General features: G+C 42.3%; 4 protein-coding genes across 4 annotated transcripts in view; 2 read left to right on the top strand and 2 right to left on the bottom strand.

Moving 5' to 3' along the window:
- The first annotated feature begins 19,210 nt into the window (after positions 1-19,210).
- Positions 19,211-29,356, top strand: LOC146615906 (organic cation/carnitine transporter 2-like). Its single transcript, XM_085374235.1, has 12 exons — positions 19,211-19,420; positions 21,271-21,486; positions 23,391-23,494; positions 24,059-24,213; positions 24,481-24,652; positions 25,364-25,490; positions 25,643-25,821; positions 26,068-26,132; positions 27,445-27,594; positions 27,851-28,033; positions 28,752-28,887; positions 29,248-29,356. The coding sequence occupies exons 1-12, from the start codon at positions 19,211-19,213 to the stop codon at positions 29,354-29,356; spliced, it is 1,806 nt and encodes a 601-aa protein (XP_085230361.1).
- A 1,388-nt stretch (positions 29,357-30,744) lies between these two features.
- sestd1 (SEC14 and spectrin domains 1) lies at positions 30,745-53,530 on the top strand. Its single transcript, XM_085374234.1, has 19 exons — positions 30,745-30,985; positions 32,563-32,632; positions 32,763-32,871; positions 33,517-33,607; positions 33,728-33,841; positions 38,767-38,880; positions 39,000-39,094; positions 39,259-39,314; positions 41,237-41,308; positions 42,829-42,986; positions 45,176-45,298; positions 45,462-45,656; positions 45,826-45,940; positions 46,039-46,204; positions 46,930-47,011; positions 47,106-47,228; positions 50,302-50,493; positions 50,625-50,728; positions 51,598-53,530. Exons 2-19 carry the CDS (start codon positions 32,563-32,565, stop codon positions 51,869-51,871), a joined length of 2,253 nt encoding a protein of 750 aa, XP_085230360.1. The 5' UTR covers positions 30,745-30,985; the 3' UTR covers positions 51,872-53,530.
- Positions 53,531-54,378: 848 nt separating this feature from the next.
- On the bottom strand, positions 54,379-59,542 carry dnajc15 (DnaJ (Hsp40) homolog, subfamily C, member 15). Its single transcript, XM_085374237.1, has 6 exons — positions 59,429-59,542; positions 57,347-57,398; positions 57,148-57,221; positions 55,136-55,212; positions 54,966-55,036; positions 54,379-54,818 (listed from the first exon to the last, which is right to left on the bottom strand). The coding sequence occupies exons 1-6, from the start codon at positions 59,531-59,533 to the stop codon at positions 54,748-54,750; spliced, it is 450 nt and encodes a 149-aa protein (XP_085230363.1). The 5' UTR covers positions 59,534-59,542; the 3' UTR covers positions 54,379-54,747.
- Positions 59,543-69,360: 9,818 nt separating this feature from the next.
- The window catches only part of LOC146615903 (CD209 antigen-like protein C), a 9,956-nt gene continuing 8,804 nt past the window's right edge, over positions 69,361-70,512 (bottom strand). The window contains exon 6 of the mRNA XM_085374133.1: positions 69,361-69,511. Within this exon, the coding sequence (XP_085230259.1) occupies positions 69,361-69,511 (151 nt within the window). The remainder of the gene's footprint in view (positions 69,512-70,512) is intronic.

Here is a 70,512-nt window from a genome sequence, read left to right as displayed (position 1 = left end):
TCTGAATGCGGTGCCCTTCAAATCCTCCAAACATACTTCAAAGATTCTCAGTTGCAGGAAACCTCAAAATGCATTTTAAAGCCATCAATCGGTAAAAACAAGCGCTTTCTCACTGTAAGATAAATATAAAAATAAATTCAATAAATTTCTTTAATTTGGAAAGAAATTAAAGAAACTTAATTTAACTGAACGTCAGATCTATACGAAATTTAATAACCACTGAAATTTTAGTGCTACTGTATTATTATGCATATTGTTTAACTCCACTATAAAATTCCAGTATTTGCATACCTCCAATTTGCTTTCAACTCTGTTAAGCCCTACCATTTACCCCCCCAGCCAAATAATGTCACAAGATTTTTGACATGAGCACAGAGGAAGTGACAACACCCTGCAAAAAAGTCAGCATTTTGTCCAATATATCCACTCTTCCCCCATGTCCAAACCACGGCAACCTTGCCTCTCTTCAAAACCGTTCAACTTCAACTATCCTTCTCTTATACTCTTCCTGATTATCCTCGTATTTGATCAGGGAAAGAATTAGATTTTTTTTTTTTAATACAACCCTCCCAGTTGGGCGTGGGACTGGCACTCGGAGTATGCTGGCTCATGACTCATGACTCATGTTGGCAGGTTACCTATCAGAACCAGGATGCCAGAAAACTTAGTGGGCATGACTGGCCATGACCTAACATTATTTCAGCTGCCAGCATGCCTTCACTCAGAAGTGGCAAGCCCTTGTATGCTTAAAGATGCAGGATTTCTGCAGAAAGGGAAATTAAAGGATGGAACAGACAGCATTTTGCACTTATTGTCAACAAATTGCATCAAAACACTGAAACTAACAACATTTTTCCATCTCTAAAGAAGCTAGTCTTTCTGTCTTGCAGCTCTAAATCCTTTGTTTCCCACTGAAGACAGACAACTACACTTAGACTGTTTGCTGTTTTATTCATTTATGATTAGTATTTTTTATTTTGATACCAAATAGCAAAGATGGGTTTCACCAGGTCCATTAATTCATAACAGGACAGAACCCTCACCAATTACATTGTAACATGTTGTTTCATGTTTGCTGAATGAATTCAGAGGGCTGTGTATATATTTAATATATGCTGTTTATATGCTGTATCATTTAATAAATCAGTATTAAGCCATTCCAAGTGCTCATTTTCAAAATGTAACAGACTGTCCACTAATTTAATCGTATATAAGTTATTTTTCATTGTTATTAGTCAATTTTAACATGTTGATTCATTCCAGAGTTGTCTTTCTTGTGTTGTTCCTCTGTGCTCTTCTTGTTTCCTTCTTTCCACAGAGGAAGCTGGCTAAAGTCTTGCCTCTCACCCTAATCTTGCTCCACCTCCTTGGCTCCACTTTCCTCTCCTCCAGCCCTTCAGTCTCTCTCCATCCCTCCTCTCCATCCTTCTCCACCCACCTTACACACACCTCACTCCTTCCTCCATTGTTTGGGGAACAATTATCAGATCCACAACAAAAGAGGGACCACCTCCAGGAAAGTTGAGTGAATGATTCTGATTTACTCGAGGAGACAAGAAACTGAATCTAAACACAACCGATCCTATTCCCAAACTCAAAACAAAAAACTTTTCTTTGGAGTCTTTGAACTGCATTTTGTGTAGAGGCCAGACCCAGCTCAGGTCAGGCTGAAGGGGATTTGTTTGTCCACGTTGTTTGTCCAGGAATTGAGCAGCACAAACAAAATGAATTTTAAAAGATATTTGGCAGAATACAGCTTAAAATGTTTGAAGATAAAATCCACAAGCAACACTTAGTTAGCTAGCATTTATTCCAAACAAGGCTCATATATAAATATATTCATTGTTCACTGGAGAGTGAATGTTAGACAGAAAGCATTCAGGCTTTGGAAAAGAGTGCCATATAATAAACCTGTCCATTTACCAAATTCCCCACTCTCTCCATGTTGTTGATGGATTTTGGGAGTTGTTTTAATAATAAAATTTAATTTAAAAAATAAACATTTAGAGACTGGATTATCTATTTTCAAGCATCCAGACTTAAACTGCGACAACGGCATTGCCCAAGGGATGAATGTATGAAAATTCAAATGAGCAGGTGCATTCAGATGGAACAGTCTTTAACGCGCCAAAGTCCATCCATTTGCATTTGAGCTAGTCTGCCTCCTACGTGCTGTACCCAGCAGCACCCTCACCTAAACCAAACAGAGTGGACTCTTGATTAAAACAGTTGAATAATATTGAATTAAAAAACAAACATTACATAAAAACAGCAAACACACTTGTTGTAAGCATGATATTATTTGATGTCACCCAAACATGACAACAACATAATACTGCAATGGGAAATGGACTTAAACCAGTGCAGGATGCAAATGTTGTTACAAATGTTGTTAAAACTGAATAAGTAATAAAACACATACAGCAAGTTAAAGGACAACAAATACTTTTCATATATTAAGAGAGGCAGGGCAACGTTCCTCTGCATAAAAATGAGGTATTTGAACCCTTGTTCATGTTAAGAGGAATACATCTGCATTAAAGAATGAAGTTTATTAAAACGTGTCAAAGAGATGAGATGTGCTGTAGTATTTTAGTGTATGTCATCGGTTACAGATATGTTGCTCAAATTGGCCTCAGCATGACATGAAGCCCATGCTTTACTAATCACATTAAAGTGCTGTTCTTGTGCAGATTTCATTAATTGGAGTGAGGGCATGGCAACACTGAATTATAACCATAACTTTTTGTTATATATAACTATGTTACTCCAGAGGCTTTAAAGCAGCACTGTGTAAAACAGTCCCCCTGAAAGCTAACTGGTTTAGCTTAGCAGAGTGGTTTAACTCTCTCTGCCATTTTTTCCAACAGTAGAATCCGTCTGTTTTCTTTTGATTTGTGCAACATGAAATCAGACACTTGAATGAAGCTATTAAAAAATATTTTGACACAGGCATGATCAAATGAACAGCAATATGTGTTTGTAGGCGTTTTAATTTCCTGCTCTCTGTTGTTATTTTTACACATGAACTCAGGTTCAGGTGAATGAAGTCAGGACATCATCCTGAAGTTGCCCTTTCTCACACAGCAGAGATACCACTCTGTTTGGTTTAGGTGAGGGTGCTGCTGGGTACAGCACGTAGGAGGCAGACTAGCTCAAATGCAAATGGATGGACTCTGGTGGGTTAAAGACTGCTCCATCTGAATGCACCTGCTCATTTGAATTTTCATACACTCATCCACTGGGCAGTGCCGTTGTCAAAGTTCAAGTCAAAACAGATAACTCAGCCTCTAAAGGTTTATTTTTTTACATTTATTATTAAAATGCTTCCCAAAATCCATCAAGAATATGGGAAATAGACTAGTTCATTATATGGCACACTTTTCTAAAGCCTGAGTGCTTCCTGTCTAACATTCACTCTCCGATGAACACATTGGGAACAACTCTTCTCACCCAAGAATCATCATGGCAAGCAGACTGGAGCAGCCAGGGATCAAACCACCAACCTTCGTGATTAGTAGATGACCTGCTCTACTTCCTGAGCTACAGCCACCCTGAACTTTATATTCACAAAAACCTTAGATATACTGTCACACACGTTCACTATGTTTAACCCCTTAATGCCTCATGTATCATATTTCATACATTTAATTTTTGTGAATTTTTGAGACACTATCTGAACAATGAATATATTCATATGTGAGCATGTGTGCTTGTTTGGAATAAATGTTAGCTAATTAAGTGTTACTTGTGGATTTTATCTTTAAACATTTTAAGCTGTATTTTGCCAAATATCTTTTAAAATGCATTCAGGTTTTGAAGCTGGAAGATAAAGTGTCCAGAGTTAGTAAATTCCACTAACTAATCATTAAAGAGGGAAGATTGTGTATGTTAATCAAAAATCATGCAACATTTTTCTTATTTTATTTCTGTTATTTTCTTTTAAACTCATGTCATACATCTACCATTTTATTTTCTATTTGATAAAGAAATTCCTTGATACAGAACAAAAACAAAACTAGCCAGCCAAAATTAAGTTATGAACTTAATATTGTAATATATTTCTATAAAACTACTTGTTTAACTAGAAAACAAATAAAAATTATCATAAAAACAAAATCATTTGAGCTAGCTAATGCTAGCTCTTAGCATTAGCTAAATATAATTTAGCCACTTCTTGAAGTTGAAAAAAAATCTATTTTGTTGCTCAAACATCTTATGAAATGATTTAATTGATAAATGTGAAAACATTTCAGTCATAGTTCATGGGTTTTAATGCACAACTGCATAAAATAGAGCTGCTGAGAGCTAACTTGCTCAACAGACTTCTCTGCAGTGTTTGCCTCCACTTTGCTAATCCATGTGTTTTTTGGTAACCCATCCATCCATCCATTTTCATCCGCTTTGTCCGGGGCCGGGTCGCGGGGGCAGCAGCCTAAGCAAAGAGGCCCAGACCTCCCTCTCCCCAGCCACCTCCTCCAGCTTATCCGGGGGAATACCAAGGCGTTCCCAGGCCAGCCGAGAGATATAATCTCTCCAGCGTGTCCTGGGTCTGCCCCGGGGCCTCCTCCCGGTGGGACATGCCTGGAACACCTCACCCAGGAGGCGCCCAGGGGGCATCCTTGTCAGATGCCCGAACCACCTCAGCTGGCTCCTTTCGATGTGGAGCAACAGCTGCTCTACTCTGAGCCCCTCCCGGATGGCCGAACTTCTCACCCTATCTCTAAGGGAGAGGCCAGCCACCCTTCGGAGGAAGCTCATTTCTGCCGCTTGTATCCGCGATCTCGTTCTTTCGGTCACTACCCACAGCTCGTGGCCATAGGTGAGGGTAGGGACGTAGATCGACCGGTAAATTGAGAGCTTCGCTTTTACACTCAGCTCCCTCTTCACCACGACGGACCGGTGCAGCGTCCGCATTACTGCAGCTGCAGCCCCAATCCGTCTGTCGATCTCCGGCTCCCTTCTCCCATCACTCGCGAACAAGACCCCGAGATACTTGAACTCCTCCACTTGGGGCAGGAACTCATCCCCGACCCGGAGTGGGCACTCCACCCTTTTCCGGCTGAGAACCATGGCCTCAGATTTGGAGGTGCTGATCCTCATTCCCGCTGCTTCACACTCGGCTGCGAACCGCTCCAGTGCGAGCTGGAGGCCCTCACCCGATGAAGCCAACAGAATCACATCATCTGCAAAAATCAGAGATGAGATTCTGAGGCCACCAAAGCGAAAGCCCTCCGCCACTTGGCTGCGCCTAGAAATCCTGTCCATAAAAATTATGAACAGAACCGGAGACAAAGGGCAGCCCTGGCGGAGCCCATCACCCACCGGGAACGAGTCTGACTTATTGCCGGCAATGCGAACCAAGCTCTTGCAACGGTTGTATAGGGATCGAATGGCCCGTAGCAATGGGCCAGACACCCCATATTCCCGCAACACCTCCCACAGGACACCCCGAGGGACACGGTCGAATGCCTTCTCCAAGTCCACAAAACACATGTAGACTGGTTGGGCAAACTCCCATGCACCCTCAAGTATCCTGGAGAGGATAAAGAGCTGGTCCAGTGTTCCGCGACCAGGACGAAAACCGCATGAAGTTTTTGGTAACTTCAAGTCAAATTCTTGAGTGTAGCTATTATTATTATTTAAAAGAAATGCTTGTTAAGACTTCAAAACACTGACTGCTGCTGTAGACAAATGCCATCACTGAACAGATATCAGCCCTCCCCTATTAAATATCAGGGATGTGTGTTTATGCAGTTTTTAGGTACTTATATACAGGGAGTGGAGAATCATTAGGCAAGTTGTATTTTTGAGGAATAATTTTATTATTGAACAACAACCATGTTCTCAATGAACCCAAAAAACTGATTAATATCAAAGCTGAATGTTTTTGGAAGTAGTTTTTAGTTTGTTTTTAGTTTTAGCTATTTTAGGGGGATATCTGTGTGTGCAGGTGACTATTACTGTGCATAATTATTAGGCAACTTAACAAAAAACAAATATATACCCATTTCAATTATTTATTTTTACCAGTGAAAATAAATTAACATCTCCACATTCACAAATATACATTTCTGACATTCAAAAACAAAACAAGAACAAATCAGCGACCAATATAGCCACCTTTCTTTGCAAGGACACTCAAAAGCCTGCCATCCATGGATCCTGTCAGTGTTTTGATCTGTTCACCATCAACATTGCGTGCAGCAGCAACCACAGCCTCCCAGACACTGTTCAGAGAGGTGTACTGTTTTCCCTCCTTGTAAATCTCACATTTGATGATGGACCACAGGTTCTCAATGGGGTTCAGATCAGGTGAACAAGGAGGCCATGTCATTAGTTTTTCTTCTTTTATACCCTTTCTTGCCAGCCACGCTGTGGAGTACTTGGACGCGTGTGATCGAGCATTGTCCTGCATGGAAATCATGTTTTTCTTGAAGGATGCAGACTTCTTCCTGTACCACTGCTTGAAGAAGGTGTCTTCCAGAAACTGGCAGTAGGACTGGGAGTTGAGCTTGACTCCATCCTCAACCCGAAAAGGCCCCACAAGCTCATCTTTGATGATACCAGCCCAAACCAGTACTCCACCTCCACCTTGCTGGCGTCTGAGTGGGACTGGAGCTCTCTGCCCTTTACCAGTCCAGCCACGGGCCCATCCATCTGGCCCATCAAGACTCACTCTCATTTCATCAGTCCATAAAACCTTAGAAAAACCAGTCTTGAGATATTTCTTGGCCCAGTCTTGACGTTTCAGCTTGTGTGTCTTGTTCAGTGGTGGTCGTCTTTCAGCCTTTCTTACCTTGGCCATGTCTCTGAGTATTGCACACCTTGTGCTTTTGGGCACTCCAGTGATGTTGCAGCTCTGAAATTGTCATGATCCTGGGTCCTTTTGACCCAGCGTTTTGTGTTTTCTCTTCGCGATTTTGGTTCTGTTCTTCCTCTGGTTAGTGTTTACTCTGTTCTGCCCGTGTGTTCCTGTATCTAGTCCGCGTTTCTTAGTTTGTGTCCTTTCATGTGTAAGTTCCTGTTTTATTGTGAAGGTCTGTGTCTTATGTGAGTGTTTTCAGTTTGCCTCCCTAGTCTCGTCATGTTAATTACTCCCAGCTGTGTTCCCACCTGTATGTAATCTCCCTGTGTTCTCTGAGTGTATTTAAGTTGTGTCTTCTGTCATAGTAGTTGCTGGTTCGTCTGTGTTGTTTCCCCTCGGTCTCCCTGTATGTATTTCCCCGGACCTCCCTGCACCGTCATTCTTGGTTTGTGTTGTTAGTTTACCCAGTTTAGGTTTCAGTTTCATGTTCCTAGCGCCTTTGTTGTTTGCATTTTTGTTGTTAATAAACACTCACCTGCACCAGAGCTGCCGCCTTTTGGTCCTATATATATTCCACACGGCTTGCCCCTGCAAACCGTGACAGAACGAACCAGCCACCATGGACCCAGCGGCAGTCAATCCGTCCGAGGAGCTCCAGGATGACATCGGCTACAATGTGGAGATCCTCCTCGGGCTGTGGCTGGAGAATCCTCCGCACGAGCTTCGCCGCGCCGTGGAAGGTCGGCTACAACGGCTCTTTTCCGGCCTGCCATGGCTACTAAATTCACTTCCTCCGACCATACAGGCTTTTCTCCGGCACACACCCCACCTTCTCTCAGCCACTCCTGCCTCGCTGCCCGACTCGCCGGATGCGATCTTGCCCGGCCCGTCGGAGCCGTCTGCGGGGAGGAGACGCCGATCGCGCCGCAAGCGCGCCACCCCACAGCTGGACGTTCGGACTTCTAATTCGCCGGCTGTGGTGAGTGAGGACTGTTTTTCATTTTCGGACTGCATGACTGTTCATTCAGGGGCTGCGTTTTGTGTGGCGGATATCAACGCGAGCTGCTTATCGCCTGTGCAGCTACCGGCAGCTAAGTTAGCTCCCCCGCAGCCACTCCCAGCTCAGTCTCCTGTGCCACCCTCAGTTCAGTCTCCTGTGCCACCCTCAGTTCAGTCTCCTGTGCCACCCGTAGCGCAGGCCCCAGTAGCTCCAGTGCCGCCCGTAGCGCAGGCCCCAGTAGCTCCAGTGCCGCCCGTAGCGCAGGCCCCAGTAGCTCCAGTGCCGCCCGTAGCGCAGGCCCCAGTAGCTCCAGTGCCGCCCGTAGCGCAGGCCCCAGTAGCTCTGGCTCCAGTATCATCGGCTTCACTCATTCACTCCGTGCAGGGAGAAAGTTTAATTTCACCTCAAGGTGCTTTTCCTGGTTCAGCCGCCATTGGCACTGTTTGCCGCTCCAGGGCTTCCCCAGAGGCTAGGTCCCAGTCCTCAGCTGATTCTGGACCCCTGGAGTTTAAGCAGCCACCTGGGAAGTGCCCCGTGTCAGTGCTGTCTGAGCAGGGCCAGTGCTCAGCACAGCACCCATTTCCTTCATGTCTGCCAGTGGACTCCATGCCTGCGGGCTTTGTGATGGCTTCTGCTGGAGGGTCCAAGGGGCCCGTCCAGCCTTCGTCTCGTGTCTCTGCTGGAGGGTCCGACGGACCGCTCCGGTCTTTGTTTCCTGTTTCCGCTGGAGGGTCCAAGGGACCGCTCCGGCCTTTGTCTCCTGTTTCTGCTGGGGGGCCCGAGGAGCCCGTCCAGCAGCCTTCCTCGTCAGCTGGTGGTTCCGAAGAACCACACCAGCCTCATGCCTCGTCGGCTGGAGGGTCCGAGGGGCCCGTTCAACCTCCTGTCTCCGCTGGAGGGCCCGAGGAGCCTGTCCAGCCGCCACCTGCGGCCGCTTCGGCGTCGTCTGGTCCGGCCTCATCAGAGTCTTCATCCTCGTCTGGTCCGGCCTCATCAGAGTCTTCATCCTCGTCTGGTCCGGCCTCATCAGAGTCTTCATCCTCGCCTGGTCCTGCGGCCTCTGCTACGCCTGGTCCTGCGGCCTCTGCTACGCCTGGTCCTGCGGCCTCTGCTTCTGCTACGCCTGGTCCTGCGGCATCCGCCTGTGCTTCCGCTACGCCTGGTCCAGCTGCATCCGCCTGTGCTTCCGCTACGCCTGGTCCAGCTGCCTCTGCCTGTGCTTCCGTTACGCCTGGTCCAGCTGCCTCTGCCTGTGCTTCCGTTACGCCTGGTCCAGCCGCCTCTGCCTGTGCTTCCGTTACGCCTGGTCCAGCCTGTGCTTCCGTTACGCCTGGTCCAGCCTGTGCTTCCGTTACGCCTGGTCCAGCCTGTGCTTCTGCTACGCCTGGTCCTGCCTCTGCTTCAGCGTCGCCTGGTCCTGTGCCCTCCAAGCCTCGGCCGGTGCGCCTGACACTTGGGCGCCGCCGCTGCCTTCCGCGCGGCCAGCCCCCTGATCGCCGTCGCCTGAGTGGCCGCCGCTGCCTCCCGCACGGCCGGCCCCCGGACCGCCGTCGCCTGAGTGGCCGCCGCTGCCTCCCGCACGGCCGGCCCCCGGACCGCCGTCGCCTGAGTGGCCGCCGCTGCCTCCCGCACGGCCGGCCCCCGGACCGCCGTCGCCTGAGTGGCCGCCGCTGCCTCCCGCACGGCCGGCCCCCGGACCGCCGTCGCCTGAGTGGCCGCCGCTGCCTTTCGCACGGCCGGCCCCCGGACCGCCGTCGCCTGAGTGGCCGCCGTTGCCGTCCGCACGGCCGGCCTCCCGAACTGTATCCACGTCGCCGCCGTTGCCGTCCGCACGGTCGGCCCCCCGAACTGTTTTGGACTCCTGTGCTGTTGGCCCCCTGAACTCTTCTGTTTTGGACTCTGTTTTTTTTTTTTTCCTGTGTTTTGGTGTGCTTCGTTTCTTTTGGTTTTGGGCTCGTTTTTTGTTTTTGTCTTTTGGCCTTCTGGTGCTCCGGTTTTGTTTTGCTTCGAGCCCTCCTTCCTGGGTCCCCCGCCGCCCGCCCCGGTCGGGTTGTTTTCTGTTTTTTCTGGCTGTTTTGTTTCTTGTTGGGCTGTCTGGAGCCAGCCTTTGAGGGGGGGGGTACTGTCATGATCCTGGGTCCTTTTGACCCAGCGTTTTGTGTTTTCTCTTCGCGATTTTGGTTCTGTTCTTCCTCTGGTTAGTGTTTACTCTGTTCTGCCCGTGTGTTCCTGTATCTAGTCCGCGTTTCTTAGTTTGTGTCCTTTCATGTGTAAGTTCCTGTTTTATTGTGAAGGTCTGTGTCTTATGTGAGTGTTTTCAGTTTGCCTCCCTAGTCTCGTCATGTTAATTACTCCCAGCTGTGTTCCCACCTGTATGTAATCTCCCTGTGTTCTCTGAGTGTATTTAAGTTGTGTCTTCTGTCATAGTAGTTGCTGGTTCGTCTGTGTTGTTTCCCCTCGGTCTCCCTGTATGTATTTCCCCGGACCTCCCTGCACCGTCATTCTTGGTTTGTGTTGTTAGTTTACCCAGTTTAGGTTTCAGTTTCATGTTCCTAGCGCCTTTGTTGTTTGCATTTTTGTTGTTAATAAACACTCACCTGCACCAGAGCTGCCGCCTTTTGGTCCTATATATATTCCACACGGCTTGCCCCTGCAAACCGTGACAGAAATATGGCCAAACTGGTGGCAAGTGGCATCTTGGCAGCTGCACGCTTGACTTTTCTCAGTTCATGGGCAGTTATTTTGCGCCTTGGTTTTTCCACACGCTTCTTGCGACCCTGTTGACTATTTTGAATGAAACGCTTGATTGTTCGATGATCACGCTTCAGAAGCTTTGCAATTTTGAGACTGCTGCATCCCTCTGCAAGATATCTCACTATTTTTGACTTTTCTGAGCCTGTCAAGTCCTTCTTTTGACCCATTTTGCCAAAGGAAAGGACGTTGCCTAATAATTATGCACACCTGATATAGGGTGTTGATGTCATTAGACCACACCCCTTCTCATTACAGAGATGCACATCACCTAATATGCTTAATTGGTAGTAGGCTTTCGAGCCTATACAGCTTGGAGTAAGACAACATGCATGAAGAGGATGATGTGGACAAAATACTCATTTGCCTAATAATTCTGCACTCCCTGTATTTTGAGTTTGTCCGGCCAGCCATTCTTGCAGTAGAGTTTGATTTGTTTTAGTGTTTCGTCTTTGTCTTGCTGCTCTCTTATTTGTTGTAGTCTCTCCTCTGTTGCAGGAAGACCTGAAATCACCTGATGTGCATACAGATTCATTTCGTCTCTTAATGTCTCGTCACAAACAGTTTTTTCTGGTGCTCTGGACAGCACGTCTGCAGTTGCAATGTGTTTGCCTGGGACATGTGAGATGGTGAAAGAGTACCGCATTAATCTCATTCTCAGTCTTTGTACTCGTGGTGGCAGTTCGTCTAAGTTCTTGGAGCCCAAAAGTGGTACTAAAGGCTTGTGATCTGTCTCAACATGGAATTCAATATCTATAAGAAAATCAGAGAATCGCTCGCATGCCCAGGTTATGGCTAATCCTTCCTTCTCTATTTGAGCATACCTTTGTTCTGTGGGGGTTAATGCTCTTGAAGCGAAGGCCACTGGCTTGGTTGTGTCATCCTCTTGTTTCTGAAGTAGCACCGCTCCCAGTCCATAAGAGGATGCATCAGCTGATACTGCTGTTTGTGCTTTGGGGTTGTAGGGTGCCAAGTTCGGTGGTTTACTCAGTTCTGCCTTAATGTTGTTAAACGCTGTTTGTTGAGCCTCACTCCAACACCACATGTTTTTGGTACTGAGTAGTTCTCTCAACGGCTGTGTTTTCTCTGCTAAGTGGGGAAGGTACTTGCCTAGATGATTAACCATTCCTAGGAATCGTCTCACTCCACCCACATCGGTGGGTGCCTCCATGTTGCTGACCGCTTTCACTTTTTCTGGGTCTGCTTTGACTCCTGTAGTGTCAATGATCTGTCCGAGGAACTTGATTGAGGTCTTTGCAAACTCACATTTCTCACTTTTCAATGTCACCCCTGCTTTTGTGAGCCGTTCAAGGACTGCGACCAGTCTCTTGTCGTGCTGGGTCTGTGTGTCAGCATAAACCAGAATGTCATCCATCTGGCAGACAACTCCGTCCAGCCCCTCCAAAAGCTGAGACATTCGTTTTTGAAAATGCTCAGGGGCTGAGGATATGCCAAAACAGAGTCTATTGAAACAGTACCTTCCAAATGGTGTGATGAACGTTGTGAGAAGAGCTGACTGCTTGGACAAAGGTATTTGCCAAAACCCTGAGTTAGCGTCGAGTTTTGAGAACAACTTTGCGCCCTCTAGCTGTCCTAGGGTGTGCTCAACTGATGGCAACATGTGTCTTTCTCTTTTCACAGAATTATTTAGTTTGGTCAAGTCCACGCACACACGCACTTCATCTCTGTTTGCTTTAGGTACTGGAACTCCTGTGTCAATTTTGAGCCAGCAGTCTACATGGTTAACTTTTATTTTAGTCAACCACGCATCCTCAGTTCTCTCTGAGGCTACTGTTCCCAAAAATGCTACCTCCCTTTCTTCACTGTCACCACCTGCTGCACGTGTTTCTCCTACTGCCCCAGACCTGCACACTCTTGCATAGTGACCTTTCTTTTTACACTGATTGCAGAGTACCTCTTTGGCTGGGCACAGGTTCTTGCTGTGAAAGGGTGTCTTTCCACATCGGTTGCATTGGCTTTTCACATTCCTCTCTGTGGTTTGTGGCACAGTCTTTCTTGGTTTAAAGTGTTTTATTTTTGCTTTAATGATGTCCACGTTACAAAGATTTTCCTGCTTGAAGTTGTTTTTAAGAAGATCCTGCTGCTTCTTAACAAGCTCACTTTGGCGAATCCCTATCACTGCTTTTTCTAACGTGAGCTCCGCGTCCATTTGCAGTTGCTCCGAGAGCCTCTTGTCTCTTATTCCGACAACGAGTCTGTCTCTTATCATTTCACTGTGCAGCGCCCCGTAGCCACAATGCTCAGCCAAGGCATATAGGGATGTAATAAACCCGTCTGCAGTCTCTCCTGCTTCTTGCTGCCTTTGGTTGAACTTTGCACGTTCAAAGATAACATTTCTTCTGACTACAAAGTGTGCCTCGAGTTTGTCTTTGAGAGTGTGATACTCACTCGCCTCCTCTTCGGTCAGGTTCAACGAAGTGATCACGTCTTCAGCTTCATCGCCCATTGTATATATCAGAGTGTTAACCTGGTTTTCGTCCGATTGTAGCTCGAGTCCGGATGCTATCCTGAACCTCTCAAAGCGTCGGATCCATTTCGGCCACTCTTCTGGCTTTGAAAAGTCGAACTTCGGCGGCGGTGATACTTGGAAGGCTGCCGGCGCGGCTGCCATGCTGCTCGCGAGATGCTAGTTAGCATTTGCTAATTTGTTAGCTTAGCTCTTACTGTGGCTGTTAATGCAAACTTAATTTTATTAATCCATCGGGTGGGTTCCTCCAGGGTTTTCACACAGCTGAATAAACATCAAACAGAAAACTGATTAAACAGAAGTGTGAGACGGTCGAGAGTATAAGTCAGCGCCCGGTTATATTTTAGATAGCAAGGAGCAGACGGCAACATTTCACTCTACCGAGGGAGCTCGTGACGTACTACCCGGCTTTCTTTAGAAAGGCCGGGTCCTCAGGTGGAAGCAGCCTCTGAATTTGGACACCCCCGCTGTTTCCAGGCCGGGTACATTGGGTAGGATGTTTTTCCAGGTAGGATGGATTCCCAGAACACCGGCCAATAATAACGGTGACATTTAACGTATTTTATCCGATAAATAAACACTGTAAAATGTATTTATCACCCCCCCACCCCAACAGCCCTTTTGAATATCTCCCTAATTCTGAGGTCTCAAGGTTGGCAAGTATGGTCACAACACCTCACTTTTTGCCACATGTATAGCAAACCACGTCTCAGCTGTTTGTGGAGGTAAAATAAGTCCGCACAATTACGCTAAGCCATTGTTGTGAGTTCGCGCGCCAGCGGCTGCCAGACATTAATACAGTGTATTTCGCACATAAGTATGAAGGCGGAAGAGGAAGTAGTTCCTTTGAATGTAGACAATCCGAATGATGTAGTTTCTTTCCACTGTGTTCCTGTTAATGACAAACTACAAATTTACCCTAAAGTACTAAAATATCGATATTTTAATGTGAGAATCGATTCTAGAACATAAATGATTGGTACCGGAGGAATCGATATTTCAGGATCGATCCGCACATCTCTAGTGGAGACTTTACATGACGATAAAGCAGCTATGTCTGAAGCAGGCAGATGGACCCACATTAATTTTAACGGCTTCCTTTTGGAGAAAGCCGTCAGATTTCAAGTGAAGAGAGACCAGCGACTGACCTATGGGAGCATCAGGAAAAGAAGCCCTGCACTTGCCCCAGCCAGAGGGTTCAAGAAAAGAGCTTTCATTTCTATCTGGGATATCAGCAAGAATGAGAGAGGGATATAACTGAACGCCATCAACATCTTTATCAACGAGGGTACCTGCTTGGACTTACTCTTCAAATAAAGTAAGCCTGTGTCTGTTATTAACCTTTTATTAATATTGGCAGCTACTTTCCTGTTGTTGTTGCTTCTGTTTGGTTGTTCTTGGATTTTGTTATTGTAGTTTTAATGGAAATATTTATGGACAGGTATTGTGCCAAAAACTCATCTTATGTCAAAAAGCGATTTTCGGTACTTGCCAAAAAATGACTGCTAGAATTTAAAGTGTTATAAATGACTTGTTGGCCTTTAATCTGTCAAAAAATATCTGAAACATGTCTCTCACGAATAATATCAGGTCATTTTGAGCCAGAAAGAATATTCCTATCACAAAGTAGAATCTGCAGTCAGTTTTTGCAAAGTTACTGTTGTTTTTTTGTTCTTTTTAAAAAGTGTCAGTGACATCAAAAATGTATTTTTCAAGAGAGATCTGGCTAAGAGAGGGCAACGGAAATTGTAACAAATATAACATCACAATTCTGTAAACACACTTTTAAGTGAAAAGAACTACATACAATAGCCCAGATTCATAACTTGCAAAACGGGCCATTTCTTTATTTTATATATAACCCATTCATAAGTCCTGATCTCTACTGTCTATTTACAAATATTAGTAAAGGTATCAGACATAAAAGAAACATCAAAATATCACTACACAGGTAATCAAATATCAGATAAGGTTACCTGATGATAGCTTTGTGGGATTGCCTGTGTTATGTGTTATTTGTCTCTTTTACTCAAGCAGTGCAATCACTCCTAATGATATGTATCCTGCTAGGGGAGTGTAATTGTGACTGCAGTAAAGACATAGATTAAGTTTTGGCATTGTATTATTCATCATACATCAGAAGTACTTGACATAAGAAATTCTCACTGGTATTTGCATCCTAGCATCATGCCAAAAAAATAATAATTTTATGTGTGTTTTTATGTGCAGTAGTTTTGGCTTATATTGCTAAATAAGTTGTAGTAATAGATAACATTACAAAAAGCCCTATTTTGCAAGCGTCCTATAGTGTCACGGCGAGTGAGAGGAGCCGTGTGGAGGAAATGAAGGAGGATCCAAACGCAGGCGGTAGTGGAGAAGTGAGGGTGGTTTATTGAGCACAAAATAAGGACAAACAGCAAATGGAGCTCGAACTAAACTATACTGGGAAACAACTAAACTATAGCGCAGAAACCAGAACATGAACATGAAGCAGGGCGAGCAGAGGCAGACGATGGTAGACAGCAGGGTGAACACACGAGCGAGACACGATGGTTACACAGACGGACCAGCAACTACAAACACAGAAGGCACGCCTTAAATACACTCAGAGAATCACAGGGAGATTACACACAGGTGGGAGACACAGCTGGGAGTCATTAACGAGACGAGAGGTAAAACTGAACACTCACATGAGACGCAGACCTTCACAATAAAACAGGAACAAGAAACCATCACACTAAGACACAGACTTGACATTTGAGAGACAGACAGAAAATGTCACATGGAACTAGACATATACTAAGCAGACCCAACCGAAGAACAAATCCTAAACACAAACAGAAACATGAAACTCTAATAATAAACATCATAATCATCATCATCATTTACACAACAAGAGAACAATAAAACAATCCCTGATGCAAAATTACACCAAAACATAATAAACTCAAAATACTGGGTCCAACGGACCCAGAACCGTGACATATAGCCTCTGCATTATTACTCTGTTTGCTGCATTATAATCTGTCAGTCATCTTGGGCCACTGGAAATATCTTTATAGATCTCTTATATTTGTTGCAATTTGTGCTCCACTCTTGTCAGGTCTCTTTATAAAGATTTTTTTAAACTTGAGACTAACTACAAAAAGAAAGTAACAAGTCATTTATAGCAGTTTTAATACTTTAAATCACTGTGAAATTGGTCTGACTGCCTGCCAGACCCAAATGTTTTGAGGTCTGCATGTGGAAAAAAGGGTAATTCAGCCTTAAATATCCCTTGTTTTTGGTTTCACAGTGGGTTAAAGCATATCAGAAACTATAAGAGATCTGCAATATAAAGCCTCTCCCGAAGTCTATAAACACTTTCCACTGGCTACTCACAAACTGATTGTATTAAAAGGCTGAGGATTGCCTGCATAATCTTATGCACTGATAGACCTTTGGTCTAAGCCAGTGGTCCCCAACCCCCAGGCCATGGACCGGTACCAGTCTGTGAATGTTTGGTACTGGGCCGCGAGAGTTGAGGTTCGGGTGTGAAATTTATGGTTTTCAGGGTTTTTATTGGTTTTTATCATTATTTATTTATTTTTAATCGTTTTTATTAACCATTAACTTGGTTTCCCTGAGTTTTTTCCCATGTGTTATTAATAATTCCTTTTTTTGTGTACCGGTACTGGTTTTATTTTGTTGTATTTATCCACGACACATTAAACGCAGGTCTGTGAAAATATTGTCGACCATTAACCAGTCCATGGCGCAAAAAAGGTTGGGGACCGCTGGTCTAAGCTTCATAGTCCTTGCCTCAGTATTTTTCCTTTGAAGGGCTGAGTGTTTTCTTTTTAATTTTCACCCGAAGGCAAACATCCCAAATTCCAACAGTAACTGTTTAACATCCGTGTAGCCACACTAAATAACCGTGCATGCATGGACGCTTCAAGCAACAATATCTACCCGTTCACATGCTGTAGCGGGAACATAAGAAGAAGAAGAAGATAACTGGCTATTATAACAGATCAAATATATTAAAACAGTTTTAAAAATTCTCAACTAACAGATTTGGATGTGACAGAAATCGAGCGCAGTTATTCTGCGCTCTATATAATCAGGTTAGTACGAACTGTATATTATAATGGATTCATGATATCATTCAGCCATATGTGACATAGATTGGATGAGATTCTAGTAATTTTGACTGTGACAGTTGATTATAGCGTAAAATCAGTAGTTTACGTTGTGGAAGATAGGATTGTAAGACTCTTATTCTTTCTTTCACAGATTATCGTATGAGCTCAAATTTTGTATAATCTTAAAAATATTCATTGAAAGACCGATGAGGGCAGCCTTTAAAGCTTTGCTTGGGAGCCACGTTATGAGCGAAGCTGTTTAATGAAATGTTCATAGTGAACAGAATCATTCTTCCAGTAATCCAGTGTTATATTCAACACACGTTGAACAACTTGGCTAACTTCTTTGTCTAACATTGTATAACCTCTGATGACAAATCGCTCACTCTCGTCCTCCTCCCTCTCCTAGTAATTCAAAATCTGCAGACGACTTCCAAACACCAGTGTCAAGGTGTAGATCGTGCTGTTGGTTTGTGTTCTTGGTGCCACTACAGAAGGGCAAAGGCAGTTAAAGAAAGAGAAAAGCTTTGAATCTGAGCCGAATGAACAAAGAAAATCAGAAAAAGAGCTGAAATGGCCTCTTAAAATAACCCATATAGTAATAATAACTATTAAAGAGATTTACTTTTATTCTTATTCTATTACTTTATTAATCTTCTGACACTGGAAAAGACCCAGTGCTTTAGCCCTTCACCTAAAGCTGGAAGACTATTCAGGAAGGTATTTTAAAAAGTGTTTATCGAGTTTTCCTTCCAAATAACTGAAAAACAGTCTGTCCAGTCAGCTCTTATTAGGTCAGCCGCAGCATCTCATTTAATTCATGGCAGCAGTTCTCACTTCAGGTGGGGTGGATGGAATAAGGAGTGAAGAGAAACTGAATTTGTTTGTTTTGGATGAAATTTAACCAACAAGAGTTTTCTGGTGCTATAGTTCTTGCTTTTACTGCAGTGAAAGTGATAAGTGATCGTAATCGTGGGCTGTGGGGCATTACTTTTTCAGACTCTGATGGAAGGAATATCAGGAGATGTTTTTCAAGTTTGAGACTCTATAAAAATGCCCTTTTTTTCATTTACCAATTGTTGATTAAGTTGTGTGCTTTGATTCATTTGTCTTGTTGAATCACCCACGGACTTCTAACCTTCAGGTGATGTCCTTACACCTTCCAGTAAAATTATTACCATTATGACTACAAGGCATCCAATGTCCCGAGGTAACAAAACATCCCCCACTGGTTTCTTTTGGGTGCTTTTGCCCTTTAGTTCATTTTTTTTTTTGTCTTGTAGTGGACGTTTGAATCAAGATTTGAGCAAGCTGGAGCGATTCTTCTCACAACCTTTGCTGGTCACAAACTCTTGTGAAGAGTAGCAACATATTGTTTTACAGAAGACTGACATATAGACTGGATCTTGAGATCTTTAGACATTTCTTTACTTCATATACAGTATCAGTCCATATGGTGACTCTCGGTGAACTCCACAACTCCCCACTGTGAACACATTTTGTGCATAAACTAACCACGAATGAAACACTGTCCAAATTCCTTTTGTCTGTCTTCCATTTGTGTACTATGTGACAAGGCTGTGTTACCCATGTGGCTGTCTTAATCTTAAAAGCAACCCACTCAAAACTTGACACTTTAATGTAGTACCTTTCCCCCCCTTTTTTTCTGAATATAAATGTCCTGGAGCTCAGGGGCAGTGAGTAGTTTGTCCTTTTGTGTCCTGCCCCTTTCCCCTCTCATTCACACATGTGGTGAAACGCCTTGCCATGTGAGAAAGCACATTATGGTATGGAGTTAATATTATGGAGGAGTTAATATGCACCGAGGGTTTTAGAATTAGTAGGATGAGAGGTGGAGTCTTTCTGTCTTGTCTGGGATAAAAGATCTGAAGCTGCGGAGCACTTGTTGAGAGAGAAGCTGCGACTGGCGCGACTCGTATTCTACTTTTTGATACGATTTTGCTGTTTGAAGAGAGAGCTGACTTTGTCATTTTTTTGAGTGACAGCTGAAAAGAAGAAGAATACAATAGAATACCAAAATGAGGGACTACGAGGGATCCATTGCGTTCCTGGGGATCTGGGGCTGGTACCAGGTGAAGGTCATCTTCTTCCTCTGTACCCTCAGCTTTCCTGCTGGGTACAACATCCTGTCTGTCATCTTTCTGCTGGCCATTCCCCCACACCAGTGCTACATCCCAGCACACAGCAACCTGAGTCAGGACTGGATCCAGGCTAGTATCCCGATACAGGTGAGAACCAGTGGCAGGCCTGATCAAGCTAAATGATTTTGAATGATTGTTTGAGTGAAGGACAGCGGCTAAGAAAACTCAGATTCAGCAAGTATTATTTTATTTTATTTTTCGGTAATTTAACATTATTTTGTTAACTAACTCCTCAACCTTAAGTTTCTATCATTTCTTCTGCCTTTCTATTACACACATGAGAAAGCAGTGATACATTTTGATCACTTTAGCAGTAGATTTAATAAAAGCTTGCCTCTCTGTTCCAGCAGACGCCTGCTTCAAGTAAAACACCTCGAAAAGAAAAACACATCCAGTGCAGGACCAAACATTTGAAAGATCCACTCAGCAGCTAGCTGGCAAACATAATGAAGGACTAAGCTTGATTTTCCATGAGGAGGTGGTTCCAAACACTGTCAGCTACAGTGTCTTGTCATTAATATAAAAAATATATATTTTCCTCTTAATGTCTTTTAACTGTCTTTGCTAAATATTCTCGGGGGTGATGGTTATGTTTAAACCTTCATTAGACTTTCTACTCCTGTGAGTCTGCTAGGATACAATTGGGTTTGTCACGGGGATGTGGGGAAAAGGAGGACCCAGGCGCGGTACTCTGTGTATAAACAGTGCGTTTATTTACAGTGATGGAAACAATAACAGTAAATCCCCGTGCTCTCCCGTGACTCCCGTGTCGTGTCTTCCCAACAAGTCTGTGCTCCGTGTTCTCCACTCTCGTGTGTCCACACACATCCCGTGCCTGCTGCCCTCCGATGTTCCACGCTCCTCCTGAGGGGAAAATGACAGAGGCAGCCGTCAAGACACATAATTCCCGTAGGCATACACTCACAGACTAAACTGAACAGAAGACTAACGTGGAGTCTCATGCAATGATCCCGCGTCGGTGGGAGCTCCAAGACTCTCTTAAGTAGCTCCCCCGACGAGGCCTGATCAGCAGCAGGTGTGTGGCTTCGGGTGTGGCCAGTCCCCTTGCAGGGCCACACCCTCCAGGCCTGACGCCGCCTATAAACAAGTGCTCAGCCACCCACACACACATATACACAAGCACAGAGAAGGGGAAGCAACACCAAAATACACAACAATAACACAGGTCCATGACTGCCCAGGGGTCCTGGGTCGCCCAGTCCCAGGACCCTGACAGGGTTTGAGTGATGCAAGTTGGTGTAAGGATCCATGCAGACGTGCTTGACCTTGGTGACTCTAGGTGTGCGTGTGCGCCGCAGAGTATAATCAAGGGTTTAACGACTCGGCTGTTCCTAGGGTGTTTGCAGCTGTAGTTAAATTATATTTTTGTAAAGCCAGTGTGAGAGAACCTTACACTGAAACGCTTAGTTTACCTAAATCTGCAGCAAGTCACTTTCCCCTAAAGCATTCTTGCGCCGCAGATTCACGTCATCACGACAGTTATTTGTCATTAACGTCTTGTGAAGTTCCAGTGTGGCGGGTGCAGTAGAGTGTACAGTGGGTCGTGGGTTGGATTTGGGGGACGATTCACATAGGAATAAGTCACATAATAATTTGTATCGCCAACTCCAGTCGATTTTCTTTGTGGACAAGCTGCGGTTACCTGAAGTGTGCTTCTATGAGTTTTACTGCTCTTTGTAGATTTAAAAAGCGGATGTTAAATCAGCTGTCATGGAAATGGTCTGTACAGAATATTGACCCACATCTGGTAAAAGCTTACTGATTATACAGCTCACAAATAAGATTTTAAAGGCTTTTTTCCTCTGGCAGTTGAAGTCTACTGTTGACTTCGACGTTATAGAATTCTCGTATAAATTTCAATTCAGGACTCTTTCACTGTCTTGTCTGTCTCTTATAATATCTCTGCTGCTGTACAGGGTCAAAATCTGGAGAGAAGCAGTTGTAGCCGCTATGAGATGCACATGATGCAGAACTTGTCTGCACTCGGAATAAAACCCAACCTTGCCCAGATCCACAACGATTCTGAATTCGGAGCAAGTGCAGGGGTCATGCTGTCCAACCTGAAGCAGGAGGAGTGCAAAGATGGATGGATCTACAGCACAGAGCACTACAAGTTGACTGTAGTCACTGAGGTACTGTTACTGTCTTGATGATATTGTTCAGATCCAAGTCTCCCTGGATCACAAAGGACTTCCTGGTTCAATTACTTATACAAAAAAAACACCCAGCACGCCCCTGCGGGCGGTTTATCCTTCAAGCTCGGGTCCTCTACCAGAGGCCTGGGAGCTTGAGGGTCCTGCGCAGTATCTTAGCTGTTCCCAGGACTGCGCTCTTCTGGACAGAGATCTCCGATGTTATTCCCGGGATCTGCTGGAGCCACTCGCCTAGCTTGGGAGTCACCGCACCTAGTGCTCCGATTACCACGGGGACCACCGTTACCTTCACCCTCCACATCCTCTCGAGCTCTTCTCTGAGCCCTTGGTATTTCTCCAGCTTCTCGTGTTCCTTCTTCCTGATATTGCTGTCATTCGGAACCGCTACATCGATCACTACGGCCGTCTGCTTCTGTTTGTCTACCACCACTATGTCCGGTTGGTTAGCCACCACCATTTTGTCCGTCTGTATCTGGAAGTCCCACAGGATCTTAGCTCGGTCATTCTCCACCACCCTTGGGGGCATCTCCCATTTTGACCTCGGGACTTCCAGGTTATACTCGGCACAGATGTTCCTGTACACTATGCCGGCCACTTGGTTATGGCGTTCCATGTATGCCTTGCCTGCTAGCATCTTGCACCCTGCTGTTATGTGCTGGATTGTCTCTGGGGCATCTTTACACAGCCTGCACCTGGGGTCTTGCCTGGTGTGATAGACCCCAGCCTCTATGGATCTTGTACTCAGAGCTTGTTCTTGTGCTGCCATGATTAGTGCCTCTGTGCTGTCTTTCAGTCCAGCTTTGTCCAGCCACTGGTAGGATTTCTGGATATCAGCCACCTCCTCTATCTGCCGGTGGTACATACCGTGCAGGGGCCTGTCCTTCCATGATGGTTCCTCGTCTCCCTCCTCTTTCTTGGGTTTCTGCTGCCTGAGGTATTCACTGAGCACTCGGTCAGTTGGGGCCATCTCTTGGATGTTCGTTGTCTCATCCTGGACTGTGGTGCTGACACTCACCAGTCCCCGGCCGCCTTCCTTCCGCTTAGCGTACAGCCTCAGGGTGCTGGACTTGGGGTGAAACCCTCCATGCATGGTAAGGAGCTTTCTTGTCTTTATGTCAGTGGCTTCTATCTCCTCCTTTGGCCAGCCTATTACCCCAGCAGGGTACCTGATCACGGGCAGGGCGTACGTGTTGATGGCCCGGATCTTGTTCTTACCATTCAGCTGACTCCTCAGGACTTGCCTGACCCTCTGCAGGTACTTGGTGGTTGCAGCCTTTCTAGCGGCCTCTTCATGGTTCCCATTTGCCTGCGGGATCCCCAGGTACTTGTAACTAATAGGATGAGGGACCTATGGATATATATATATATATATATATATATATATATATATATATATATATATATATATATATATATATATATATATATATATATATATATATATATATGTGTGTGTGTGTGTGTGTGTGTGTGTGTGTGTGTGTGTGTGTGTGTGTGTGTGTGTGTGTGTGTGTGTGTGTATAATATATATATATATACCTCATTACAGATGATGTGTCAGTAAAGGCAACATTGAATCCCTCCATCACACAGTAATTTATGAGAAGCTATTGCTTAAGGATGTCCTCTAAAGTTTACCTTAGCCTTATGCCACTTGTGGTCATACAAACAGTGACAGGAATAAGAAGTCAAACAGCCTGAGGAGTAAAATATGGACAGAGACAAACTCATGTTACACACCCATCAAAACAAAGCAACATGGAGGCTAATGAAGCAAACAGTCTGCACAGGGACTGCTGGAAGACAGAGATTAGTGCCCAAGTATTTCCTTCTATGTTCTTATGCCTGCTTTAGATCACCCTTATGTGTACCCTGTCTTCTAGTTTAACCTGGTGTGCGACAACAAGTGGAAACAGCCAATGTCCTCTCTCATCTACTTCCTGGGATCACTTTGTGGCTGTTTCCTCTCTGGACAGATCTCTGACCGGTAAATTCACAGTTTCAGCTCAAGCAGTCTCTAAAGTTAGCAAACCTGCAATGTTTTTCACTAAAATATGTCTGCTAGTTAGCTGTGAGCTAACTCATCCAGGACTAAATAAAATAAAGGATCTATCTTCCCAAATCTCGGTTACCTTTAAGTTTGAGCTAAATGAACTCCATTTTGTTGTTGATAAATCCTAATGTAGGTGCACTGAGCACATGACTCCTTTGCTCTTGGTTAATAATAATAATAATAATAATAATAATGTATACTTTATTGATCCCCATGGGGAAATTACTTGTTTTTTCTCTGCATTTGACCCATTCACTCAGTGAAGCAGTGGGCAGCCACTAAGCAGGCGCCCGGGGAGCAGTGTGTAGGGACAGTACCTTGCTCAGGGGTACCTCAGGGTAGCTGTCATGCTAGCTGCTAAAGCCCTGTTGAGGCTAATGGGCCTATTTTGAGGCTGTTGAGGCTAATGGGCCTATTTTTTAAGCATTAACATCTAAATAGAAAACTGTATGTGCCCATGTTGTGGCTGATTGCTGTCTTGCTGTATTTTTACTGTAGGTTTGGCAGGAAACCTGTTCTGTTCAGTTCCATTTTCATACTAAGTGTCTTCAACATCGCTTTGAGTTTTGCTCAGTCCTGGGCCGTCTTCAATGTGCTTTTCTTCATGGTGGGCATGGGTCAGGTCAGCATTTGCATAGTTCTTCTTGTACTTGGTAAGTGTGTTTCTTTATTTCTAGGATAGTCTGCTCAACTGCTGCTGTTTTTAATGTAATAAGCCTTCGGCCAACACCTAAAATGAAACAAAAAGGAAACCACTTGTCTTGTATTGTCAACTAGTCACAACCTTTGACTGACTTTTCTGATTTACACATGTGCAGTAAACAGATAACAGAAAACAAAATATTTTATTGGACATTAGTTGTAATATAACATTAAGTACAACTTCCTGATTTCCTTTAAACTTTGCCTTTTCGTCACAGGTTCTGAGCTCCTAGTTGATGTTCCAAGAGTTCTCTTCAGCAGCCTTGCTTTGAGCTTTTTCTATTCAGCTGGTATGGTGGCATTCCCTGGCACTGCCTACATAGTCAGGAACTGGAGATATCTATCAGTGTTAATGGCTTTGCCTGGTCTGGCCTGTTTCCCCCTTTGGTGGTAAATTGACCTCAGTACACTACTAGGATTTTTGTTTCTTGAGTATTTGCTGATTTTTTCAGCAGATTTTTTTTGTTCAGTATATAAAAGGTTGTTGAGGAATTTGTTGAACTGTGGAATGTGTTAAGCTAATGTAAACTAAATGTGCGCCTCCATCCATCCATCCAGTCTTCCATCCATGCATCCATCCATCCATCACTTTGTTCCACTTCCTCAGATGCCCTTTTCCTTCCATTTGGGGGATCTTGAGACAAAAGAAAGGGATTTATAATTTTTTATTCCAGTTCCCGTTCTCCCCATAGATCTCCTCCCAACTGAACGTTGTTAAAGGCTCATTTCTGTTTAAACCTGTTTTGATTTGATGATCAAAGTTCCAAGGTTGTATCTGCAATCTCATTCATTCAGTCACAGTCAAGCATAAAGTGTTAAATAAAAAATCTTTGGCTTCTGGCAAAGTACATTTTTCACAGATTTTTACAGTTATCATTATGGCACTCAGATGATCCACTGTGGCCACCCGTGTAGGGACAGCCAAAAGAAGACGTTCGTGGCATCCAGATAATTTCTAACTTTTCCAGCATCTGCTTGATGAATAAATAATACTCTCTCAAACACAGATAGATGGAGCAGGAGGCTCTTGTATTTTTCTTCAGTTTCCACCTGTGCTGACTTGACTAATGAACTACACATTTGTGTCTGTCTGTCCACCAGGCTGGTTCCAGAATCTCCTCGCCGGCTAGTGTCCAAAGGCCGTTTTAAAGAAGCAGAACTCTTGCTAAGGTTTGCTGCTCTGGAGAACGGAGTGGAATTTCCATCTGACCTCTTTCGCTCAGCAAAAGTAAGAGCCTCTGACCTTATCCTTGTCCAACGTGTACCACACTAAACTACATTGGCTAATGTAATGAATTTTCTATGTGGCACATTGATCAGTCTCAACAGTCTGAACAGTCGCAGCAACCCGAACAACCTCAACAGCCTGAACAACCTCAGCAACCCGAACAACCTGAACAACCTGAACAACCTCAGCAACCTGAACAACCTCAACAGCCTGAACAACCTCAGCAACCTGAACAACCTCAGCAACCTCAGCAACCTGAGGTTTCTGGTTACCTGGGTCTGCTGAGGAACACAACCACTCGAAGTATCACACTCGTAGTGTGGTTTCTCTGGTGAGTTAAAGCCTTCCCCATGAATCTATGAACTCAACGAACTGAATATAAACCAGACTAAAACCACACACAGAAGTACACGTGAAACTAAAACTAGAGAATAGAAATATAAAGAAAACTCAGAATGCTGGTTTTGGGCATCAGTGACTCTGACATGTTTTACAACTGCTTATTGATATAATTGACTGAGCGATCCTAACAGGATTCATTTTATTTATTTATTTTTTGTTCTCTTGTTGTTTGCAGGTTTTCTTTGAATGTGAGCTACTTTGGATTGTCATTCAATATGACTACTCTCTATGGCAACCCCTTTCTGCGACCCATAGTAAGACCACATCTGGATCCCCTTCAGTTCGCTTATCAGCCTCGTCTCGGAACTGAGGACGCCATCATCTACCTGCTCAATCGTATCTACACCCATCTGGACCAGCCGGCGAGCACTGTGAGGGTCATGTTTTTTGACTTTTCCAGTGCTTTCAACACCATCAGGCCGACCCTCCTGGGTGATAAGTTAGCAGCGATGCAGGTGGATGCTTCTCTGGTGTCCTGGATTGTTGATTACCTGACAGGAAGACCACAATATGTACGTCTCCCACAGTGTGTGTCTGACAAGGTGATTAGCAACACAGGGGCACCACAGGGGACTGTCCTCTCCCCCTTCCTCTTCACCCTCTACACCACAGACTTCAGCCACTGCACAGAGACCTGCCATCTTCAGAAGTTTTCTGATGACTCTGCGGTGGTTGGATGCATCAGCAGGGATGATGAGACAGAGTACCGGGCTGTGGTCGACTCCTTTGTCACGTGGTGTGAGCAGAATCATCTGCAGCTCAACGTGGCAAAGACCAAGGAACTGATCGTGGACTTCAGGAAGACCAGGAAACACTTGACCCCTGTTTCAATCCAGGGGGTCAGTGTTGACATTGTGGAGGACTATAAATACCTTGGAGTACACATTGACAATAAACTGGACTGGGCTAAAAACACCACAGCACTTTACAGGAAGGGCCAGAGTCGTCTCTATTTTTTGAGGCGACTGAGGTCCTTCAACATCTGCCAGAAAATGCTGAGGATTTTCTATGAGTCTGTTGTGGCCAGTGCGATCCTCTATGCTGTTGCATGCTGGGGGAGCAGGCTGAGGGTCGCAGATGCCAACAGACTTAATAAACTGATCCGTAAGGCCAGCAATGTTGTGGGGATGGAGCTGGACTCCCTCAAGGTGGTGTCGGAGAGGCGGATGCTGTCCAAGATAAAGACAATGTTGGATAACACCTCCCACCCACTCCATGACATGTTGGTCAGTCACAGGAGCACGTTCAGTGAGAGACTGAGATTACCGAAAAGCACCACTGAACGACACAGGAAATCATTCCTGCCTGTGGCCATCTCCCTGTACAACGCATCCACTTAACACACTGTTTGCTGCTACAACTACACATGTTTCTTTTCCAAATATTTATTTATAAGTGACTTATGTATGTATGTATGTATGTATATATTGTACTATTCTTAGTTAGCGTATTGTCTGTCTTGTCTTAATGTTGGTTTAAAATGGAGCACTGTAACAAAAAATAATTTCCCCCAGGGATCAATAAAGTATTCTGATTCTGATTCTGATTCTGATTCTGAACTACGCCTTGCTATCACTAATGGATATCCCGGCACACTTGGTCAGCTGGTTTAGCGCAAAATATTTTCCTCGCCGCGTGTCCTTTATTGTTTTCTCCCTGCTGGGGGCGCTGGCACTCTTCGTCATCCAGATCACTTTGCACAGTAAGTGAGACCACTGTCCTTTTCTTGCTCTCTTTGTGAATATAACTGTCATTGTGTTGAAAAATATCAACACAATAAGCCTTTTCAACAAGGCCTCACACACACAGCCTCTATGTTAGAGGTGCTGCCCTAAATGAGATTTATAGACAAAATAGACAAAACAAGATTATTTGAGGGAAGGTAAACCTGCTCACCAAATGTTTGAAAATAACTTGTTTCACTCCTTGTAAGCTTAAAGTCCTTCTCCTCCCTTCAGAGTATCACAACATCACCCTCACCCTGGTGCTGATAGGTAAATTTGGAGTCCTGGCTTCTGAAGGAATCCTGCACCTGCTCACTGGAGAGCTGTCTCCCACAGTCATCAGGAATACGATGTTGTCGTCTGCTGCCTTATTCTCCAGAGTGGGGTCCTCTATCACCCCATACATATTGCAGCTGGGTGAGATATTTGGCATCACAATCACCCCATTTCCCCCCAACAAAAGAAAAAAAAGAAGAAGAAAAACGTTAAATTTGGGACAACTGTTACAACTGACAATACTCGTATTAAAAATGTCCCTAGCTTACTCTCCAACACTTTCTACTGGTCTTGGGTCTGAGAAAAGAAGCTATGGAGTGGGCTATGATGAAAAAAAATCTCTTTAATCAAATAATCCAAGACAGTAAATGTTGAAATTAAGTCAATTTTAAAAACTTCGCTAAACTTCGTTTTGAGGCAAGAGCGAGAAATGATTGAGAAAGTTGTGCAGCGCATCAAAAAACAGCAGATGGAAAACTGAACAACTAATTCTGTTTCAATATGTTTTTGTTACGATGTCTTTGTGCTCTATTCAGTGCCCTGTAAGCTTCTAATGATCTTAATAGCCGTCTGTTTTTCATTTACATGTTTTCAAAGCATCCCTACTTTTGTGTAAACATCATACTAGGATAATTATTCTGCAATAGAGCACTTTGTAGTGTACACAGAACCTTTGTGCCTTTTTTATGAGACAGGTGTCATTGTGTAGAGATGAAGTTTTAGTTCACTTTAATGACAAAAGCATCCTTAATGCTCAGCTTCTCAACTCTAAATCTAACAAACTGACCTGCAGCTCAGTGATGACAGAAGTCTGTAGCAGAGAAATAATCTGAATAATGGGCTCTGGTTTTGTCTGCAGCTGTGTTCTACGAATTCCTGCCGTGGTTGACTGTGGGTCTCCTGTCAGTCATCGGTGTCTTTGTCTCCCTTTTCCTTCCGGAGTCATTTGGAAAAACGCTTCCTGATACCATCGATCAGATGCAAGTCATTAAGAAGTAAGCTTGTCTATTGATTATGCTAGTAATGCTGCTTTTGCAGAGTGTATATTCAGGTGCGTTCATGTCTGCACTCTATATAATAGATATCCTATGAATGGATTGTAATAAAAAATATATAAATAGGGAAATCTGGTTTGATTGTTTACTGCACTGTGGTCTTAAAGTGTTATGTGGGTAGGTCTGTGTCATGAGACCAGAATAAGAAATATACAGTTCATTTTGAAATATCAAAAATAAAGGTGGGTACAATGTGAAAAAAACTGAAATGAAAAAACAAAACAAATAATGCAAATATATATGAAATATCTATTGTTTAATATTGCCTAACTGATGCAGCTCTCCTCATTTGGCTTCCAGGTTCAAATTTAAAGGGCTCTGTCGCCAAAAGGATGATGGGAATTCAGCTGAGGCTCCAGCTGTCAGCGAGACTTCTCTGTCTGAGATCAAATGCTCAACTGCCTTCTAGAGCTTGAGATGCAGAAATGAACAAATGATTTGAATTTGCTTTTCTAGTCTTGTGTTAGTAATTGTTAGCCACATTTTTAACCATGTGTATGTTCTTTTTATTCTCTAAACTTTTTTTTAATATATTCCCCCCCCCCAATAAACTATACAGTGTCTACCTCATCATGTAGAAAGGCCCCAGTCATGAGACCAGGAAGACCAGGAACCTTCTTGTTGTGAGGCCGCAGCGGAAATTACCACAAAAACACTTATTCATCCTGAGCAGGAATATGGAAGTGAAACAAAAAAAAGAAAAAAAGAAAATTTTTAAATCAACTTGAATTTAAGTCGTGTGAGCAGTTGCCATGCTTGGATTATACGATTTAAAATTTGTGTTTAAAACTTACAAACTGCCGAGTCTTTTTATATCATTTTGATGAAATAAAAAGACTTTGATTGGTTACTGATGCTTTGGATTGTTGTTGGTTACATAATAGAAATAACAATAATAATAGAGATGATGATAAGAACAGTAATATTAATAATAAAATCCTAATAATCCTGATAAGAAAAAATGTGACTTGTGTGTATTTTCTCTTTCTCTATGCCGTCCATACAATAATAATTACAAAGACTAAAACTAACACTGAAACCAATAAAAGGTAAATTAAAAAAAATAATCAAAATGAAGTAAATAATAATAATTATAATAATGATAATATAATACAAAACGAAACCTCCCATAGAGGATGGGTGCCAGACTAGAATTTCTACTACACCAATGTAATAATTCACAGATAAACAGTTAAATTAAACGTTCTTTTTTCCCACTATCACAGTGGGTCCATAGTTTTGTTTGTTTGTTTTTCAAGGATTTTTTCAGTCAATTAAGAAAAAGTTTTATAATTACATGACATGGTATTCTTTGCACTGAACTACCGGAACTTTTTCTGTACTTTTACACATTTATCATGTACCACGATATTTATATTTGTATTTATATTTATTTATTTAGCAAAGTGGCCACGTGTGTGCCCTGATCTAAAATGAATACTGAGGAAATGGGGAAAATAAAACTTTACACACACACACACACACACACACACACACACACACACACACACACACACACACACACACACACACAACATATTTCCAATGTTTCTGAAAAAACCAAACGAAAAAAACAAGAGGGCAAAAGTGTGCAAATCGTGGTTGTAAATAAATGCTGATAAGTAATGCATAAGTAAACATTGGCTCCTCTATAAAATGTGGTGAGAAATTGTTCCTCCAGGCATTTATTTGGAAAGTCGTTTTCACCGGAAGTCGCGTTCTTCGATTTGGCTACACTGAGGCTGCGCACAACAGCCAGCTCCAACGCCTGCCTTGTGAGTGTGTGTTTGGAGTAGGACTGCAGCGGTGTTGAAAGCGTACTGTGAGCTCGTTGAGCTCATCGGTGTTTTTCATGGAGAACAGATTCACTATCTGCTGATAAATCCGCCCGAGAGGACACAGAAGAGGAGGAGTAGGGAAGAGAGAGGAAGAAGGGAAAAACTGCAGAGGAGAAGAAGCGACAGAGGAGAAGAGGAGGGGGGACTAGGAGGAGGAAAAAATCGGGACAGGGAAAAATGCCGCAGATTTGACTGAAAAGGTAAGAAAACGTGCGGGATCGATAGCTGCTGTTGTGGATCCCGGAGCTGCCGAGGCTGGGCGGGTCGAGGTTTGCGGTGAAGGGGAGGTTACGGCTGCAGCAGCCGCAGTCTGCAGCTGTGAATGTAGGTCATTGTGTCTGTGGGCCGAGCCGAACCAAGCCGAGACACACCGAGCTGGGCCGGATAAGCTGCAGGAGGACGAAGGTGAAGCCCCATCAGCAGCAGCACCAGGAGGAGATAGACACAGACTGGTGCTGCAGGGACCAAATCATTTAATCTAACTAATACTACATCTGCTGCAAATAGCACAATGAACACCTTTGTGCCAAATCATAAATGTGACGCAAAGTTTAGCAGAGGAGTAGAACAGAAGATAGTGGAGCATGAGTTTATACTTTTTTTAAAAAAAAAAGAGGTAAAAATGATAAAATATGTCATGACTGAAAGAATTTTGTTTTTCAAAATCTTCAACTAGTCAGAACTGTGTGATCATCAGATGTAATAAAGCAAGGACCCCACAGCTCTCCAGACACCAGATCGACATGACTCACTGTAAGGCCAAAAACAAGAATACTGCAAACACAAAGCTTTAATATAACTCCAAGTTAGAAGCTCGATAAAGTGCTGAGTGTCTGTGTGCCACATCACGTCAAGGTCACTGTGTGAACTGCATGATTGCACTCAGCATGCCTGTGTAACTGAATAAATCCGAACACTACACTAAAATTAAAGGAGTTGCAATCCTGTGTTATGGCTTGCATGGGGGTGATTGCTGTGTCTCAAATTACAAGCAACAGAAAGCAGCTTAGATGGTAAGGAGCTAAATCTACAAAAACACTGAGATGGAATAAAAAAGGAATAGTTTGACATTTTTCTGTAGAGCCTACATTAAGTCCTCCAGCACTGCTGTAATTAACTGAAAAGCCCAGACTGTTCTTTAAAGGAGCACAGCCTTTAATAGGAGAGTGTGAGAAACAATGCAACAACTGTAGAAAGGGCGGGGGTTAAAAAAAATCACCACAGATGTTAAGTCGGCCGATAAGCTGACAGAAATGCAAACTGACTGATTTACTGGCTGACTGCTTGAACTGTGCTGACATGCCGATGAGGCGGGCAGTAAATCGCAGGCCGAGGCCGGAGCCAAGAATCTGAATCGGCCGGGAGAAGCGCCAGCTGAGAGAAAATCCGCACACGAAAATCACAGTGCTGCTTCGCTGATATTGCTCTGACACTTCGGAGCTGGACGCAGCTTTTTAGCAGCCACCCCCAGAGCTGTTTTTTATCACCTATGGCTGCTGTGCTCCTGCACTGACTTGCAAGGACGCTGTAAACTTGTTAGCTGCGGGATTTCTGTGTAGTTTGTGCACATTCTGGTCAAGCACCTCAGAGCTGTTAAAGTGTGAGCCTGTGGGCCAACATCTGATCGTGCAGGTTTGAAAACTGTGGTCTAGTGTTGGAGTTTATTGACTATCTCGTGTAACAGTGGGCCTCTTTTCCACTAACTCACACTGCTTTTAGCTTTAGAAAGGATACCTTAGACTTAAGGAGGAAAAACTGTCTGCATGTGTGTTTACAGATGTCTGCTGTCACAATGGAAGCGACCACCATCCTCCCCATTCTCAAGAAGAAGCTGGCCTTCTTGTCAGGTAAAACACTTGGATTTAAAAGAAAAGAAAATGAAATATCGACACCTGTTTCCTCAATCCTGTGGTCATCCCAGTTTGAGCTGTAATCTGATTCCTCCCCTCTCCCACCCGTCTGCCTGTCACTCTTTAGGGGGTAAAGACCGGCGCAGTGGTCTGATTCTGAACATCCCTCTCAGTTCAGATCAGACCAGCATGGAGGAGCTTAGCGCCACGCTGGACTACCTGCTTAGCATCCCAAGGTACACACAGAGACACGACTGAGGACAGTCTGGTGTGTGTCCCAGAGCAGTTGTGTCACCCAGAGACTGTTGGATTTCACTTTTAATGCTTTTAGACATGTTTGGGTTTTGGCTTGTCAGCGAGGAGCTGCTGGATTTGAACCCTGTGGCTCGAGTGTAGAAATCCAGCTTAAAGGATGATTCTAGTTTATTAAGTGTTACTATTTTTCAACTCGTCCTTTTTGAGCGTCCCCAGCACGATCTGACAGCTGTAATTCTTGGCAGCTCCACAGGTGATTCAGTCCCATTTTCCATATCTGGCCTCTTCAGCTCACGCTTCGTTTCTTCCAACACACGCTGGATGAGCTGTTTAAGCTCCTGTAGGTTGTTTATAGCTGACAAACTGGTATATAGATGGACTTGAAAGAGGAGCAGAAATATACCCGATGCTGGGAATGTGTGAAAAGCATATAAAACAAATAAAAAATAGTCTCAGGCTTTATTTTTGTTACCATTTGTACTTGTGAAGAAAACATAAAGTAGCCTCGGTAGCAGCAGCTTGGTGAGCTGGCTACCCAAATGATGCTCAAACAGGAAACTGTGTATGTAAATGATGGGGTGTGCGTGCGCTGTTGGTAACACACTCCCTCTCTTTGTCTGTGCCAGTGAGAAGTGTAAGGCTCGGGGTTTCACTGTTATCGTGGATGGACGGAAGTCTCAGTGGAACACCGTGAAGACTGTGGTGCTCATGTTGCAGGTAGAAACACATTTAGAGTCCCCGCAGGCACAACGCAGGCTTAAGCTGTGTTAATGCATTGGCTGCTATGGGTGTTCTTTAAAAAGCAGCGGGCTAATGATGGCGTTGATGCTGTTTCAGAATGTGATCCCACCTGAAGTGTCGCTGGTCTGCGTGGTGAAGCCAGATGAATTCTGGGATAAGAAGGTGACACACTTCTGCTTCTGGAAGGAGAAAGACCGTCTGGGCTTTGAGGTGAGTCTCTGAGCTGCTTCTGCTTCAGCTTGCAGCTAACTTTACACTTAAAACACGATCTCTCTCTGGAGCAGTGGGTTTGTGGATGTTGAAGATTTGTACCTCAAATGAAAACAAGTCATATTTTGCCTCACGTGAAGCTGTGATTTTCCCCATCTGGGGCCATTTTAAACAAATGGCCGGCGTGTGAGAAGCATTTCTTGTAAACCTCAGATTATTAGAGTGGGGTTTGGTTCCCTTCATCACTGCTCCAACTTTCCATGTTCCATATAACCTTAAGAAGAAACAGAGACTAACACTGTTCTTTTTTGCAGTATTATACATGTTTTGGTTTTGAGAAATGGTGACACCTAATCCAAAGCTCTGGCTTTAGATTTCTGTCACACGTGGTGTAAACTCTTAGTTTCCATCTCCAGCCTGTCAAAAATCAGCTTGATTCCCACATGTAGACTTTTAAATTCACAAGCAGCTGCTTGCAAGAGCAGGTAGTCCTTCCCCTAGCACTTGAGAGGGCCTAACAGCATATGGTGGCTGCTTTGTTTGCTTATTTTTACGCATGCAGTTGTTAAGTTTGCGTGTCGGGATACCTGCTTGTAGGGAAATAACATCTGCTTGCAATCATGTTTCATCATGCTCATCATTTTATGACGGAAATCCATGGCCACACATCGGCATCAGGGCAAAAACTTACAAACTGTGCTCACATCGGCTTCACTTTGTGCTTATGCTAAACTATAGAGGTGGTAGTGGGATACCTGTAAAACTTAACCTTGTTAGTACTGGTCATTATCAGCAGGCTGCTTGTGCTTTTTCTGGCATCTCTCGCAGTGCAACGCTCTGCCCTAAGTATAGCCCCACACAGCTGCGTGGCTCCAGACTCCTGTTACTGCGGCTGTGAGAAGTGGTTCTAATAAAAGCGCTATACAAATACAGGCCATTTACCAATATTGTATTTATTTTCTTTTCACTTTGTTTTGTGCTGACTCTTAACTCAGTCACTTGTGCACTGGTTACTTCAGGGCCAGTTTATGCGAAATAATCAGTTTTACTATTCATCCTGGAAAATCTTTGGTTCCTACGATACTTGAAAGTAGAATGGGAGGCAGAGCCTTGAGGTTTCAGGCCCCTCTTCTGTGGAACCAGCTTCCAGTTTGGATTTGGGAGACAGACACCTTCTCTACTTTTCTTTAAGATTAGGTTTAAAACACTTCTTTTCGATAAAAGGATCATGTGGCCCTGAAATCCTCTCTTAGTAACTCTGCAGGAGGCTGAGACTGCTGGGAGCTTCCCATGATGCACTGTTTCTTCTTCACTTTCTATGTGTTTATACAACACTTTGTATTTAATCATTACTTAGTATTAAGCTCTGGCTCTCTCTTCCACAGTGTGTCTTTTGTCTTGTCTTCTTTCCCTCACCCCCAACCAGTCACAGCAGGTGGCTGTACCTTGCTGAGTGTGGTTCTGCTGGAGGTTTCTTCCTGTTAAAAGGGAGTTTTTCCTTCCCACTATCACCAGGTGCTTGCTCAAAGGGGGTCGTGTAGTTGTTCGGGTTTTCTGTCTGTTATTGTATGGTCTTTATATTACAGTATAAAGCACTGTGGGGTTACTGTTGTTGTGATTTGGCATTATGTAAATAAAGTTGAATTGATTTCTTCTCAGTCATCAAAAGGTTGTTGGTGCAACTTTGTGTCCTCCCCGTCTTCAGACAAAAACAGTGCAACTGCCACACCTAAAGGATGAAATGGCTGCTTTTACGTGGAGGACTTGGACCAGTGTGAATGTCCCAGTTTTTCTCCAACATTGGAATGAACCAAACGATTTTTTTCATTCTCATTTTCTTTTCCTCTTGATTTTTGGTTTAAAACGCACACGTACCCTTCTGATCTTTGTTGTCACCCGATATCACGCACAGAGCAAGTACGCCAGTTATAACAACCTTAAGCGTCGTTAACTGTCCTGAGTGCTGCTGGAAACCTGAGACAGGATCAATGGAGTGTGAGTGTGTTTGTGTGTCTGCCTCCTCCTCTATTACAACAGATGGTTTTACCGACAGAGATCAGTAGTCATTGTGACCCAGATTTCCACAGCCACGTTGGCTCCACGATTGTTACCATGGCAACCGGAGCAAGTTGGTTGATCTGTATCGACTTGATAGTTGTTAAATAAAGATAATCCGTCACAGCCAATGTTAAGGTGACTTTATTTTAGTAGTGAAATTGGAGCTTTTTTGGTTTTTGTTCTCAGGGCAAGAAATCTCCCTGGTGGTGCGTTTAAGGACATGTGAACATTTCAGAAGTCAGCTCATGAGCTAAATATTTAAAATAATATGGTCAAAAGAAAGAGAGCTGGTGGTCTCATAAATTACATCTGTCTCATTCAATGCACTGGAGTATTACCGCCCATACACAGACCATCATCACTGAGCTTGTGGCTGATTGCTGGCGGTCTTGCGGTTGCATAGCTAAACCTCTAATATATTTGTCACACTGTCATATCTCAATCAGTTATTTTTTGTCTTTTCTAAATGTATTAACAGTTGCTTCAAAGTTTAGATAAGTTTTAAGTATGCACTGGCATACCCAGCAGTTATTTATTTATTTTTATTTTTTCTGTAGTCGCTACAAGTTGCTGAATTTCATACATGCTGCGTTGTCACTGGTGGCCACATCTCTGCTGTGCACGCCCCTCTGCGCACACGCACACACAGTTGTTAGAGATTCCAGTGATGGTGCTGAAATGTTACTATTCCGAACTATGGAGTGTCTCTGAGGGTGACACAGCAGGGTGTGGGTTGTACAGCTGCTCAAACATCTGACCTCACATTTAAATAAACATGCAGACACACGCTAGCTGAGTCCAATTCGTCTGCCGGCATCTGTTGCAGTGACAACTGGAAGTTCGACTCAACGTCAGCTGTCTTAGCAGGTTTACTTACAAAGCAGCAATTAAAAAAGCAAACAAAACAAAAGGCACTTCATATTTGTTTGTTCTCTTTTAAAAACTACATTTCAGGAATGCTGAACGCGCCACCTTCAGATTTAGAAAGCCAAAAGAGAAGTTTATTGTGTTCCAAGCACTCCGCTTGGTTGATGGATCCAAACAATCAGCACTCAGTGCAGTGGCTTCTAAATGTCCTCTGAAAACAAGGACTAGTTATGCATGCCCTTCCTCAGACATACCTATGTCTCACAGGGCTCCTGAGACATGAACACACAGACTGGCTGCCTGGCATGTGGCAGAGATTGAAGAAACTGTGTTTAATCCACCAATCACTGATATCAGAGCCTCAAATTAGACAGACAAACATGATCTTAAATGTAAGGATTGTTTATTGGATTAGAATCCGTAGCAGCCAGTGACTGACATCTAGAATCCATGGACATCACCATATTCTGTGTTTCCTCCCTAAAGCTGCTCTGCTGGGCCTTTGCTGCAGACGCATTCAGTCACTGCATGTTTGTGAGTCTTTCTGTGTTCAGTTTTGTATTTAATAACTGAAATGCACGCTCTGCTGGGCTGAAATCAGGTGACTGACTTTGCCGCTGAAAAAGTCTTGATTTCTTTGCATCGAGACACTCGACACTTGTTTTTTTGCTGTATGCTTTGGGTCATTATCGATTTACACAGTGAAGTACAGTCCCATCAGTTTTGCAGTATTTGTCTGAGCAGAGTCTTTAGCCCTGTACACTTCACAATTCATCGTGCCTCTCCTATCAACAGTCACATCATCAATAAACACATCTTCATCGGTTCAGGACTGTGCAGGTGTTATTTTTTCTTTTCTTTTCTTTTCTTCCAGTTTCAGGTTCATGCCAGAGGACTAATTGGGATTCTATGTATTAAAACCTGTAATTCCATGGAGTTAACGCAATGCTTTAATTAGTTGAATTCAAGCTGATATTCTGCACTTCAGTGACATGTTGTCACATGTTGTTTGATTGAAAATCCTCTGTGGTAGCAAAAAAATTTGTATTTGTCCAACAAATGATGGACTTGAATGTATACAGTTTATTGACATGCCCTACTTCAATCCAAATAAAATATCCTGGGTGGATGCTCATTCATGTCCCATGTAGCCTTACGTTATACATTTACACATTGATCCACATAAAAGCCACAACAAATCAATAGATAATCAACAAGTTGCCTTGGTGTCTTACCACTTAGCCATTAATGAAACTTTGAGATTCGGCTGATAGAAAGATATTTTATTCGTCGTTGTGTGTGCCTGTGTCTTTCTGAAGACTCTCTTCCAAGTCTGTAGCTTAGTTTCCCTGCTGGTTGTGTGGTTTCAAAATCCAAGACATATAAGAGTGTCTCGTGGTAAATGGATGCAGCACCATATGTAGCACCTAACAACCATCTTGAAATCGTCTGCCCTCAATGTTCCTTTTTCTCCTGTGCCTTTTTTATTTTTTTGTGCCTTTTTGTATTAGCTTGCAGGTACAATTGAGTGCGCCTCTATTTAGTTTTGTGGTGCGTGCACGTTGCATATCGATGTGCAGATCACAGCTACAACTAGTACGGACAGATTTATAGTCACTGGAGGCCAGATTTGGGCCCTTGGGCCTTGAGTTTGATGCCTGCTGTTACATATATGTGATGAAGCTATGGACTAATTAGTAAATGCTTCTAACAAAAGGTAAGATTTCCAAAACATTAATAAAGCATTTCTTTTAAAAGGTCACACAAACTGTAATTCTGAAAGTAATATTGAGTGGCTTTATGATAGACTGTCTGTTCTGGATGACTTAGATGTTCTGAAGTGTTCTGTAGTTTCGTGTTAGTTTCTATAGTCCAGGTTGACCTCTGTGTTACTTCTATATTGAAACCTACATGACATTTCTCAAAATAGCACACAGTGTGTTTAGTGTGTTTCTCCCTACTGATATGTGTTGCATGTTGGCATCTCTGCTTCCTGTCAGGTGATCCTGGTTTCAGCCAATAAGCTGACTCGTTACATTGAACCGTGTCAGCTGACGGATGATTTCGGAGGAAGTCTGGACTATGACCACAGCGACTGGCTCAACAAGAGACTGGTATCTATCTATTTATTTATTTATTTATTTTTTTTATGCTTTCGAGGGATTTCTGTAACTTAAAATATTTGTTGCCATGGTAACCTGGCACCAGAACTGAGTGTTTGGCTTTGTTGCAGGTTTTTGAGAAGTTCACGAAGGAGTCTACGTCACTGCTGGACGAGCTGTCGATCATCAATGATGCTGATAAAAGCAGCTCAATGGACAAGGACAAGTAAGTATACACACACACACACACACACACACACACACACACACACACACACACACACACACACACACACACACACACACACACACACGTACGTCTACAGTTTAAACTAAACTGAGGGCAGACGGGTGAAATCCAGAGCCGTGTGTCTTGTCTGTCCTCTGCAGATCTGCCGACTGTGCCCTCTTGCCATCGTTTGACCCTGAGACTGTCCTTCAGACTGGTAAATATACATTTTCTTTACTTTATCCTCTTTCAGGAACTAAGATAATGTAAATGTGATTGCATTTGTACTGCTGGACTAGCAGGTAAAATACATGCAACTCTCGATAGTAACAACACCCAGCGTGAGGAGGCATTCGACTTTTTTTAAGCCTCTTTAAATGATTCAGTGGATTGAAAGGTCAGTTTAGCGTTGACCTGAGGAGTGATTAAATACTCCTGATAAGATGAGCAGTGGTTTTGAAAATCAGGTAGTGGACATTTGTGAATGGAAAAATAATGTAGTGCATTCCTCTTTTCCCCATTGAGGTCCAACCTACTTCTTCACAAAGCACACAGTGATTTCTATGATAGCTCCTAAAGCACAACGATAAACTGTATCAAGCTTTCAGGTCAAGCAGGCGGCAGGAGGGGAGAGAATATCTCGATAATGAAGCACAGACATGATGGTTGACTGAACAATCATTCTGCTCTTCTTGCTGCAGAAACATACAATTCTAACACAGGAAAAATTAATAGAGCATGTTTAAATACATCAAATGTTGACTGGAGTGCTTTACAAAGACGTGACAACTACAGCTTGCCAAGAGCACAAACAGTCTGTCTGTGAGTATTTGGGCAGTGACACAATTTAAAGTAATTTTGCTTTTATAGACCACTGCAGCAGAATGATCATTTAGGAAGTCGAGGCATTTTGCATAATCTTTGCTACAGTGTGCTTGGGTGTGTGTGGGTGCTGCACACTGTGGAAATAAAAAAAATAAACACAGATATTTCTTAAAGATTTCAAAGATGTCAGCCACGCTGGGTGCTCTAGTGGAGCTGTTTCTAAGGTTATTTGCTGATTAAAAATCTGTATTTTAACTGGTAATGTTGAATGAAAAGTGCTGATTGATAAGGCAGGTGGGCGTTCCACTCCCACTCGAGACTCTATCCACTTGATTGAGTTCTTGGATTCTAGAAAGCGGTGGTTTCGCAGTTCAGTAACTACAGCGGAGGTATTAATGATTAGCCAGTCAGCACAACACACTTGGCTTCTGCAGTCCTGAGCCATGGGCACAAAACTGGAAGAACACACACAACCATTTTTCAAACAGTAAAGACACTATTTTTTTTCCAGGTTATTTAATGCAAAAATAAATAATTTTGTACTCATAAATATACACAAATATATAACACAGGCTGTCAGCAGCAAAAAAGGCAGTGCTTGCTGACAAAAGAGTTCAGGACATCCTCAACATTCACCTCAGTATCGCTGTCATCGAACAGAAGCGATCTTCACTAATTCATCAACTCATATCGGACTGCTTTCACAAAGTTTTACGGCTTCCTCCGGAGTAAAGGGATGTGGACACATATCGATAGCTGGGTTAAACAGCAAACTGACAGCCTACACTTACTACGGATGAAGGGCAGCCAGAGTTGTTTGTCCTACAGTGGCTACTGTAGCTCGGATTATGCATTCGAATTGGGAGCGGAAAGAAAACAGGACTCAGCAATCTGCGATTTATTGAGATTTACTGGTGAGATTTTACTCACTGTACCTTTAAACAAAGCAAGCTGTGTGGTTTTTGTTTTGATTTCATCGTTGCATTTACAAGGAATGTTTTTAAATTGTATTTTTTAAACATGTTTTCCCCATTGCAAGTTTGCTACCATCAAAATCTAAAGAACACACTGAAAACACAGGAAGGATGGATGTGTTGACTGTACAGAGGGGCCTATGATTGTGTGTGTGTGTGTGCGTCTTGGGCTGAGGTGAAAGGAGTCTTTGTTTGTAGTACCACCCTCCTCCCTCCACCAGATCCTTTCGTAATTTAGCAACATTTACACAAGCATTGACTCATTATTGCTTCTGATGCTTTTTTTACCACCTTTTTAAATCTCAACTCTCCTCTCTGTCTCTGTGTGTGTCTGCTGAAGGTCATGAGTTGCTGTCGGAGCTGCAGCAGCGACGTTTCAACGGCTCAGAGGGAGGAGGAGGAGGACAGGGAGGTGAGCAAGCAGCTGTCAGTCACCCAAATGTCGCTGTGCTGGCTCAGCTCAGACAGAAGGGTGATGCACAGATTAATTAAGAGGTGTCCTTTGTTTTCTCTGGAGTTTGGCGCATGAATGCAGCCATTCATTTCCTGGAGAGTACTATGCACTGTGTACAGTACAGTGTGACGCAGTGTAAGTGGATGCTGTGTTGGCTACTGGAGTTCTGTGTAACATTGTTTAAGAACTAAGAAACATCACAGCTGAGGCCTCAGCATCCACTAATTCAGTTCATGCTGATCTGCTTCTACTGTGGTATGTCTTCAAGAAGCTGCACATGTAGAATCATCACAAAATGCTGTGAGGTAAATGCAGTATAGCATCGTCAGGCCTGATGGGACTAAACCTTGCACTGGCAGAGAGCCAGAAAAGTTGCTATGGAAGTATAACCATGGAAATGAAAGTAAATTTAGATGGAGCCCTTCTAAACTCTGACTAAGCTTAAAGTTTATCAGTCTCTCACATCACTGTGGAAGAATTCTAGCCCATTGTGTTTTTTTGTTTTTTTTACACCATTGCTTCAGTTTTTTGGATTTGGAGCATTTGTTGATGCACAGCTCTCTTAAAATCCCAGCTTTTCAAGCCGGATGAGCTCTGGATCTTGGATTCTTTTCTTTTTCAGTCATTCTGTTGTGGATTTGCTCCTGTGCTTGGGATCATTGTCCTGCTGCATAATCCACATTTGACTAGAATAATTTGTATGCAGAGGGGTTCATGAACAATTCAGTGACTGCAAGCTGCCCAGGTCCTGTGGCTGCAAAACCAGCCCAAATCATCACTCCTCCATCACTGTGTTTGAAAGTTGGTAAGAGGAGTTTGATTTTCACCAAATGTGGTGCTGCGCGTTACAGCCAAACATCTCCACTGTGGTGTCGTTTGTTTGTCCAAAGAGCATTGTTCCAGAAGTGTTGTGGTTTGTTCAGATGCAGCTTTTCAAACCGTTGTGCTGCTATGCTTTTTTTTTTTTTTTTTTTTTTTTGAGGCTTTCGCCAACCCTTCAACACAAACCATACTTGTAAAGTCTTTTCTAATTGCACTGTCATGAACTTATGAGATGCCACTTTTGAGGGTTTTTTCCCCTGAATATATTACATGGTCAGACTTTAGAGTGAATTTGCTGGGACATCTATTCCTGGGAAGTTTGAGACATTGTATTAAAAACAACTGAATGTTCCAGTGCAGCAAACGTCCCAAACTACTACTTTAGAGAGGTGATCACACTTGCAGATGATCAGTTTAGTTTATTTCCTCAATCCACCTTAGCTCAGTTTTCCTATTGTGAATTAATCATTAAAGTTTAGAGAAACAGTGATAAAGTTTTATTTGAACAGTTCATTTTATAGTGCCGGGGTATCCTACACGAGAGAGCTGATATTTCAGTTTCCTGATGAGGAACCATTGTCAGCACGTTTTGTAAGAGTAGATGTGAAATGCTAAAATCCCACAGACCTTCTTCCTGACCTCTCTCTGAACTTCAGGTCCAGCCTGGTGTCCAATGGAAGAGGAGCTGCTGGCTCAGCCTCAGGTGATGAAGCTGCTGGACTCCCTCAGAGAGCAGTACACCAGATACCAGGAGCTCTGCAGGCAGCGAAACAAACGCACCCAGCTTGATGAGATCCACGCCAAAGTCATGCAGGTAACGCGCACACATGCATCGAGTGTCCATCTCAATATATTTCAGTTTCATGTGCAAACACTGCTGCGTTTCATCCTTTTTAGCAACTTTTATTTTTGACCCTTGGTGTCAGTGAGCTGCCTCACTGCTCAGCAGCACTTGAGGGCGAGATGAAGTAAACTCGCTTGTTTGTGGAGTTCTTTCAGCTGCAGGGGCTGATGGTTAACACCAGTGTCTTGGAGATGAGCCTAGGGTTACCATAGTAACTGAAAAATATCGGTCACTAGCTCGGAGGATTTGAGGTAGTTGTGGAAAGTTGGCCTAGATCTTGATCAAACTGTTCATGTGTGTGCCCAAGCTCTTCAAGGCATCACTGACCTGATAAATACAATCAAGTTATGATCCTGACACGCACGCACACACACACACACACACACACACACACCTGGATAAGCGGTTACTGTGCTGTATAAATACAAGCACACAGACAGCCTTCATACTGATAGCTGTTTTTAGATTATTGAGTAAAATGATGATCATGCAAATACTGCTTTCCAGGGAAACCTTACACACATTTCAGACCCATCACCAATTCTGCACATGAAGCCCGCTTTCTTGATGTGATGTCACAGGTGTTGGCATCCTGGTTTTTCCTTGTATTTAAAACTCACTACATGAACAGGCAGACTGGGTTTAGAGTTTGTGAGAAGGAAACATTTACCAGACAGAGGTAAATGCTTCCTTTTTAAAGAAAACGTAGGTTTTGTTGTGGAAAAAGGGGGGAAAAAGAAAAAGTGTGGCTCCACTCTTTGATGTTGACAAGGAGAAATCCTTTTTAATTGCTTACACATTGGTTTACTTTACACTGATCATTCTAATTTAATTCTCAAGCATGTGATGATGTATACTGATATCACGTCTGGCAGCAGTAGGTTCAAAGATCCTGCTGGTCACTCTGCTGCTCTGAGATGCACCAAGGTTTCTGCTGGAGAGTGAAATGATCCAGAAGTGCATGCAATCCAGATGCTTGAGTGGCTCTACTACCTAGGCCGTTTGAGTACAGTAAACTCATTGCCATGGTCAAGAAACCAGTTTGAGATGATTTGAGCTTTGTTACATAGTTGGCAGGAAAGAGATGGATATATATACAGTTAGGCTGTGGCGTTTAAACGATGCTCTGTTTGATGTAATGGGCCTAAAGTGTGGCAAGAAAATCCCACACCATTAAACCATCAGCAACAGCCAGCCTTTTTAATACAATGCTGCTTTCCTGTTGTTTATGCCAAATTCTGACCCTATCATCTGAATGTGACAGAAGACAAGGCAAAGTTTTTCCGGTCTTCTCTTTCTGATTTTGTGAGCAGCTGTGAACTGTAGCCTCAGCCTCTGCCTTTGGCTGACAGGAGTGGTACCCAGTGTGGTCTTCTGCTGCTATAACCCATCTGCTTCAATGTTTTATTACGTTCAGAGATGCTCTTCTGCATACCTTGATTATAACAAGAGGTTATTTGAGTTACTGTAGCCTATTTTAACCCAGAGAACTGCTGCTGACTGGATGTTTTTTCGTTTTTGGGCCATTCTCTGTAAACCCCAGAGATGGTTTTGTGGGGGGAAATCCCAGCAGATCAGCAGTTTCTGAAATGCTCAGACCATCCTGTCTGGCATCAACAACCAAGCTACGCTCAAAGTCTTCAACGTTCTCATTCTGATGCTCACCTTGATCACATTTACAGGCCTAAACACATGGAGTTGCTTCCATGTTATTGGCTGTTGATTTGTATTCAGTGTGCCTAATGTAGTGGCCCATACGAGGAAAGACTTTATTTTTATTTATTATTTTATTAACATCACGTTATTAAGGAGTGTAGTTAATGTAGTCAGATTCTTTAAGCACTGGGCTTTGCTGTGGTTTCCCTTAAGTTCTTTCAAATTCTCCTTCATGCATTATCGACCTCGCGTTGAAGTTGTTGACAGTTTCATTGCTTTTTAACTTGAAGCATTAAAGAAAATGGTAATAAAAACAGCCAAATTCAGCACAGATGCTTCAGTTTCAGTGTACTGGCTCTGCGTGAGATGTCAACCAAATGTACATGTTTCCTTACATTTTTATGGTCACCATTTTTCAAGTTTGCCGGCTTGCGAAGGTACCCAGAGTAGATTGTCCTCCTGACTCTGTAGGAGATCATGTATTTTGTGTTTCTCTCTTCCAGGTGGTCACCTGGCTGCAGGGTCCGGGTTCAGAGCTGCTGAAGACTCAGCAAACGATCGGGGACTCGATTCGATCAGCTCAGGCTCTGCAACAAAAACACGAGGAGATCGAGAGCCAGCACAGTGTAACGAAACACACACATCATCGTGATCAGAATCATGTGATTTGAACAATCTGATGAGTCGGCTGCTGTTTTTAGTTTCCCTGTTAAAAGATCACAGAAACTCGCTTTTGGTGTTTGAGGACTGTGAGGCATGAGCTAATTCTGTCTCTCGCTGTGTGTACAGGAGTGGTTTGCTGTTTATGTGGAGTTGAACCAGCAGATTGCTGCCTTGCTCAGCACCGGAGAGGAGGAGGAAGTGGCCGAGCTGAAGGCGCTGCAGCAGCAGCTGAGCGACGTCTGCTACCGCCAGGCGGCTCAGCTGGAGAGCCGACAGAATGTCCTGCAGGCAGCACAGGGCTTTCACAGCACCACGCAGGAGGTAAAGCACAGTCTTAGCACTGCTAGGCTATTAGCCTAGCTCGACAGCAGAAATCTACTCTAACCTGTAATGTTGTCTTGCTGTTATCCAGGATGGGTAGACCTGTGAAAATGCTAATGACTTCTTCAGACTGATCCAGGTTTTTTTTGTTTGTTTTCTGTCTCTGCAGTTGTCTCAGCAGTTGGACGGTCTGCTGGGCATGCTCTGCGCTGATGTGGCTCCAGCTGATGGTGCAGCTATTCAACAAAACCTCAAACTGCTGGAGGAGAAGCTGCAAACCGTTGGTTTGTACCCAGAACAATCAATCCCCTTATTTTCCGTCAGGATAATTAATAGTTTTCATGAAGGTGCTCCGTCACATTAACAATCTCCTCCAATGCAGAGGCAGGTCTTACCTCGCTGCGACAGAAGGGGTCGTTGTTGCTGGAGCAGATGTGCAGCCAGCCGTCCTGGCCTCTGGAGGAAACTGAGAGTCCAACCACAGAACAGCAGGACGGCGTTCAACACATCCAGTCTGTGATGGAGGACATGCAGCTTCGCAAGCAGAGGTTACTTTTGTCTTGTTTTGCTACAGGGAGGGGTGAGTGAGGGTTTTTGGGGGGCTTTTTTGCCAAGAAGGAAGCTGTATTTAACTCCCCACTTGAAGCTAGAGTCAAAAACTGCCTGTTCCCACTCCTAACAGGATAAAAACCAAAGCCGATATCTGAAGTCCCCGATCCTGATTGTGATTCTCTCAGATCTCACTCATGCGATAATCCTCAAAAAATGAGTGAATAAAGCTTAATGGCTAAGGAAAAACAAAGAGTTGTTTGCTTCTGTGCAAAATGCAGGTGGATATTTAAAACAAATACTGCTGTCCTTTTATTTATAATTTAACAAGGCTAATATCATGTTTTTTAAAAATTCCAGAAATATCAAATGTTTTACACAGTGAACTTTCCAGTTTTGGGCTTCATCTACATTCTGGGTTTTCTCATTTACACCCACAAAAAAAAGGGAACTGTTCAAATATTAAACTTTTCTCTTCCCTGTCCTCTGGCTCCACCTTCAGGACAAACTTTGTATTGCCGCTCCATTAATGGTTCAGATTCTGAGGTATGTGGTTTGTTTGTGGTAGTGGCAGCGGTTTACACAATTACCTAACAAGCAAACCCCCCCAGGAGATTAGACACAGTTCCCTGTGGTGTTGTGTCAGCAAGAGCATGTGGTGTGAAAATCTGTTCTGCTGTTTGTTTTCCAGACTTGAAGGCATATTTAACTGTGTGTGTTGCAGATGTGAGGACATGGTGGACGTAAGGAGGCTGAAGATGCTACAGATGGTCCAACTGTTTAAATGTGAAGAAGACGCTTTGCAGGTGAGGAATGCAACACAAAACGCAACAAAACACACACACATATGTGGATTTCATGTGTTTATGTTATGATTAATTTGTGCATGCATCTGGTTAGGCAGTGGAGTGGCTCAGTGAGTTGTTGGACGCCTTGTTGAAGACTCACGTCAGACTGGGAGACGACTCTCAGGAGACCAGGACCATGCTGGACAAACACAGGAAGTTTGTGGATGTCGCTCAGGTGAGACGCTTCACTTGATCTTTAGCTAACATAAAAAATCCAGCTGATGTACCTAAACATCAGCATGACAGTGCTCATAAAGTTTTTGCCTTATTCCTCATGTCTTAGTGTTTTGTGTGTTTTTCACACTTAAATGTTGGAAACCATCAAACAAATTTAAATATTAGACGGAGACGACCCTGATTACTGCCAGAGCTGCTGAATCAAGACTCATCAAGCCACAATCTAAAGAAACAGTTTGGAAAAGGTTACAAAGTCATTTCTTTTTTTTGGCCTGTCCCATTTGGTTCTTTAGCCGTCAGAATTGTTGTCTGAAGACCAACAAGGATACCCAATGGATTTACTTTGCCAAATGGATCATCATGGCCTTGCCGTATTGGTGCATTTGATTGACCTTTGTTGTTATTTTTTATTTTATTTTCAGTTGTTACAGACGGGACAGACATGACTGAGGGATAGGAAAGGGAGAAAGAAAGATGAAGGAAAAGAAAAACAGAAGGGGAGAGGGACAGTGAGAAAGGGCACTTAAAAAGAGAAAGAAGAGGAAAAAAAAATCTCCTGGATCACCTGTTGAGAGAAAAAGAAGAAAACAAGCAAAAAAAAAAAACAGCAACATACTAAACACAACAACATCATGTTAGTTTAGCTAAGTGTAAACAGCAGTAAATACTAAATATTGAATGTTGTTGTGCAGCACGTAGGACCGACAGTGCACAATGTGCTTGGAAATAGCAGCCAATAAAGGTGTAGTTTATGTCTATGAACAGTGAACACCCGTGTGCACACCTGTGTGGATCAGCACGCTTCAATTCAAATGGTTTCCCCATGTAACGGTCTGCTAGAGGATGTAGAGAGCCATAGCCCCGTCTCCCAGGGCATGAAGCAGGCATGGAGGAGATCCAGGCTCCAGACATCCAGAGGCCCCAGAGTGCGAGAGCCCAAGGAGGACCACCAGAGGGGCATCGTGCCACCCTCATGGGAAGAGCTGATGACAGCCCCAGATGAGGGGTCACCCAGTAGCCACGGAGCAGAAGCCAGAGGGGGCTCCACCGGCGTGCCCGCTGGCTCTGCCGGCAGCCAGCTGTGCCAGAGTGAACCGAGCTGCAGGCCCAGAGGCCGGAGGCCCAAGGGCCCCCTTTGCCCCGGAAGAGGCCTGACCGTGCAACAGGCACCAGGCCCCGCCAAGTAGTCACCGGGAGTGAGCTGGTACATACCTGAGCGCCCAGCCCCGGACACCAAGAACCACCAACGCACCGACCCCTGAGGGCATCAGTTACCGGCAGGGACTGTGGTGAGATAGGCCTTTGGAGGGCCTGGGAGTTCCCAGAGAGGTGGAGTCTAAGACCCGACCTGACATATAGACACAGACACAAACATGCATTCCCACCCTCATGCACACATATACAAATACTCAGCACTCACCCAACGTAGGGATAGACATACATGGACATGTACACACAATCACACTCCCCAAACAAACTCTATACCCCGGGTCCAGGTACCCTCGCCCATGGAGGGGGAAACGGCACCTAGACCCAGGAGATGCTACCCTTTCCCCCGGGGTGGAGGCAAGCAGACCGCCCCAGGCTCCGCAGCAGCAGGGAGGCCCCGCATCCCAGATCCCAATGGGACGGCCAACACCTCCTCCCAGCCCCCCCGCCCCGATGGCCAGCAGAGAACAGGGGTGTGTGAAGACCCCAAACCTCCCTCCTCTCGCTCATGTGTAGTGTTGCTGTGTGTTGTTCTAAGGTTCATTTAAAACACGGGCGAGCATGGTGCTGCTGCCAGAGTGCAGCGGGTGTTAGCACGGCCCCTCCCGAGAACCCTCAATGCCTACATGGATTTAAAATTGAGAGGTGGTCACCGGCGCCAGAGGTGGGGTTGAATACACAGACCGTCCACTGGACGCCGTTAACATGCCCACCCTCAAGGCCCTATATATATGTGTTATGAGAGTGTGAGTAATGTGGATGTCTAAGTTGTGGAATAAAATTGAGGCACAGGCAGCCAGAAGGGGACGGGGGGGGGGGACGGGGGGGAGGGATGCCTCCCCTGCACCCTGGTGACACACCCGCACCCCAAGGCCCTACTTGTGTGGGTGGGTGTGTTGGAGCGGGAAGAGGGAGGCAAAGTCATTTTTAAGGCTTTGGGTACTCCAGTGAACCACAGTGAGAGCCATTATCCACAAATCGTGAAAACAGTGGCAAACCTTTCATGAATGGCCTGTTGACCAAAATTACTCCAAGTGTGCAGCGACGACTCATCCAGGAGCTCACACAAGAACACAGAACAACATATCTAAAGAACTGCAGGCCTCACTTGCCTCCAATAAGGGCAGAGTTCATGCTTTAACAATGAGAGAGACTGAAGACTGACCAAAAGAACTCAAAGGTTCGTCGCACAATTGTCAAAAAATATCTTAATGATCCCCAAACTTTTGAGAAAATATTCTGTAGACTGACAAAAGTTTAACTTTTTGTGAGGTTTGAGTCCTTTTACATCTGGAGTGGAACTAACACACCATTTAATAAAACAAACATACCAACAGTCAAACCTAGTGGTAGTAGTTTGATGGTCTGTGGTTGCTTTGTTGCTTCAGGACAAGCTCAAGCACACCTGGATTATCTAGAAGGAACATGATCTGAAACACAACAGCAAGTCCAAAACACGAAAAACAAAATGATTCTTTTGGAGTTGCCTAGTCAAGTCTGGACTTCAATTCAAGATGAGATGCTTTAGTATGACCTTAATAGGCACTCAAACTCTCCAAGTAGCTGAAAATTGAAACATCTTGCAAAGAAGCCATACTAAATTAGTTTCATCTCGCTGGAAGAGTGTCCAAACCAGTTTCATGGAAATCTATTTGCTAGTTTAAGGCTGGCTACTCAAAACCAAAACTGTGAAGCTAATGATGCCGAAGGATCACAAATGTCGTTCGGGTTTCATCATCCAGGTGCCGTTTCTGTCTGAATGTCTGCACAAAATGAAGTGCAGTCAGTCTAACAGATTATATTTAAATATTAATATTAGATGTTATTGAACTGAATATGTTTCTGTCTTCTTGTTCCTTCAGAGCACCTACGATTATGGCCGCCAACTGCTGCAGGCCACCGTCGTCCTCTGCCAGTCTCTGCGCTGTACGACGCGCTCGTCCGGAGACACTCTGCCTCGCCTCAACAGAGTCTGGAAACAGTTCAGCGTCAGCGCCGAGGAGCGACAGCAGAGACTGGAGCTGGCTCTCAACTTCCACACTGCCGCTGAGAGGGTGAGAAAAACACTTTTAAACTGTCAGATGTTACATCAGTGTCGAGTCTGGACGCGTCAGCATGCCATTATTGACTAAAAATAAGCCACACGGTTATTTAAAGTCTAAATTGTATGTTTACTATGGTCCAGGTGTTACAGCAGGAACGTGTGGAGGCGGAGTCTTTAGATGAAGTCGACTCTTTGGGCAAAACTCTGCTGGACAGACTGACCATGCCTGTGATCTTCCCTGATGGGTACGTACACATTCATTTGACGTACCTGAATTATGACTTTATATGTTTAATGCTATCCTAAATCATACAAACACTTATTTGGCTATTTAGAGCCACATGAATTCACTTTGCTTTTGTTACCAGTAATTACTGGCATAAACCTAACATAAAGAGCCAGTTATCAACACAGAAATGTAATAAACTACCTCATGGCTTACAGGTGTCATGTCGCAGCAAGGTCCTCTGAAACATGCCTGCATTATCAAACCTGATGAGTTCAGTTTTCAGTTAAATTCTGTTTTATTTATATAGGACCAAATCACAACTGCAGTCAGCTGAAGGCTCTTTATATTGTAAGGTAAAGACTTTAAAATAATACAGAGAAAACCCCAACAATCAAACGACACCCTTTGAGCAAGCACTTAGCAACAGTGGGAAGGACAAACTCCCTTTTAACAGGAAGAAACAGGGTCAGAGAGGGGTGGCCATCTCACACAATCAGCTGGGGATGAGGGAGGAGAGGATAAAACACAGACTGTGGAAGAGAGCCACAGATTAATAATTACTAATGATTAAAAGAGCAGTGCTGATTTCGCATGAAAGCTGAAGGCTCTGCCTCCCATTCTACTTTTAGATATCTTAAGAACCACAAGTGAGGCTGCAGTCTGAGAGTGAAGTCCTCTGTTGTGGTGATATGGTACTATAAGGTTTTTAAGATGAGATAGGGTCTGGTTATTCAAGACCGTGTGTGCGAGAGGAAGGATTATAAATTTGATTCTGAATTTAACTGGGAGCCATTGAAGAGAAGCCGATATGGGATGCTCTCTATTTCTAGTCCCTGTCAGTAATGATGTAAAAGCAACTCATAATTGGGGTTCTTGTGATTTCAGGAGCGAGCAGTTCTTTGGGAGTCCCACTGACACGGCGGCAGCAGCAGAGGGTGTCAGAGAGCGCCTCCTGTTGGTGGAAGAGCGGCGGCTGCAACTGCAGGAGGCGAGGCTGCACAATGATGGGGATGAGAGGGAGGAAGAAGTGTTGAATGGGCAAGATGCAAGACTAGATGTAATTGGAGAAGAACTTAGTGAGAAAGAAGACCAAGATGAAGAGGAGGAGGATGTAGGGCAGCAGGAAGAAGATTTGGAGAGGGCTACACAGGATTGCTAATGGATCGCTGACGATGTTAAACCGAGCAGCCTTAATGAAGCCTGTCAGCGAAGGGCTGCTGATTTCTACAGACCTCTCGTGTTCTCGCCTAGGGCAGGATCGCCTTCTGTCGGCTGCTTCTCTTACTGCAGCGGCTTTTCCCTACATTAAGACTACACTGCACCATCAGCATCACTGCATAACACTTCCTGCAAGAGGATAAACATGTTGGACACCTTTCCTCCATCTGGTTCTGGAAGATCAGGCATAACAAATGTAAAATACTGGAATTGTTTACTGGAATGTCTCCTTTGATGATAATCAACTGTAAAATAATCCATTTCAGGTGAGAATAGTCCCAGCTTGTATCTAACTGCTTCCTCCTCCTCAATTCCTACAGTAGACAGAGCTTCTATGGTGCTTCCTGTTGGTCTCATTCCTGCATCAACAGTCCTGATACTTTAGTACTTTAGTACAAACAGGCTGGAAAAAAAGCTTCTGTCCAGCTTTCTGGAACTCGAGGAAATGTTTAAAGTTCAAAAAGGCATCAGGAACAAATTTCATTCGGTGTAAAGTAAAAGGTTTGTACTCGTTGGAATTTGTTTTAAAGTCTGCCTGAAGTTTAAAATTTTCTCTACATTAATCACCTTATTCCTAGCCTCATGTTAGCGGCGTGCTACACGTGTCATTCCTTTTTTCCAGCAATAAAAACTCTTATAATAATGAATAATGCAGGAATACAGCCTGTTACACCTTAAACAGTAGATCATATATAGAATAAGGACACCTGCCTTCTGCTACCAAGGGTTCACAGAAAGTGGCATCAGAGTAGTAAACCGCGTTAACTAATACTCAGATAAATTATGCTAAGTGAAAATGGCGTTTAGGCTCTTATTTGGATGAACTTCTTTCTGCTTTAACATAAAAAAACAAAAGCAAAAGTCCAACTTTATTTTCTTGGACACAGGAAAAAACAACTTTGACCTGCAAGAGCAGGGCTTCACAGACAGAGGTTAGCATTAGCATAGCAGAGCTTTTCAGAGGCTTCATTTTATGTTACATGAGCCACTTTGTAGATGGCAGAGCTGTGTTCCTGCAAATATCTTAGTAAAGGTAAACATGTACTAAAGGACTGACTTAAGTAACCAGCAAACTTTGCATCTGTAGTTTAAACAAAGTAACATGGGAGTAGGAAAAGGTGTCTATGATTCAGCTTCTAGGAGGCCATTTTTTTCATCAAGACACACCATCAGGTACTGTTTTAAAGATCATGAATGTGCATACTTTTTTCAGTTTCTGGATGAGTGGCTACCATTATTTTATGCTAATGAGTTTTAACTCAACAGTGAAGGCAGAGACTGTTTGACGTGGCTAGCTTTAGTGTGGCTGAGTCAGCAGTTCTCACACTGCTTTGTACAAATGAGTGGGTGTAGTTTCTTTTTCAAGTGATCCCATTTTCCTGTACGTGAGTCATGATCCAGGATAAGGAGATGGATCACTCTGACCATGGCTGGGGTCGAGCAGTGTGTGTGACTACAGCGGTTAGTGTGATGTAATAAAGTATATCAAATGTAAATGTCAGATTATTCATTTATTACAGTTTTATATTGATCATGGACTGACATGCTATATCCAGATATATATTTAGGGTTTTGGCTGTTAGAACACTGCCCCGTTTTTTTTTTTCTTTTAAAAACATTTCTTCAAAATATTGTTTTTGTATTCTTTTTAAACTCTTGTGGAGGAGGGGTTTTGGGCCTTCATATATGTAGTTACACATTCGAACAAATAAATGTGCATAAAGGAGAGCGATTTCTTTTTCATTTCAGTTGGACTTTAACTATTTCCCGTTGATGCAGTCTCTGGGACGTCATCCATCACTGTTGTAACATTGTGTTCATGACTCTTACGTCTGTCAAGGACTTGAAACGTTAAACTTCCTATCATAGTGGAAATCAGACCATGTGCTGTTCACTCAGAGGCCAGTATCTGGTTGTCATTAGCCAACGTAGCAACATCCCAAAAGGACGGATTCTTTTTTTTTTTCCCCCTGACATTTTTCAAGCAAACCTCTCAGTAACTGGTTGGTGTTTGACCAATAATTGCTGCTGTAAGTGTAATTGCTATATGCTTTGTTCCTTCTGTCTATTCACATGTACCATGACATCAATACAGCATCCTTCTCTAAATAAAGCTTTTGAACTTCATGGATTTGTCGCTTTCATGATGACAATTTTTGTATCAAACAGCAAAGCATAAAACGGGTTAATGGGTAAATGTATGGCTACAGGTAAAGAAACAGCAGGTAAATTACAAAATGTATGGTTATTTTAAGGTTTGAGTTGCCAAAGGCAGCTTATTGTTCAACATTTCTAATAGAACAGCTGTAAGATAGCTCTGAAACTTTAAGTTGAATACATTTCAACTTGATATCTAAAAATAGATCCTACTGTGAATATTTGCAAATTAAGTTTATTTTTTTAACTTTCACATTAAAACATTGAAATATGAAAACCAAGTTTGTTCTCTTGCTGCTTAAATAGATCATTATTCATTATATTTACACAGCCAATAATGAACTCAGCACAATTACTGTTCCATTTTCAGCCAGCTGCCACTAGGTGGTGTATATATCCTTTCAAACCCCTTCATTTAAATACAACACATTACTTCTATGTGTAAAATAACAGCAGGTGGCTTTAAGGATGTATTAACCTTATAATCACAGAGGTGACAAATTCAGTTAAACACAAGTTACTCTGGCAGCTTAACAAAGAATCCTTTTAACGATCCTCTTGAACTTTAGCGGTTTCCCCTGTACGGTATTCATGCTCATTCAAGCAGTACTTTGAAGCTGAGGGGGGATGAAAGTCTTTAGTGCTCATTGACAGTGTGCATCATCGGCGAGTCTCTTTGTCCAAAAGGTCTTTAGCTTCGTTGATCTTGGCAGCGAGATACGGGGAACCACCTGCAAACACAAAAACAATTTTGGTGCAACTCACTAAACCGGCTCTACATGCAGTCTAACAGACAGGTTTTGGTTAGAGGCAACTTTATCTCTTGAATTAATATCACAGATAATCACAGATAACAGATCGATCTGGTTTAGGTTTACCTTTATCCGGATGGTTCAAGACCATAATCCTCCGATGGGCCTCTCGTACCTTGGCTTTAGTGCTGGCTGGGCTGGATGTAACATAATACATCCATGTGATTAATTAGAAATGATAAAAATATGCCACATTTTAGAAGACCAACATTATTTATACCAAAAAGATGCATTACCTGATGCCCAGAATGAGACTGGCCTCTCGTTTGGACATCTTCTGCTCAAAACCTCCTTTGTAGTATGATGAAAAAGTCTGAGGAGACACCACAGTATTAGACCTTTGATTATGTATGCCAAATAACTTTATGATAGAACAGATTTTTTTAGATCATTCCTCTAAAGACAGGCTAAAGCTACAGCACCCTCTGGCTTTCTTTAAAAAGGTTAATAGTCTGAGGAGGAATATATTTCAAACATACTTTTTAAATGACGTGTGAAACATTCAGGGTGACAAATGCAGAACATTTATAAAAAACAGCACATAGAATCCATACCACAAGTGCACACGCAGGCAAAAAAAAATGCATAAAAGTTCATGAAACCTAAAAATAGTTCCCTTTATTATTTACATGGTTTGGGTAATGACAGGTGAAAAAGACTCAAGACCAGTATTTCCTGAATCCACCTGCCTGTAATATCTGAGATCAACATGTTAACGTGGCACAGTGTGTAGCAATTAGGGCTGCTCGATTATGGCAAAAATGATAATCACGATTATTTTCACTGAAATTGAGATCTCGATTATTTGATGATATTTATTTAACCCTTTAAGACCTACCATAGAACCAAGTCCGCCAGAGCTTATATTATTTTATTTTATTTTTTTTTACATGCTGTTATAGCCTGTTATAGCCCATATTTTAATAATATGTATGCATTAAGTCCATAGTAATTACATTAATTGCAAAAAAGCGCAATAAACTACAAAAAAATTGAAAGTCGTTTTTGGTTTGTTTTTTTACATATATTTCTACTTGGGGAAATTTAAGAGGTTTATCCCTCAAAACTTTAAATACAAAAAAGTTGCAAAAAATAGTTTCCCACCACAGGAAATTTATTTTGAGTGTCTTCATAGTTTTATTTTGGAGATACAGCAATTTTTATATACTGCAGGAAAAACAAAAAAAACAAACTATGATGCAAATTTGCAAAGAAAACAGCATCTGCATCAAAATAAACTATTTCCAGCAGTGCAATTTGAGTTCTAAGCATCACAGAAACTATACAGAAAAGTATAGAGTCAAATATGAATTATAAAAACACCAGTATAGGCTTTTAAGGCCTACAAGTAAAAAACTACATTTTCCGCGAAAATGATGTCACTTCCGGTTTCGGACAGGAAATGGCAGACATGCGGTAGTTCGCATCGACGTCTTTTTCAATGTGGGAAGTGTTACAAACAGCTGATCGGATCGGCAAAGGTGTTTCTGGAATATTATGTTTTGTTGCTGCAAGCGCTTTTTATGCAATTTCTGCAAAGCTTTATGTGGAAGGAAACCGTGACCGAGGACAAGCTGATGACATAAGATGTAAGTACAACTCCTCCGGTTTCATATGCAAAACAAATTATTGCGCTAGCTTACAGGGCTCCGGTTCTACAGGGGTTTAAAGGGTTAACAATAACAATGTATTGAATAATGACTTTAAAAAAAATAATATAAAATAGTGTGCAAATACTGATAACAGTGCAAATGTTTGCAATATAAAAAATAAATGAAAAATGTAAACATCTATGTTTAGTGAACTTTGCAGTGTTGCTCTGTGGTGCAGCTACGACACTGTAGCAAAGTTTACACATTATGTCTACTTGATCCACGTCTGACTCCGCCAACCCATAATGTTTCCACACCACTGAAGTTTTTTTTTTACCTCTCTTTTCAACCAAAGGCAGTCACTCTCCTCTCCAAATAACTTCTGCTTAGCTTTCCGAGCTTCCTTTCGGTCCTCTTAATTGTTGTGAGGCGTGTTCGAAATGCAGAGGTGCGCTCGATTTGCCACACGGAGCAGCGCGAGAGTAAAGCACAAGGGAGGGGCTAATAATCGGCTCAGTCATTTTTAATGATCGTTGAAAGCCCAGATCATAATCGTGATTAAAATTCGATTAATTGAGCAGCCCTAGTAGCAATTATTCACCTGGAGTAGATATAAGCATTACAGTGGATGTGCAGGATGTTCATCATTTACTTACTGACGAAGGCATCTTCTTCACAGTTTCAGAGAAGACTTGGCCAAGAGGCTTCCAAAGGTGGAAAGCATACCGGCCTGTAGATTAAACACAAGACATGCACAAGAATTTTAAACCAGAAAAAAAGAAGAAGAAGAAGAAGAAAGCTTTCAAACTACAGAAATAAAAAAAAAAATCAAATTCAAAATCAAACCATTATTACCTGCAAACCCTGCTGCAGCCACACCAAGACCAACTGCAATTAATGTCCGTCCCTGTCACCAAAAACGAAACATCCAGCTGTTAGCACACTGGGTCAGACAGGTCATTCGACACAGATACTTGAGTAACTTCACTATTTAAAGTTAAACTTTATTGACTTGTGTCTGCTGATCATGTTTACAGTGTTTTAAAGCAAATAACCTTTGCTTTAAAACAGACACCTTTTCCTTTGGAGTTCTCTCTATCCCCTCCCATGATCCATAGCTTCAAAGCTGACTCTGGCTTTTCGTCATGTTTCTACAGAAAAAAATAGGCCAAAAATGATGCTTTTCTTGCATCATTTTTGAATGGCCATTTTAAACTTCTAATATCTAGAAACCTACTTCAGCTAGGAACTTAAATTTTTTTAGGGTGTATGTCTGGTACTAGAGCGCTACGAATACAGACCTCAAGGTGAGTAATTATGCCAGAATGCCAGATGCTTCAAGCCCAAACTATTTGGACCTCCGATATCTAAAAACAGACTTTGAGGCGTGTTGCCGATTGTTGTTTACAATTTCTCATATTCGAGGTGTTTTTGTTTCCCCCCCAAACAGTCCAAATGAATGTGAAACTAAATGGTTGCACAGATATTAAAGCCTCATTATCAAAAATAAATAAATAAAAACAAATAAATAAGAAAAAATACATTTTCTTCCAGCTTCCCTGTAATACCAAGTATGACACCATGTACCAAATCCAAATGAACTTTTTTGAAGGCACAAATTTCTCTTCATCATTATATCCTCCTGCCTCCTGACCCACGTTAACACATGGACTGAACATACACACACCCACAATGGACAACTGTACCCTCAAACACACAATAATAACATGGACTGAAACACCACTCACAACCACCAGCACTTTATATAGCCTCTGTAGGAATTATATCTCACTTATCATAACTGCACTACTGTATAGCTCTGTAATAATCATTCTGTACATACGATAATTTTTAACCCTACAACTGTTTACAACTTGCACAGTTCCCATTTCTGTATAGCTGTATATCTCAGATTCTGTAAAGTTATTTATTTCATATTCTGTATAGTTTTTCATATTTACATCCTGTTCATAGCCTGTACATAGCTTGTACTCACTACAGCCTGTACATACTTATAGTTATAGAATATTCACAACATACTTCACACCGTGTACATTATAACATTCCATAATAGACCCATTTCTGTAATATACTCACATATCTATATTATTGCTAATATTTATTGTAATATATCTATATCACTAAAGCACTTCTGGATGGATGCAAACTGCATTTCGTTGCCCTGTACCTGTGCATGTGCAATGACAATAAAGTTGAATTCTATTCTATTCTATATCCAATATTCATCATGGTGATCGCTCTTATTTTCCCAATAACATTTTTAGAAATCATCCCAGTAATGCAACTTGAACTTCTCCGTGTTCATAGTACCAGATATTTAATATAGAAAACTGAAGTAGTGGTAATTTTCTAATACTGATAGTTTACTGTTTCTCGATGCCAGAGATACGTCTAAAACAGCCCTACCTCTATAATTAAATAAATGGGACCTGAAAACGTGCATTTTTTTAAAGCGTGTCTTTCCCCTGTTTAAACCTCAGTATATTTTGCATCGTATTTTTTAAGCCTCACAATAAATATTAATGACATCTAAAAGAACCTCTGCAAGGGCTCTTGTCACACATGGCCTGCACTGTGTTAACCCATCGACATACAAACGTCACTGTTCCTTGGAGTCATACATGTAACCCACATGTAGCTAGTTTTGGCTAACCAGGTTACGATTCCTCATCTACTGTTGTTTAACCCAGAGAAAATGAAGATTGCACCAATTAGCCCTGAAAGCTCGTGTCTGTGAGACATTCTTTAAAGCTTACTTTGCTCAGGTTAGTTCGCTAGCTTCTGTACCTGATGCAATAGACCGACGTGCCGTTAGCGGTCATTGAGGTTACTTAACAGAAGCGTCAGCTGCTATCCAACCACCTCGATTTAGTTTGACAGACACAAAAGTCCTAAGTATTTAAAACAGGTATTTACCAGCTGCCTGTCTATCTCCGCGTCACTTCTAACACTGGTTTTTGGAGAGTACTCAGTGTATCGCATCAGGTCTCCATCCACGGTCATTCCACCGGCGTTCGCCATGTTGCCTCACAACTGTTAAACCCAGAAATGACTTAGAGCACATCCGGTTGTGACTTTCACAATAAAGTCGTCATCTTTGTTGGAATGGGGACTGTGTGGCTAATTGCAGGGAACATTGAGATTTTTTTTTGTTTAAATTAACTAAATGCCATTAAAAACTCATTTTCTTAATTTAAATGAAATAAACAGAAATGACAGTATGCTTCAAAGTAGTTCAGTTAAAACACTGTTGGAGAAAAATTATTGGATCTCATGATGAAAATGCAAGTTTGCTTACTTGAAGTACAGCATTCCAGTCAAGTCATAGCAAACACCATAAATAAACCAACACTCACCCTACCACAACCCCCCCGGTAATAATAAAAATCGAAATAAAATCTGATGTTTCATCTCCAAAACATAAAGCCACAACATTATTGAACATGTGTGCTCATGTGTCAAACAACGCTATACAATTGTGTATATATCATAAATATATACACAATGCTTTTTTCTGAATACTATTTTCATGTTTAGCGCAGAAGAAACTGTAAAAATAGTGTTTTCCAAGGACAGCACAAAAAAGAAAAGCGAATTTTAAAAAAATGCCACGGCTTTCCTATTGGTGTAAAAGTGAATCATGTCGACCAATAAAAAAAAAAAATAAAAAAAAAGATTTGGCAACACGTGGGATTTGGTTATTTAGTGAGAGGGGAAAGTTTTGGAAGTGACGGCAGCAAAAAATCCACCAATATAGACTATATTTATATGAAACAAGTATACTTACTGCATTTGGTGTATTTTAACCATATATAATGCATATTACTCGGTTGTCTGGCTGTTATCATTTCTAACTTACTTAGCTGACTATTACAATGACAGGGACACTGTTTGCTTTTTAATGTAGACAACTTTATTTTTACTTCAAGACATGAAACTGATCATTTCAATTTTTCTGTGATGCCAATTCACAACAAAACTCGCCTGAAGGAACTTTATACCGTAAGCTGAAAACCCTCCATAAGGTGGAGAAATCCCCGACAATCAAGTGAAAGCATAGAGAAAGGAGAGTATAGAGATGAGAAATAACTAGTGGAAAGAGAAGACATTAATGATGTGCAGTGGTGGAATCACTGAAATACAAGATTGAGAAATGGACCAGGGAAACCTATAGAGTCTGACAATGTTAGTGACATTACACACTGATTCAATATTAGTTTTAGTGGCCTCATTACTGCTGAGATGAATTTTAACAGTCTGTTTTTCAATAGCCAAATGTTTTAAATTTGTTTAAGTGAGATTAAGTGAGGCACTCACGTCATGTAAGAAAAATCAAGTGTTACTCTGCTTGCCCTTCTTTTGCTTCTCTGCAGCGGTGGTCCTCAGCCCGACTGTGATTGAAGGTGTTAACGGACATGTGGCTCCTGCCATCTTCGTAGTTTGCTCTGGCCCTCTCATTTGATCTGTCAAAGCAGTTTTGGTCTGGCTTCCTCTTACTTGCCAAGATGGAATTCTGTGTCCTGTAGCCACTGGTTGAGCAAGATGAACCCGCAGAATGATGGTATTTCTTCTGGTCATGATCTGACCTTTCACGTTGGTATGTTTTTTTTTTTTTAAGATCTGGGTCACTCGTATCCTTTTTATCTTCTTCCAGATGTTTTCTTTTAAAGTGTGATTTGATTGGAAATATTGGAAATGTGTGAGCAGTTTTACAGTGACTGGGCCTGATGAAGTTCAGGCTGCTCCTCTGAGAAGAAGGATGGAGGCCAAGGGTGGGAGTTCTTTTGGGCAGGTTGTCTGGTGTCAGAGGTGGGCTGGTGCAGAGACCCACACCCTTCTGTCCCGCTATCTGACATCCCTGTCTTCTATATTTTAAAGCTATTAATGTGCTCATAGCAGGACTTAACGCTGCAGACAATGAATCATGCCATATGTTAAATTACTCATTTAAATGATAACAGCATTTTCACATAAAGCAAAGTAATATGTAATAAAATAAAAGACCAGATTATTTTTAATAACCTTATTACTATTAGAGTTCAACAAACATCAGGAGATCACACATTTCTGCAGTTTTATCTGCATAATCCTGAGGCTCGGTGGGGTGGATCTAAAGGGTGATCTGAAAGCAACACAGCACAGCTAAAGAGACTTTGTTTTTTGCCCACTATATGGTCAAAAAGTATACTTACATGTAAGAGGTCATCCAGAGATTTATTCATCTTTTCTCCACGAACTGAATACCAGACTCTTGGAAATACAGTTCAGATGTCTGAAAAGACAGTCTGAAATTTTCTTTGGGGTTGTCCTTGAATCTCCATCATGTATCTCAGCTGAGAGCACAGCAGAACATGTAATCAAACTAGGAGTCCAGCACAGACTTTTAACTGACATACATCATGTTATCAATCTTTTCTATTAAGCTTGAAATCAAATTCTTCAGAAGAAATAAAAAGTGCTCTTGTATTGCTTTACTTACCATGGCATACTCACTGTACCCAGGGTACAGCAAGGAACCAGTGTACAGACTCAGCCACGCAGCCCAGGGACCATACATCTATGGCTTTTGTAGATGGAAGCCCCAGAATAATCTCCGGAGACCTGATGGATGACAAAGAGAAATGATTGTCACATTTTTTGTTTATGTTGACCATTTGGATAAGTATTATTTATACTACAGCTGAGAAACCCCTAACAGAAATCACAAACACTGGAGTTTGTGTAACTGTGTGAGGAAGAGATTCAATTTGATTCCAGCTACTTACCAGTACGGACAGGTCTGAATGTAAGAGCCCCACTTTGGCAGCTGAGGTGTCATAGGCGAGGTCAAAGTCAATAATTTTATTCAGTACGGCTCTTGGTGATATTTCACCAACATTACATTTTATAATTTCAGGTCTGTGTGTATTGTTCCAAGAGACTTGAGGTGATTAAACACTATTCCCGTCTGAGAGGTATCAAAGAATATGTCATGTTACGATTCAAATTTGATCAGTATCCATTTTCAGAGCATTAATGTAAAGAATCATGGAGTTAATCATACCTGCACGATGATGGGATGAATTGCCTTTTAATTGAGCAGTTTGAAATTTATTCCTTTCATGAAGTCAAAAAGACTTTTTAAAAATATTCAAACTCAGGAATATATTTGGTTTGTTGGAGTTACAGGCGTTACGTTTTCACATGGCAGTGAGCTAGAAACATGAGATGGTTTTTACATTAGTTTAACAGAAAAAAAACATTTTATAGGCATTTCATCACAGTCCTTACATCCACTGCACACATCTTTCTAACTGAAATTCTAGGGAGCAGTTTTTACCTCTTGGTTTTCCAATGGGTCTTTGGGTTCTCGTTTTTCATAATGGCTACAGCCTTTTTGTCAGCCATACTGACACATTTTGCAAATGTGCCATAAGACCCTTCTCAAAGGAGAGTTCAAATTTGGTACTTGGAGGATCTGGAGGTGAGCCAGACTCCTGGGACTACCTTGTCCTGGGCATTGTTGGGGGACATGTCTGATAAAACAATAACAGATAGAAGAGAAAAGCAGATTTAAACTTAAATTTTAATGAAATAACATAGATGGTAAATACTAATGCGAATAGAAGATACTATTATAGACAAAAATACTAGTAAAGTATTGTGAGTGTAAACCAATCTGTTGCAAGCTGGATGAACAGACAGCAGATTATACACTGTACACACTAACCAAATTAATGTTTCTTATTTCTTCTTCAAAATGTAAGATGTGGTCAGTGTCATGTCAATCACAAATTTAACAATCCAACCAGAGAACAGATGGGTTTGGCTGTCGGAGTGGTGCTTTACTGAGCTTTCAGGTCCTAGAAGGGTAACCAGTTTGAAGCTGGAGGATCTTTAAATAAATACCCCATAAGGCTCATACAAGCTAGGTCCCTTAACTTTGGTCTGTAAAAATTGTAACTTGTGTAAATATTTTTTTATAAACACAAATTTTCGTCTGTAGATGCACAAACCTAAAATTTTCTGATATTTTGTGCTGTTCAAAACTACGCAGCCTGTTTACAAGTACAAAATATTTATGACCACTACTTGAGCCCATACACGTGGTTCTTTTTCCCATCTCAGCCACGGGACTGAAGGCAGTACTGCTAAGATCAAGAAACGCAGAGAAAAAAAAGAAGAAGAGGAAAACCCAGAGTTGAACTGTAGGGAAAGAAAAGGCCAGCGCACTTGCTGGAAGTCCAGAGCCGGGTGACTGGATCAAGGAGAGAAGTACAGTTGTAAGATGGGTTATTTATGGAAGCCCGTTTCCACCACTAAAAAAAAAAAAAAAAAAAAAAAAAAAAAAGGATCCATAACTCAAAATTTCGAGTTATTTTCTCGAAATTTCGACATATTAACTCGAAATTTCAATTTATTAACTCAAAATTTTGAGAAAAGCAACTCGAAGTTTCGAGTTAGCGCTGCCAATCAGTAATCTACGTGAATGACGTCATTTCCTTGTTACCCGCAAGCTGAAGCCCTCAGCTACAAATGCTACAGCTAAGCTACCGGTATTACATCCAGTCGTGAATGCACAGATTGCTGAGTGTTTTCAGCCTGGCTTCACAAATGATGAAATCCCTGTGTTATTAGCTGAATCACATGGTGTTACTATCAGCAAACGTACTCGCGAACAGTGTTGCCAACTTAGCGACTTTGTCGCTATATTTAGCGAGTTTTCAGACCACTTAGTGACTTTTCTTCTAAAAAAAAAGTCGCTAAAAAAAGACGTGAAAGTGCGTATCGCTTTTACTCTCAACAAGCAGCGGGTGCTGTAATGCAGTCAGTTCTTCTTTTACTCTTTTACTCTTATGCTGTTTTGTGGATCACAAGTAGGGTTGCCAACTCCCTGAAAAATAAATAAGGGACACCTCGTGGCCAGGGCCGGGCAACCCAGTTGTCTTCACCCTTCCCAGTGTGGTGAATTTTCTAGCTCTTTTTTTGTGTGTGAAATTATTTTTTTTAACCATTTGACTTGAAGTTGATTTAAGCAGATGCATATTCTATTCTTTGTGATATGAACACATGTGAAACAAGTGATCATTTAGCCATTTATTTTTAGCTCAAAATGACAACATTAACACAATGAAACAGGTCTCTTTCTTAAACAGAAGCCTGTCATGCTTAACTTTTGAGAATATAAGTAAATCTTTCTTTAAAAGAACTTTGTCCTGCTTAACTTAAAATAATAGAAAATAATAGAAAGAAAAACATTCTTGTAACAGTGCACATTTAGTGCATTTAGTACAATTGGCTTCAGTTGAGGTATTATTTCAGCTTTTCTAATGCTAATCAGCTGCTCCTGTTTGTAAACCCGCTTGTTCCCATGATTACGCATCATAACTCATCATCATTATTCATCTATGTATTACTTTTATGTATTAGTCATCTATTTGTTGTAATCATCTATCCTTGCAGTTGTTTATTAAACAAAATAAATTATATTATCACACTTCTGGCCACATAGCGCTGATATTCACTGCACATGCCCATATTAACTTTTTCCAGCCAGGTGTTTTCCTTTTCCCATTCTTCCCTTTCTCTGAGGGGAACAAACATTGCTGCTCTAATGCTGGGCTCACACTGTGCGATTTTTGGCCCATTTTGAGACGATTTTTGAGTCGTGCGACCGTTTTGGTGATCGGACCGATTTTGGCCTTCATCGTGCGTCGTGTAGTATACGTGGGGTAACGAGAAGTGATTAACACCTCACGACCAGCTCCCGATCATCAATCGCTCGTGAGGGTCTCACCACAGCCGCTCACACTGCTGGCGCCCAAACACGTAAACGTCGGTGAAAAAGACGGAGCAGCACGGCTGTGCGGCGTGTGATCTGGACACAAGCGATGGAGGCACAACTTGTAGAACTTTGGAAAGCTCATCCGAGCCTTTTCGATGTGGCATCACAAAATGATCACGACCACAACAACCGTGAAAATAGTCGGATTTACATTGCTGCTCAATCACAGCTGCCTGATCAATGTTTTTCATTAGCAATTTAGCAAAGTTGATGGTGGTGGTGGCGTGTCTGTGTGAGTGAAAGACAGAGAGAGCGAGCGACAGATTTTCTGTTATAACCTTCATGTTATGGACGCACAGGGTGAGCTCTCAGGTCGCATCAGCGCATCGGGCGGTATAGTGTGAGACCTGCATCGTGACCTACCAACTTCTAACCCCTGCGAGTCAATCGTGCAGTTTGAGCAGGAGCTGAATAACGTGACTGAAAAAATCGCACAGTGTCTGCCCAGCTTTAGGTGTACTGTCGTCCGAGACTTGCACCGCAGTGTCGGCGTTTGTTTCCCTGTTGGCCATGCTTCTTGTTGTGGTCACCTGTTGTCTTCCGGTATTTTCTCCGCAAGCGACCTTTCCTCGACCAATGAGATGAGCGGTAATCTGAATTGTCATACTCGAATTGTCATAAGTGTGCTGTCAGCTCATTGGTCACAAAGCAGGAGAGGGGCTGGGAATTATGTTTTCAAACAAAGCGTTAATTCCATAAACATTTATAGACTACTTTTGATTCTCACTGTATTACGGGACAAAGTGCGTCCCTTATTAGCTCAATACGGGACGTGTACTTTTGTTTCTAAATACGGGACGATTCCGTATTTTAAGGGACGGTTGGCAACCCTAATCACAAGGTTTAAAACTACTTATAAACACACACACAAAGTAACTCCACCAGAGTGCCTATTTCGGGTCACTTTTGCCGGTCCAAGCCCGGGTAAAGGAGCAGGGTTGGAATTGTGACATTAAAAAAAAACAATAATTGCTAAAAGAAATTTAATTTGTAGTTCTAAATAAACTCTAAATGCATTTAGGACGCTTTTTACTCACTTTATGTCTCTTCCACGATGTTATTTCTCTCTCCAACAACATAAGTTACAATTAGATTAGCATGACCAATTATGCAAATTAGGCGATGACGTCATTTAGCGACTTTTAGGACAACCAATAGCGATTTTCCTTACTGAGGAGTTGGCAACACTGGACGGAGAAAGGGAGCCAGGGACAACAACATCACATTAGAAAGGTATAGTAATCGTCCACAACTATTTTCAGTTGCGGATGATAAAGGATTCAGAAAGTTTATTCATGCAGGCCAATATGACAGAGAATATGCATCTTCTTTTTGTTTTCATATTGTAATTTATATTTAATTGTGTTGTGGTTTGCAGTTTTGTGTTGTTTCATTTAAAATTTGTTTAAAAGGAAAAAGCTGAAAATTTAAATAGTTAAAAGTTGAACTGTGACTAGTTGTTTTTTGTATTATATGATTTATTTATTACATTTTATGTGGAGTGAATAAATAAAAGTATATTTACGGTGGCCCCTAGAGACAAAGCACGTACAAACTCCAAAACACGTACAAACTCCAAAACACGTACAAACTCCAGAAGCACGTAAAAACTCCAAAACACGTACAAACACAACAGAAGTGCTCCAGGATGCTGGGCGCAGTGTTGAGCTTTTGTTACCTAGTGGCTACACAAGCCAGCAAGTACCAACGACCGGATTTGGTGTGTGGTAGTAACAGGTAAATTAACTTTTTTCTAAAATTATTTGAATATATATGAATGGTTGTGTATAAATACACAAACCATACACATATGCTTTCAATTGTGTAATTTAAGTGATCTAGTAGCTCTGTTTTGGAAGTTCAGTTAAAGCTAGAAATGTGTTTTGGAGTTTGTACGTGCTTTGTCTCTAGGGGCCACCACATATATGTTTATATATAAATATATAACTAAAAACACTTTTTTTACATTAGTAATTCCTTTTGTGCATAATTTTATATTACTGTTAATAATAAATAAATTAAAGCAACAAAACAACCTGAAGAGCCGGTTCGGAGCCGAAAGAGCCGGCTCTTTTTAGTGAGCCGAGCCGAAAGAGCCGGTTCTCTAAAAAGAGCCGGAAATCCCATCACTACTGCGAACACGCCCCCCTACACTTTTTAGGTATCCCAGCTGCTCCAGTTTATCTGCTGATGGGTGTACCGTGACTGACTGTGTACGTGACAAATAAAATTTGAATTTGAATTTTACTACTCGTTAAATTAAATGGTAAATGGCCTGTATTTGTATAGCGCTGTACTTAGTCCCTAAGGACCCCAAAGCGCTTTACACATCCAGTCATCCACCCATTCACACACTGGTGATGACAAGCTACATTGTAGCCACAGCCACCCCGGAGCGCACTGACAGAGGCGAGATTAAGGTAACTTAAAAATATGTTTAAATGAAAACAACTTTAATGTTTTCATTTAAACATATTTTTAAGTTAATTAAAAATTAAATCTTTTTATGCCAGCTTTTTGCTTTGCTTGACAGTGTATAGAACAAACCCGATGACACAAACTCCCAGAAAATGTAAACATCAAACACATCCAGACTTTGAGGGCTGTGCAAAAAACAGAGATGACCAACCCACCAAAAAACAGCTGTAAATATTTCTGGCTATTACAGTAAACACTGCGGTGTTTTCCTGTATACTTTATTTTATAATTTGATTTATAGTGAGCAACATGAATGTTAACAGACTGAGAATTTTACAACACCGGTTGTAACAGTCATTGCTTTCTGTCTTTAAGAGTCTCATTTTTTTCCTTCCCTGTTTGTACGAGGATTTCTCCAAAACATGTGATGGTCACAACTATTGACAGTCTGGTTTAATAAGTATTTTTGCTTTGAATTTTGCTAGGCTTTTCTGTGTCATTGGCTGTATCCCAATTCAGGGACTGCAGCCTTAAAAGCCGCATTTTAAGGCCGATTACGTCACAGCAACGCGACGAAGACTGTCCCAATTCGAAGGCTGCTCGAAATGCGGCCCTCAAATGCGTCCTTCATTTCCCTGAATTTCAAGGACGTGGCGGTGTAGACTTCGTGGCCCAACATATCCCAGAATGCATAGCGCGGCGCTGGGTGTGGATAATTTTGCCGAAGAAAAAAAAACGGCGGATGAGGGGCGCCCGAAGAGTAAACTTTAAGTAAGTACTGAATATTATATCACTTATTTATGTGCAAATGTTTAATAACGAAGAACATTAAAACATTACTGTTGGCCACATGTCGGCAAAGTTATGTGACATTAGTGGCGTTTGTACTAACTTGGTTTTAAAGCCTTTACTTTAAAATACACGCCGTTCAATAGCTGACCTTAATCTTACAGAGAATAATCAAAGCTCATGTAGAAACAAACAAACAAATGAACAAAAGGTTTTCTCTTTCATTTCTGTCAAACAATGCTGTATGAAACGTTTCCAGCTGTTAGTATCATGGTTGCTAGGCAACCTGGGCAGCGCAACGGAGGCTAGACCGTCCCATTTCACAAGCCTCGCACTTCCGGCCTTAGTGGTTTATAAGTACGCGGCCCCTGAGGATCGTTGAGGCTGCGTACTTTAAGGCTGCAGATCCTGAATTGGGATACAGCCATTGTTTCACAGAACAGCATCATCAAGATGTAGTGATAGCCAAACTGGCCAGCAGGTGTCACTGTTGAGATGGGTTTAGATCATTAGATACCCACTGAGCTCAGACTAAATGTGACTGCAGCCATTGTTCTCCAGAACACAAGACTTGAGACTTTATTTTTTATTTGTTCCCTAACAAGGGATTGATTTTTTTTAAATGATATTGGAAAACACACAACACTTCCACAAGTATCTGGTATTTCTACTGGCATAAACATAACTTTAGATTTAAAAGGTTACACATTTTTAGCTACAAAAAAAGAAGAAGTTAAAATGGAGTGAAAATGACATGTAGGATAAAATAAAAGGCACAGCTGAATTAGTAAATACATGTCAGACAGTGGTCAATGAATTATTCTGTTGTATGTTTTTCACAGATCCATTTTATAGAGGCTGAACATGAAAGATCATTCCACGATGCATCAGTTTGTACTTGAACGCAGTCCTCTTCACCCCACTCTGGGTTTCCACCACCGTTATCCGGTTGTTTTGCCATCCAGTTCCTGACAAGTTAGTGAACAAGAGAATTATTGTATTTGACAAAAGACTTATATAAAGGAGACCCCCCCCCCCCGAAAAAAACAAATCAAAAAACAAGACAAAACACAAAAAAACTAAACAAACAAACAACCCAAAAAGCAAAGAAACATCAGCTTAATTTTCTATTTTTTTTAATGCAGTGTTTATAGCAATATAACTGTGGTAATTTGCTGAGCAATTCTTCTGACCGTATAGGGCCTATACGGTCAGAAGAATATGATATAGATATGATATATGATATAGCATAGCCTATACTATAGGCTATGCTAAATATAACTCAGCAGTTTCTAGTTTGACTAAACCCACTGACAGCTCAGCCCACCAATGAGCTTATTTCTGCTGAAAATTCAGTAAAAGTAATAAATTCAATTAAAGTGTACGTTCCAAAAGTACATGTTATGAACCTTTCCAAACCAGTTTTCCTTGCTGAACATATTATCAGGTGGGTAGGAGAATTGATAAGGACTTTGAAAAACAGAAGAGCAGTGTGCTGAGAACCTGAACAACATTCTCTACTCTCTTTAACAAAGTCACTGGATGTCTGCCATGTTAAAATAACCAGGAAATGACTACAAATTGGGCATATGACTTCAGCACCATGATTTCTTAAACTACTGTTTTACAGAGGTCAACCTTTGAAACATGTGAAAAATAAAACTTAATTACAAAGGGTGATATTAAAGGAGAAGGAATATTTAGGGCCAGATTTATTAAAATATGTGGCACTCAATTTACTGCCAATTGCTCTAAATCTAATGCTCTCATATTAGAGACTGTCACAGTAAATGTTTTGTCTTCTTCTACATTTGTACAGCTATTACAAAATTTTGGACTTATAGCCCCCTTTCCCTGTTAATGCCCTACCTGCCCCCCTGGCAAAACTTTGCTAGACCCGCCCCTGCACAGTTACCAGATGTCAGCTACCTAAAAAAGGATCCTGGTGTTATTTGTCTCTCAGAAACAG

Source organism: Diplotaxodon limnothrissa, linkage group LG16 (genome assembly GCF_057381915.1).
Source record: "Diplotaxodon limnothrissa isolate DT_005_m linkage group LG16, D_limnothrissa_male_GT1.1, whole genome shotgun sequence".
Lineage (NCBI taxonomy): Eukaryota > Metazoa > Chordata > Actinopteri > Cichliformes > Cichlidae > Diplotaxodon > Diplotaxodon limnothrissa.
Note: the sequence above shows the minus strand (reverse complement) of the source record. Positions and strands in the feature narration are given on the sequence as shown.

Coding starts and splice junctions, on each gene's coding strand:
- LOC146615906 (XM_085374235.1), top strand. CDS start 19,211: ATGAGGGACTACGAGGGATCCATTGCGTTCCTGGGGATCTGGGGCTGG. Junction 19,421..21,270: donor AGGCTAGTATCCCGATACAG/GTGAGAACCAGT, acceptor GCTGCTGTACAG/GGTCAAAATCTGGAGAGAAG. Junction 26,133..27,444: donor TACTCTCTATGGCAACCCCT/TTCTGCGACCCA, acceptor TTCTGATTCTGA/TTCTGAACTACGCCTTGCTA.
- sestd1 (XM_085374234.1), top strand. CDS start 32,563: ATGTCTGCTGTCACAATGGAAGCGACCACCATCCTCCCCATTCTCAAG. Junction 45,657..45,825: donor TTCACAGCACCACGCAGGAG/GTAAAGCACAGT, acceptor CTGTCTCTGCAG/TTGTCTCAGCAGTTGGACGG. Junction 50,494..50,624: donor TCCACACTGCCGCTGAGAGG/GTGAGAAAAACA, acceptor ACTATGGTCCAG/GTGTTACAGCAGGAACGTGT.
- dnajc15 (XM_085374237.1), bottom strand. CDS start 59,533: ATGGCGAACGCCGGTGGAATGACCGTGGATGGAGACCTGATGCGATAC. Junction 57,399..59,428: donor CGGAGATAGACAGGCAGCTG/GTAAATACCTGT, acceptor TTTTGGTGACAG/GGACGGACATTAATTGCAGT. Junction 54,819..54,965: donor CTTGAACCATCCGGATAAAG/GTAAACCTAAAC, acceptor TTGTGTTTGCAG/GTGGTTCCCCGTATCTCGCT.